Source organism: Martes martes (genome assembly GCF_963455335.1).
Source record: "Martes martes genome assembly, chromosome: 1".
NCBI lineage: Eukaryota > Metazoa > Chordata > Mammalia > Carnivora > Mustelidae > Martes > Martes martes.
This window is the reverse complement of record NC_137888.1, coordinates 147,575,839-147,647,927: the sequence shown is the minus strand read 5'-3', so window position 1 is coordinate 147,647,927 and position 72,089 is coordinate 147,575,839. Positions and strand designations below refer to the sequence as shown.

Genomic DNA, 72,089 nt, shown 5'->3' with positions numbered 1-72,089 from the left:
AAAGATAGACGGGGAGGCCAGAAGTATGGGGCTGCCCAGGTGTCCCCCAGTCAAGAGAGGGGACAGCCCCTCTTAACGGGTGTTGGGACCTAAACTGCCTGTGGAGAGACATGGTCAACTCTGAAGAGTCTTTAACAATAGAAAGAGATGGAACAAAACTGAGCACTGCCCCAGGAAAACCCCATGCTGTATATAAAGGTACGCCCATATCTGAAAAGACCTCAAGCTGCAGACAGAACCAGATTGAACCAGAGAGGAAATCAAGATCACCTCACCACATAAGGGTCATGTAAGTTGACTGGTTCTTTCCATCCCTCCCCCACTGTCTCAGTGTAGACAAGCTAGAAGCAACAGGGAGGGGGAATAAGGGAAAAGAAGACCATGCTTTTCCTCCATAGAAGTCTTCCAAGCCACAAGTCTAGACAGCAGTGGCAGAGGAGAAATCATGGCACTGGATAGAAGATTGGTGTTTTTAATGGGACCTGGCTGTGTTTAATCACTGGAGGTTGCCAGAAAGTTAAGGAATCTGCCAAGATAAATTGAAGATCAAAAGAGCAGAAATTACAGAGCCTAGCAATGAGTAGGGAAAAAAATCTTGTGTTTATATCTCTACCATACTGAGTGTTCTCAATGAACCACTTACACTTGGATTCTCTTAATTGATCTATTTTCCCTAATCCTGTTGAGCCATTTAGAGCTCATTTTTATGTGTACTTTTAGGGATGAGAAACAAGACCAGAGCTCTCTCTTTCTCTCTTCTTTGCTTATATCTGCCTGGCTTGTTTTCTCCTAGCAGACAGCTCTCTCTGGGTGGCTGGGAACAAGGCCATCGTTCTCTGACTTCAGCTCCTTCTTGATCCATAACCCCAGGGACAGGGCTCTTCTCCAACACCAACTGAAAAATCTGAGAAGGACCCTGATTGGCCTTATTTGGGTCATATGACCCCCCAGGAAGAGATCAGAGTCTTGTGACTGCCTGCCCTCATCCATCATGTTTGAAGCTGGGGATGTGCAATTCCCCAGACCAAGGAAGGCGAGTGTTGGAACAGACAAAATACTACTGATGACCCACGTGACAGCAACATGCGTCTTCAGGAAGCAGGGCTTTCATTCTTTCTGACATCTTGGAATTCTTGTCTCTCTACATACTTCTAAAAGATAGTTTAAATCATGAAGGGTTTTTAAAAACTCTTTTTAACAGGGGTGCCTGTGTAGCTCAGTCAATTAAGCATCTGGCTCAGGTCATGATCTCAGGGTTGTGAGATCAAGCCATATGTCAGGCTCTGTGCTGGGCACAGATTCCTGCTTAGGAATCTCTCTCTCCCTCTCTCTCTCTGACCCTCTCCCCCAACCACTGCTCTCGTACACGTGCTCTCTCTCTCTCTCTCAAAAAAAACAAAAAAACACCAAAAAACCAAAACAAAAACCCTCTTTTTAACAGAATCAAGTGATTATGAAAAAGAATAAAAATGAGTGACAACAGTTTCCATATTTTAGGTTCCTTCTTCTCTAAAAGTTATAAAGGTCCATTGGTGGAAAAAAGAAGAAAGAAAAAAGAAAAAGAAAACACTCTTTGGCCATCAATTTCTTTCCTTGGACAACAACCAGGGCTCCTGGAAAAAACTAATTTTCCTTTCAGGGGAATTTAGTCTACTTTTTGGTATTTGGAAAAGTTAATTGAAAGTAGTATCCAAATATCTAAACAAGACATTAAAAAAGAATCAAATGCTCTTCAGTCCACCCCCAACCCCAGAGACACAGTTCAAGGTACCAAAGATTAACTACTAGAATTTCAGGAAGATGTTAGAGATATACAGAATAGCATATTGCTAAACATTTCTTTTGCTTTTCTGCAGGACTAATCACAAAAGCTATGTCTTCTCTGACTAACCACCTGCCTAAGGCTAAGTGGAACAGATCATGCCCACTTCTGTGTCCCTACCATTGTTCTGAAGTCCACTAATCTTACCAGGAAGGATATAATGTTGGAGGTAATGGTGGCCATGTTTGTTTATCTGTCTCCCTCTTCCAGGCTGTGGATTTCTTAGGGATAAGGTTCATGTCTGATTCACCTCTGTGTTCTCAATGTACCTTTGAGAGTGTAGCACAAGTGTCAGTCTCTGGGATGGCTGGCTGGCTGGATGGATGGATGGTTGGATGGATAAAGTCAAGATTGTAAGTGGTCCATAAATATGAAAGCCCAAAGATTTGTTAGTGATCCAGGCCAGCAGAGTCTCTATGTAGACCTATACTGTCCAGTTCTGGTAGCCACTCTTTGTGGCTTTTTAAATTTAAATGAATTTAAAGTAAACAAAATCAGAAATTCAATTCTTTAGTCATATTAGCCACACTTCAAGGGCTCACTAGTAGCTAGTGATTACTGTTTGGATGGCACAGATTATAGAGCATTTCTATCATTGCGGTAAGTTCTTCTGGGCAGCTTTTTAAATTTTATTTTATTTATTTATTTGACAGAGAGAGATCACAAGTAGGCAGAGAGGCAGGAGGGGGGGTGGGGGGAAGCAGGCTCCCTGTGAGCAGAGAGCCCAATGTGGGGCTTGATCCCAGAACCAAGATCATGACCTGAGCCAAAGGTAGAGGCTTAACCCACTGAGCCACCCAGGCGCCCCTATTGGGCAGTTTAATAGAGACCAAAAGTATAAGCAGACTTATCCGAGAGCATGTTAATAATCAAAGCAAAGCAAAGAAGCAGCAGAAAAGACCAAATGCCAAAGGCCAAGGCCAGCCAGCAGAGATCAGAATTCCTACAGAAGCCTCTAGAGGACAAATGAAGTAACAGTTTTGGAGATCACACTTTAGTTCCCGCTGGACTGCCTGCCTCTTGCGAGGCAGGATCTAAAGTCCAGCCAGTGGAAAGAGGCAAATAGGAATAACTGGCTGGCATGGGGAGTGCAGCAGCTAAGAACAAGCATACCTTTGCCCTGCACTTTCCCTTTTCCAGGGGAACCCTCATACTTTGGGGCCCAAACTTGTCAGGGGAGAAGCAGAGATAAAGAAAAACAAAATTGGGGTGCCTGGATGGTTCAGTCGGTTGAGAGTCTGACTCTTGGTCTCGGCTCAGGTCCTGGTCTTGGGGTCGTGGGATCGGGCCCAATGTTGGGCTCCACAAGGGGCGTGAAGCCTTCTTGAGATTCTCTCTCTCCTTCCTCTGCCCCTCTCCTCTGGCTCTCTCTCTCATGCTCTCTCTTTCACTCTCTCTCAAAATAAAAAGAAAGAAGGAAAGAAGGAAGGAAGGAAGGCAGGCAGGCAGACAAAGTTGCTTAAGCTATTTTTTCTGGCGAGTCCTTAATCTTTTTTTTTTCCTCTTTATGAAAACTCTGGTCAGGATGAAGCCAAGAGTAAATATCTGGAAGGAGTTGGACTGAACATCCCACCCAGAATACTCCTGTGTATAAATGTCCCAGAGTTCAACCATTCTCCGGGGTGAGGCTTGGTGAGCTTGTCCTATTATCTTTGCTTACCCAATCCCTGACAGCATCTGGCCCAGAGTTGGTATTCAGAAAATGTGGTTGAATTAACTAATTAGTCCCCTTTTAGTGACACAAAGAAACAGTCTAGTTGCCCAGAAAAATGTTCATTCATTAAATATGGACAAGAAGGGAAAAGATATATCTCTTAAACCAGTGGCTACTACAGAACAACATCAAAATCTTGGTCCTCACACTGCTTTGAGCTCTGCCAATAACTAGCTATGCTCCTTGGGCCTCAGTTTCCTAACCTGTGAAATGGAGGGACTTCTTCTGATGTGCTCCATGGCCTGTGCAGCTTGGTGACAATCAGCTGTTCCTTTTTTGACCTAGAACACATGTGTTTACTTTTCCTAAAAGTGCACGAGAACTATTTCTGCTTGCTTTTTGGGTGGGGATAAAGGATTTTATTAAGGGACTTAATTAATCTCTCTTCCCCATCAAAGGTGAGTTTTGGAGCATCCCCAGTCTGGCTGGGGCCAGCTTAAGTGACCTATAATTAAGTTGTAAATCTGTTTATGATTAAGCAAATGTCTGCAAGAGACCACAGGGTGGGGAGAAGTCTTCCCTAACCACAGGGGAAAACTGGAAGCCTGCCTCGGTGATGGACTTACGGAGGCAGAGGGGAGAAGAATATGGAGCTCTGAGAATGGGCTAATGGAGGAGGTCACAGAATTGCAGGAAAGAAATTTAAAAAAAAAAAATGAGGCAGGAAATAACATGTAAAACTATCTACATACCTTGTACTTCACACATTGATTTTATTTTTGCAAAACCCAAAAACAAAAACAAATGCTAGTGAGTTCAGTATCATTACACTCATTTTGCAGATGAGGAACCTGAGGTCAAGAGAGGTTTGCTTTGATTCATCCGTATTGCTGATAGCCTACTGCGTGCCAGCACAGAGCAGTAAACATGACAGACATTTTCTCAGCCTTCATGAAACTTAGAGTCCAGTGAGCTCTCAGACACTGAACAAATAATTACCCAAATAATTACGTACAGTTGACACTTGAATAACACAGGGGCTAAAGGCGCCAACCCTCCACACAGTGGAAAATCTACATCTAATTTTCAAACCCCCCCCACCCCACCTCAGGAAGCCTTACTGATAACATAAACAGTCAATTAACACATATTTTGTGTGTTATATATAGTATATCCTCTATTCTTACAATGAGGTAAGCTAGAGGAAAAAATATCAAGAAAATCATAAGAAACAGAAACTACATTCAAAGTACTACGCTGTAAAAACTCCACATGTAAATGGACCCAGGCAGTTCAAACCCATGTTATTCAAGGGTCAACAGTAATTATAATGATGGGACATTCTATAAAAGGAAAAGTCTAGGGTGTTCACTAGGGTGCAGGCTAACAGCGGGTACAACTATCTAACTGAATACGGAGATCAGAGAAGGGCTCTAAGGAAATAAGTGGGGACCTGAAGTGTCTGGGAGAGGGGCCGGCTGAGGAGAGTGGGGGCAAGAGGAGAGCGTATCAGCTGAGTGGCCTCAGAAAGCTCCCCCTAACCTCCCAGACTGTGCCAGAACCTCAGAACAGCACTGTTCCTCCTTCCAGCCCTCAGCTAGTTTGCAATTACATACTTACTTTGGGGATTTTTAGATTGATGTTTGCCTTCTGTTGTAAGCACAGCTGGAGAGAGCTTTGGGTCACCACAATTTGCTGAACACCCAAACCAGGACCAGGACAGAGAAGATGCCCAATAACCGTTCACTGAGTGAGCACATGAAGAAGGCTGACAAGTACAGGAAATTCGGTGATTTAAAAAAAAGTGGAATATCAGCTGATAATAATAATAAAAACCTGACCTCTGGTTAGTGTAAAGGTCTTTAGCACATTACCTGACACCTGGTGTTTAGGCCATAAATGACAGTTCTCACAGAATAACTATAAGGTAGCTGTCAGCAACCTAGAATAGGAACACCTGAAACTCACAAGCTATCACTACCAACCTTTGGAAACCTCCATACCACCTTCTCAGTTTTTTATCTGTATCATCTGGACAGTCATTTGGTTAATATTTTTCTTTAAATCAACCCAACATGTTCCTTTGATAAATTAAATGGGGTGAAAATGATCACTTTTTCTTTTAATAGAAGGGAACTGCAATAAACACAGTAGAATCAATTTTGACTAAATTCGTATATTGACGTCTGAGAAATGTTCTCGGTCTGAGACCTGCTCTCCCTGTGTCAATGAAAAGAGAGGAAATGACTGAAGAAACTTCTATGTGCAGAACGAAACTGATCCTAGATAGAAGGAAGGAAGTACAGGAAGAAAAGTATCAAACCTAAAAAGGTAAATATAAAAAACTTTGGGCTGTTTAAACAAGGGTGGTAATAATATAGGACATATATAGAAGTATCATATATAACAATGAGAGCAAAAAGGCGGGAGAGAGGTACACAGATTTAAACTGACATAACGGTCTTGCATTATTGAGGATGCAGTAAAAGAACTAATTTAAGACAGACTAAAGATACATTTTGTAATTTCTAGAGCAACAACTGAAACAATGATACTATGAAACATAACAGAAAAGTTAATACGAGAGAGAAAATTGAAAAAAAAAAAAGAAAATAGCAAAAGCATGTTACTGGGATAGAAAAGAGGTTAGCACCAATCCAAGATTGGATTGTCTAAAAGAAACACAAGAAAGCAAGCTTTATGCTTTAGACTCATCATTTTCTAAGACTGCATCTATGACCCACCTGAAATCCCCTGTGAGGTGGGTACCAGGGTTCAAAATCTGGCCCACCCAGTGGATGTGACAAGGAGGCTATCCCATTACTAGGAATGATGTTTGGAGTCCTGTGTCCACACCCTTCTCACTTTTCTCAGGGGCAAACATCAGAGCAGAACTGGGCTCTCCATACTGGTTATCAAAGACAAGATACCACTTCTAACCAGTGGCCCTCCTTCTGAACAACAATTTTCAAGTAAGGGTGATTTTCCCCACCAAAGAATATTTGTCAATGTCTAGAGACATTTTTGGTTGTCATAACTGGAGGGACCACAACTAACATCTGGAGGGCAGGGATGTTGCTGAATCCTGCAATTCACAGGACATCCCTGAACAACAAAGAATTATCAGGCCCCAGAATGTCAATAATGCCAAGGTTGAGAAACCCTGCTTTAGGGCACAGTTAATCACAACACCAAACTGGAGGCTTGAGTTGAAGCTAAGAGGAAAGGAGTTAGCAACTTGGATTGTGCTTGTCCTGAATTCCAGACCGGAAGAAAAAAATGTCAGCCCTGCTTCCCCGGGCTCGAATCAGATCATCATTAGTGCTAAGGAGGCTCTTCTCAGAAACTGTGGTAACTGATTCTAGAACACAGAGAAAGCTCTAAGATCACATAGCCAAAGCCCTGGAAATTAGGTAAAGACCTTCCTAACATCAAACTGCAGGAGACAGCATTGTGTGATACAGTTAGAGATGCCGTTTTGCCATGATGCTCCTCCAAGATCTACAATAAGTAAATAAATGACATCCCTAATCACAGAGGACCCAGTGGTCAAATCTGTCCTTCAGGCAGTCTCTCAGGAGATGGAGTTGGTTTGCCGACCTTTGCTTACATGGTTCTACAGGGCACAGCCTGGTGTGTTTCTTTCTTCCCTTGGCAGCTGTGGATCACACCTTCCAATACTCACCTGTGAACTGCCTGCCACCAGGCACAGCTTCCATTGCCAGAGCGGAGGTTCCTGGAGCCAATGGGCTTCCTCCACAGTAGTGCCAGGCCTCAGGGACTCTGCCCTCCTGCTTCCTGCTGACAGCTAGGGCTCTGCAGAGCTTCAGAGGCAAGAAAGCAAAGCTCCCCAGAGTCCCCGTGCTCCCTGGCAGGCATCCCCAGGGATTCAGGGCAGGTGGAGAATTCTCCTAGGGGCAGCCTTTCCTCCCACTCGATGATGGCATGTGCAAGGTGTGAGGAGAGAGTGGGGCAGCAATGTGGAAGGCCAGGGAACCAGAGGGGAGGGCTAACTCTCCTCTGAGACTGCTCGTCTCTCCAGCCTCTGTCCCTGCCTGGAATCTCCTTATTGCTTCTCCTCCGAGTTCTCCAGAAGCAGCAGCCTCGGGAGGTATAGCCTGTACCCTCAAGGACCCTTGGGGTAGGCAGTGTATGGCTATGCTGAGATCATGCTGGCTGATTACGTGGCTGGGGCTGGGTTGACACTGAAGCTGTTGCTGTGTTTGTGGTCAGTTTTCCCTCCTTGGGCGGCTCATCCGGAGCTGGAGCTAACACCAGCTGGAGCTAACTGGGGTAGACCGCATCGCGCTCCAGGCCTGCATCTATGGGGAGGAACCACCACTGGAGCCTCCCACATTACTCTAATCTCAGCATGTCTGCAAGTTCATCTTCCCCCAAATCTGCCCTTCATCCTGCCTGGAGCAATGTGTTCAAGCCAGAAGCTTAAGAGTCACACTCCACCCTGCCCCACCCCTGTACCCAACCACTCACCAAGCACAGCTAATTCTACCCTTTGGTCTCCCTCATGTCCATTCTGTTCTCATTACCCTCTCTCCTTTCCCATTGCCCTGTCTTTGTCTACATGGGTCATCTCTTACCTGAATGACTGGGGGTTCCCCAGCTGGTGTGTGACAGTATGGTCTTCTATGGACACTGGTGGGTATACAACAACTTCCCTTGTGATTTTTTTCAGAAACATAATTCTGACCGTACCACCCTCCTGCTTAAAATCCTTGGAAGTTATGCTCTAGTTTCCAGAAGACTCCAAATTCCTTTGTGTTGGGTAGCAGTCTTATTGGAATCTGGCCCCTTCTTTTCTCTTGAGCTCATCTCTGGTCAGTCAAAGCCCAGAGAGTGATAATTAGACAAATCAATCACAGAGAAGGCAAAACTTTCTGGTCTCATGGTTTGCCCATTTTCAAGGTCATCCGGGCAGAGGCAGCTATCCAGTCCAGGGAGGCTAGAGTTGAAGGCTCCTGACTCAGATTCTACAGAGCAACAGCATCCACTGCTGGTCCCAAGCCCCTGATCATGCTCCTGCACCCTTCAAGAGAGCCTCTCTCAGTAGTCCAGACATCTGTCAGGCCACAGCTGTCGCCTAGTCATATCCAAGGAACGGGTAAGGACTAATGCTCACTGAGCTTCTATTGTATGTTCCAGGTCCCATGCTGAGCCCATCACCTGTCTGCTTCATTAATCTTTGCAGCATTCCTATGAGACAGTACAATTATTATCCCCATTTTGCAGATGACCAACTTGAGATCCAGAGTTCAAGTAGCTTTCCTAAGATCCCACAGATGGAAAGTGGCAGAGCTGGGGTTCATAGTCACAGGTAGGCCATACTGTTTCCTGGGTTCAAGAAGTCGGGGTTGCTTTAAAGTTCAGAATGGGTTGGGGCGCCTGGGCAGGGAGCCTGCTTCGCTCTCTCCCTCTGCTGCTCCTTCTGCTTCTGCCCTCTTGCTTGCACTCTGTCTCTCAAATAAATAAATACAATCTAAAAAAAATTAAAAAGTTCAGAATGGGGAGGGCACTCTACAGCACATTGTTTATTTCTGCATGTGCCCTTCCAGCATGTGTTGCCATCTCTTCTGAAAAGATGTTTTGGCCGCCTTTGAGAATGTATGCATCCTTTTACTAGAAAGGATTCAGAAGCACCTTGGCGATAAGGTGCAACTTCACCTACCAATCATGGAAGAACTTGTCTTGGCCAAATTTGGGGAGGAAAGGAAGAAGCCGTACTTGGTCACTCTGATCCCAGAGGCTGCAGGCAGAGATTTCGGTTCTGGAGGTTACCTCCTGCCCAGAAATGAGTTTGATTATTAATTTAAAGCCACTGCAAGCCTCCACTAGGTACAGGAGGGATGTGCTCTGGCATCTCAGAGATGGTAGCTGAGTTATGTGGGTTCTGTGTCTCCCTCCCAAAGTGGGGAAGCCCATGTCACCTCCCATGGATGAGAGGAGGTGAGACCACAGCCCAAAAGATGCAATACGGGGAGGGTCTCAGGCAGAGTTGTGTGAAAAGAGTTATATCAGTAGTGAAGATCTGCATTTGGGAGCAGAGATAAGACTTCCCAGATATGACCCATTCCTTAAAAATTGAATCCTCAACCTGCCTTTCTCATCCTTGGAACTGTTCTTCATCTGTGTCGTTTTGGCTTCGAGGTCAGTGAAAACATACCACACAGGTGATTCAGGAACTGACTCTGAGGACATGGCTGCTTCCTTGGAAGAGGTGGCACGGAACTCGACATGGGTTATCCGCACTCCTTGTGCAGTACAGAGGAGCGACTTGGAGTCACCTCCAAAACTTGACCGGAAGGCAGTCTCCTAGGTGCATGTGTACTCCTGGCATTCAGGAGAATACAGCTCCCTCAAGATTTATGACTTTATGTTTTAATGCTTTCTGTCAAAATTTGAAGATGTTCTAGTGACTGATGGGAAGCAAGGGAAGGGAAAGAACACCCCAGGTAGTGGAAATAGCAGCGATGAAGGTTTAAGGTGAACAAGGTAGCAAACGTCTACTGAGCACCTATCACACACCACTGGCTGATCCCCAGATAAACAGAGTTCATGACCACATCATCCTCAAGGACAATGGAAAATCCTGTAATGTGTCTCAGAGAGAATGAAGGCTTGTTGTCAATTCTTCCAGGCAGGGGGCAGAGAGTGGCATCTCAGAGGAGCCCAGTTCATGCCAGCCCCTCCCCATCTAGCATACCACTTCAGAAAAACTGAGTCCGTGAGCTGACCCAGGGCAGGGGTACCGACGAGTGACGGCTCTTTGCTCTTTCTCGGTTCTAAACCCTGCACGTCCTCAAGCCCCTGGCGTAGTCACACCCTGTCAGACATGAATCTGGCCCTGTTGATGTCTGCCCAACCTCACCTCTCCGACACCAAGGTGTTCTCCTAACAGACCACCTAGAGCCTCTCCCAAAACAGCCAGGAAGCCCCGCCTTGAGGACCATGGTGTCTACAGCAGCCCCTCTGCACATGCCCACTTTCTGTATTCCAGCCTCCCCTTGGAAATCAATGCATTCAAGACAAAGATACAGAATGCATGAAAGTTGTTTTTAAATGCTGATTTCATGCCCCTCCCAAAGGCACTCTTTTTGTTCTTCTATTTAATTTTTCCATCGGATTCGCGATGACAAATGCCAGGGCTGATTCATCAAAGGAAACTGATAATTACTAACTTTGTATATTTTATTTTGTTCATTATTTTGTTAACACCCAATTCTGAGAAATATTCCTTCTGAACAGGCTGGAAGCTGGCATAAAAATTATTAGCAATAAAGAGGCCTTTTTGCATAGAAATCGGTTTGCTGCCTGCCAGCTGCAGTAAGTGTGGGGCTCGCTCTGGGGCAGCCAACAAACTCTAGCAGGCACCTTTCCATCTGCCTCCAGGTAAACACCCTGTAACCTAAGGGCTGCGTTATGTTTTGCTTTGCAGAAACATACCCATCTTGCTCTGGTTATGACTCCAGGTGGGTAGAAAATAGTAAATTACTAGGGAGGCGGAGTCAAAAACTGAGCCCAGGGCAGCCCCTAAAAGGGCAAAAAAGGATAGGCTGTCCCAAGAATTGGTTGGGGGCGGCACCCTGGGGGTCCCCAGAATCACTGAGAACAGCAGAAAGAATGTGCATCAACCCTATTTCTGAAGCACTTCCAATTGCCCAGCCCTCAGCAGAAGTCAACTGTATGTAAGTAAGCAGAAGGTACTGGAGGCTTCCCAGCATCCTTCAATCCCTTTCTTATTTGGAGGGAAATTCCTGGTTTATGTCCCCATGCCTCCTCACAATAAAAGCTGAGATTTCTCTTGCCACTAAGGTACAGGCAGCAGGTTTGGGGTTCACTGGTCTGACAAAGCCACACAAGACTCTGAGTGTGAAGCTACTGCCCCAAAGGATGAGGTGGCACATGGGGTCCCTGCAGCTGAGGGGAGCAGCAGTCTTTGCTCCCAGGGACAGAGGTCCCAAGTAGCACTCAAGCACCAGAGTCAGGGACGTGGACATGATATTTGTGCCCAGGGGATATTCTGTTTGAGATAGAATCTGGTCATGGTTCTTTATCAGTGGGCATTCAGGTTTGTTCCTTTAGACCTCGCAGAGATTGTGTGAGTTATCTGATACTCTTGAACAAATTCTTCTCCTGCTTAAACTGGCTGGGATGAGTTTCTGATGTTTGCAACTGGGAGCCCAGACAGTGCTCACGGCTCTATAAACTGCGAATAACAGAAGCCCAAGGGAAGTTTGCTGGGTCGCAAAATTGAAATAATCCAGGAGAATATAGTTTCAGGTATCGTTAGATCTGGGCACCACGGCCAGCTACGTAATTTGCAGGGCTCAGCACAAAGTGAAAGTACAGGGACCTTTTTCAAAACCCATTAAGAATTTCAAGATGACGTGTAATAGCATTAAAACTAGCACAGGGTCCTTCTAAGCCCAGAGCCCCACGTGACTGCACAGACTACCTGCCCTTAAAGCTGGCCCCGCCAGGGGCTCAAACAATGTCACCAAGCCCCCAGTGTCTTTCTTCTCTAGCTCTTGCTTCCACCGAGTCCCAACTGATTCCACATCTGCACTTGCACTCCGACATTCTAGAGGGCAAGGCCTGTCTGGATTCATACAAACAGCCAGTTGAGACTCTGAGACCAGCTGTATCCACAGCGTGCCCAGGCATGCTTACCACAAACACAGCAATTAGCCTAGATGTTGGCAGACTTAGGTCAGGCCCCCCAAAGCAGCTTCTGAGACAAGAATTGGTGTGCAGGTGATTTGTACAGGAAGTGCTGTCAGGGGAGACCTCTAAGGAACTCGGGAAGCCGGACAGGGAAGGAGAGGAAGCTAAACAAGAGTGGCATCCCAGGCAGAATGCCTCAGAGGATGGCCTCACCTGATCCCACGAAGAGCTCTGGGTTATTAGGGACATCTCACAGTTATCCAGGCCTGAGATGAGGAAGTTGGCATTTTCAACTCTCCCCATCTGCACCCCTCAGTTATGGATTCAAGCCACTCGCCGTGTGAGTGGGCACATAAACTCCCAGGTGCTGCTGGCTCTCTGTGCATATAGACAATCTATACCCCAAGAAACTGGGGACAATCTTCTAAAAAGAAATGCAATGCTACCTCCTGCAGATGAACACCAAAGTGTGGGAAAAGGGACCCCAAGTGGTACAGCCTTTCTAAGATGTGGGCAGAGCACATGCCTTGGTTCCGTGACATCCTAGCAGACTGACTACCTGCAGCTGCTCTCATAAAATGCTGAAGGACGTGACCCTGAGGTTCCACTGAGCATGTTCTTGTGTGATCTTTCCAGCCAAAGAATCAGGAAGTACTGGGGACTGGGCAAGTAATGACTGGAAGATTCGATCTATTTCTGAGCTTTTATTTACCTAACATTTAAAAAAATTAATCTCAGGTTATCTAAGCATATGATGAAAAAATCATATTCCCGATTTTGAAATGAATATATTGCCTCACCATGTTTGCAAGAACTGTATGAGCTGCTCAGTCTGTCACAGGAACAAACTTTGTACGAGGTCTGCTCATATCTTTTGACACCTGCACTTAGTCATGGGTGACTACATATTGCTCTTGAGAGATGCATATCATTTGCTTCATTAAGGATGGGCTCCTAGAAGAATAAGTTAATTATTAACAATAAGATATATGAATACATCTTTATTCATTTTGTTGAAGTATAATTCACATACCATACAATTCCCACTTCAGAGTGTACATCTCAGCAATTTTTAGTAGGGAAGACAAAGTAGTGCAATCAATTTTAGGCGATTTTCACCACTCCAAAAAGAAACCCCATACCCATTAGCAGTCATTCCTGATCCCCATCCCCAAACTCCCCAAGCAAAAAAAGTAGGTAGGGCTGGTGGGCCAACCCTCTTGTTCTGGATCTCAGGAACCATCCAGAAAGCCCTATGGGAAAGAATACCTCTGGAAAGTCCCCTGTGATCTACAGGTGCTTGCTTGAGTCATGAGTTTAGAGTGCCTTTCTGATCCCCAAGCTCAGTGACTAACAAATCAACAGAAAGAAAATAAAGGAGAGGCCATATCAACTCAATCGAGTCAAGCTAATGAATCTAGCCCAGTGTCACAGTCCAAGAGAAATGTGAGTGTTTACCTACACAGCTATCCTGAGGGCAGCCATAGCCTCTGGCACACGAAGCAGAGGTGTGGCCTGTTTCCTTCCTGAACACCAAGGTGATGTCAGGTCACTCCCTCCACAGGCCCTGCTTCTCCAGATTCAAGGTTGGGGATAACAGAGCATTCCCTACATAGGAAGCTGGCAATTCTGGCTGAACCAATTTATACACTTCTGTAAAAAGTCACCTTTCATTTTAGGAGAAGGGAAAGGCAAGGGAACACCCAGCTAAGCATGTTAGAAAATCCTTTAGAAATAAATTGAGAACACTACGAAGAGATTTCTGTCTGAACAAACTTTTTTTTTTTTAATTCTTCTAACTGAGGCAAAGAGTTTAGAAAAAATCATCTACAAGACCCAAGGTCATTAAGTCAATTAAACATACACTTGTGTACGTAGCTTTGCCATAGAAAAATCTTGGCTAGAGTGTGTGGTGTTACCGAGTTAGATACATTAAGTAAACACTCATTTGAAGACCTTTCCCACTGGAATGTAAGAATAAGGCAGTGAAAAGAATACATTTTCTGAACATCACATCGGCCCCATTAGGAGGGCTCTGTGATCACATTATTATGTGCTTTGTCTTCAAACAGAGACTTCCCTGTCTTTTTCACCCATAAGCAGGAAAAGTCCTCTCCATGCTCATTATCAGGCTCCCGGAGCCCGTTCTCTCTGATGTGCCTCCCTCCCTCACTTTGGAGCTCTACTTCCTTGAGATCTGTCATTGTCACCTTTATTATAATGGAGTCTTACAATCCCACAGCTAGTGACACTCAGAGGAGGAGTATTCTGATGAGGAGGGTGGGGGTGCCCGGAGGAGATGTCTGTGATGGAAGTTTCCACAGAGGCTACACTGAAAACTCGCAGAGAATGGAGGACAGGTAGGGAGATGGGCATTTCACCACCCAGTTCCCCTCCCCTGGTCTCCTGCAGGAAAAGTCCTGGAAAGTATCCATGAAAGGGGATCTTGCATTATTCCAGTTGCATTACTTTCTTCCCAGGTAAAGCAAGAAGGATCGTATACAGTTGAGTAAACAGGTGGAGATGATGCATTCTTTTTGTATCCTGTGTGGGCCAAAGGAGCGTAACACACCCATGGGATGAAGCAATGAAAGCTGGTTTCCTCTCCTCATGTTCAGTAGGGCCTCTGACTCAATGGTAGGACAGTTAATCAGACCAACAGTGCATGATGAGTTTTTCCTTCTAAGAAGAGACTGTGCTTCCGTGGGGCATACTCAACTAAAAGAAAGTCGAAGATCAGTGTGTATGATTCACCCACACTTGGAGGGTAGAATTGGCTTGCACAATCAAAAAAAGAGGCACCAGAGGTGCAGGAACAACATTTTTAGAAGCATACCTAAGAAATGGCCAAACAAACAGCAATAAATCCGAAAAAGTTTAATTTTTCCAGTTTGTCTGGTTTGGCCAAAACAACAAAATTTAATCAAGTTCATGTGCAGATATGATTTGCCTGACTTGTTAAGCACTCTATGGATGAATACAGATCAGGTCTATTCACTGAATTTTTTTTTTTTTCTCCCTAAGAGTGGACTGTCAAGACAAAAAAAAACCTGTAATGTGTTGAGCTGCAGAAGGATCCTGAAGATTTACAAAATTGTTAGTGGCCCTCTCAATCTTTTTTTTTCTTCTTTTCTTTTCTTTCTTTCTTTCTTTCTTTCTTTTTTTTTTTTTTTTTTTTGAGCTTGCAGTTAAAAACATGCTGCAACCTTAGGAGAGACTGGGTCCAATGCCATATGAAAATGGCACATGAGTTGCTCTGCAATTTTCAACAGAACAAAAGAAAAAATGCAGAGATATGGGAAAGGAAAAATACACGTACTTTTAGATGAGATAAAATACGGGCTCAGTAAAGTGAAAGATACAGGGAGGCTATTCCAGATAGAGAAATACTGCAGTGGGAAACTCTTCTAATAAGGGTAGTAAAGGCCAAGTTAAGAGGAAAGACAAGCTACCCACAGTCATCTGCAAGAGGAAAGAGGTTAGAGCAGTGAAATATGACACTTTGCTCAAAGTAACCCAAGGGCAGTTTCAGAGCAATGGGTGATCCTGGGAGAGATCATAGAGCAGAAAAAGCACAACAAAGGTAAAAGTTGATGAATATTTACTAGGATAAATTCCAAAGGGATTAAAGATATAATTAAATATTTTTAAAACTTACATGTTATCAGAAGACATGAATTTCTTCTTCTATATCTTAAGATGGAAGAAAGCATTTTACCACGACCCCAAATTCAGAAAAGACAAAAGAACATATTGATTAATTTGTCTACATAAAAATAAAAACTTCTGAACAGCAAGAAAAAGAAAGAAGAGGAGGCAGAAGAAAAGGTGGAGTGAAGAAAATAAAACAACATTTTACAAAACCCCATAAGGACAAAGAACAAACTAGAATAAATATTCATAACACAAAGAGCTAATCTTCCTGTCAATTTTATAGAAACTGAAGAGGCAATAGGCAAAAGATATGACCATCAGTACATAGAAGTAGAAATAAAAGTAGCTCAGATATATGAAAATAACATTTGTAAGATAAATGCAAATTTAAATTACACTGAGATATTTCTAAAACTACAAATGGTTGAGACCAGCTTTTCGATTGGGTTTTCCCAAAAGCAGACCTTGAGACAAATAGTTTAGTGAAAATAGTTTCTTTGGGAGGTGATCACTGGAATTGCCAGCAGGAAAGTGAGGAGAAGAGAAAGAAGTTGTGACCGGCTGTGTTATCAGACCAATTGCCAGCAAGGGCATCAGGAGCTAGGCTTTTAAACTAGGAGATAGTGCAGAACACACATCCAATTTATCCCTTCCACAGGTGAGAAAGCAGGGGAGGTTATCTACCAACTTGCTTGACCATTGCTTTTGATGGCTACTTGTGGAGAATTAACTCTCAGGCATTTCTGCCCTTTCTTCCACACTCACGCATGGACCAACCCGGCTTCCGGAAGCCAGAAAAAAGCCCTGGGGCAGAGTTGCAGCTACAATATAGAGATGACAGTCTAGAAGGCATGGGTGGGACGAGGCATCCTCCTCCTCCTCCATTGACGAGGCTGCCAGCGAACAGGCACTCTCGTGTGGTGTTGGTGAGAATGGAAATTTTTACGACACCTATGGCAGTTGTGAGTGCCAGTGAGTTATTGGCAATCTGGCAGTTCCTAATAAGGACTCTTTTCTCGTGGTGAAGACACCCTTTGACTCAGCAGTCCCACTTCTGGGAATTTGACAGTTAAGATTTGCACACTTAGCAAACGGCACGTGGGCGAGATTATTCATGAAGCACTATTTGCAGTGACAAACTCTTGGAAACAACCTAATGTCCATCAGTGTGAAGGGGCTAAATGAAGCGAGGTATGGTGGAGGGCCATGCAGCTGTAAAAACAAACGAGGCACTACTCTGGGGTGTTGATGTGGTGAGATTTCCAAGATATGTTGTTAAGTGACGAAAGTAAAGGGTGAGAATTTTATACTATCTTTTCTGTAAGAAGGGTGGTGAAGGGTAAGCAACCCAAACTCATATTGACTTACATATGCATAGAGAAACTGGCAAGATACAGAAGAAATTAACAATGCAAAGGTGAGGGTTTTATGGGTATAAGTGGTGGATAAGGTGAAATATGTATAAAATTGTGAATACATTATTTAATTCAAAAATTAAACTTAGAAATGCCGATGAATGTGGATATGGGGGGATATGGAATTATGCAGCACTTTTTCACTCTGTGTTATATATTTCTGATTTGGTTCCCTCTGCCATCTTTAGGGGAACGGGAAGTCAAATCAGAAGTTTCAACTGCAGCACGGAGATATGGCAGCTTTTTTTTTGAGGGTATGGAGTAGGTCAGCAGGCAGAGATGCAGATGTCCCAGAATTGGGCACAGTGAGGACATCAAAGGGACTAGATACTAAGATTGGAGGCAGATCCTTGAAGAGGACCTTAAGGTTGTGGAGTCCCATTATGCCCAAGAGAGTGATAGTCAGAGCATTCCAAGAGGAGAGCTGCCAACAAACCCACAAAAATGCCCATAACAGGACCACCTTTCAACATTGGCCAGACCCATAGAGCAAAATCCAATTTATGACAGTAACCAGTCTGTGAGGAAATGCCTCATCCCTCTTGGCCCTAACCCCAGAAGGGTCAACAACCACAGCTAGGCAGTGAGGCAGATATGATGGGGAGAGGAAGAAGTCAACCCACTCTCTTCATAGTCCTAGCTGGGATAGGGAGAAGCATTTTTACCTTCAGCGGAAGATAGAAATATAGATAAACTGAGACCATATTTTACAAGTTAATGACCATATGACTTTTTCACCTGGAAAAGGCCAAAAAGGTCAGAGGCATTCATTTCATGTGGCTTCCAGTGGTAACGGCAGGTGGAGGAGGCTTAAGGGGGGAGGGGTTGGGTTGGGTGGACAAAAATAAGGATGCCTGTAGGAATGCCTGTCACAAGTCCAGCGAAGTGATACTAGCGTAGGAGATGGATATTAAATGTGCTGTCGCTTCTTCCTCTCACTCGCTCCCGTTTCAAAGTCCCAAGCAGAAGCATCTTTCTGACTGAGCTGAGACCTCATGCCCGGTTCCAGCCACCACGTTGCTCACAATAGTCTATGTGATGAACTGTAAAATTTGGGAAAAGGGTTTAGAAGGTGGCTGAAACGGATATATGTGCCTTCTTATGGGAAGCTCTGCATTCACTTTTGATGGGAATTGCACCCTGCCGAGTGGCAGAGGGGCAAAGGAGGACAGGACTCCAAGAAGAGTAACAGAGACCCTGCCCTCAGTCAAGTGGAGTCCCACTGCGTTATAGCAACTACAACACAAGTATCGCACTTTTATCTAGAACCTTACAGCTTAAGAAGCTCTCTAATGTGTATTGCATTTGCTCTGGACAACACCACAATGAGACAACTCTCCAGGGTCCAACATGGTGCCTGGCAGGTAGTAAGTATTCAGTAAATGTTAGTTCGGTGAATGAGCAAAGGGACGAATGGGTAAGGAGGAGTTAAGTCCAGCAGTGGAAGTACAGGCTTGCTTTGCAGTTGGTCAGTCTAGTTCAGCCCTGTCCAGTGGATCTCCGTGACGATGGTTTCTTTATCTGTGCTGTGCACTATGGTAGCCGTACGTGGTTACTGAGTGCTTGCAATGTGCTAATGAGACTTGGGAACTGAATGTTAACTCTGTGTAATTTTAATCTATTTCCATTTAAATTAAAATGGCCACAAGCAGCTACTGGACCAGACAACACAGGTCTGGAGTTCTAATTCCAGTTCTTGTAATCTGAGCAAACTCTTTAATTTCCCTAAATCTTAGTTTCTCCAAATGTGAAACAGGGAAAATAACGTTCCCCTACCTCGCTGTCTGAGATGGCTAGAAGAGGTCTTCTATGTGAAAAGGTGAAGATCCCCGGATTGTGAAAGGCAGAGCTTCGTATCTGGCAGAAGCTCAGCAAATGGAAGCTGCCATTTGGATTCCCGTGACTGCCGCTGCAAAGGGGATGCCAAGACTCAGAGAGATTAAAGAGCCCGCCTGGGTCACAATGGCTTGTGCAAGCAGACTAGAATCTGTGTCTCCTGTTTTCCTTACCACGGTGGTTTTCTCACTACCAAGTTAAGCACGGGCTCCAAAACCCCATATGGGTTCTACGAATAGTCTGTGCACTGCAAAATGAGTCTTCCCCATACGTTTGTGATTAGTATTCAAATTCATGTCGATTCTACTGGGATTAATAAAACATAAATTTGTTTAAAGCATTACTGACTTTATAGGAGCTTTTTTATCACCATGTGGATTCTCAGTCAATAGACACTAAAAGGACAACTATTACCATGCGAGGGATATCCGAAGGCACCCTCATCCTCCTGGTTGAAAAGGTTAACACCTTGTCGAAACAGAGTTAAAGAAGGAGACACAGCAGACACCCACACAAAAGAGTTAAATACCAAGAGAAAATACTGATGCAAGAGACTCCATCAACCAGTATATATTCCAGGTACATTGGCTAGAAACCTGAATGGCAGTTTTTACTGGAGGTTTATTTAAAGCCAGTTAACAGAAAAGATCAGTGTGTAATTCCCTAAAGAATTCTGCAATAATCAGCAACTATGATAAATAAAGCTCTGCGTTTAGTTTTAAAAAATGAATTGCACCCATTCAAATTGGGTGAAATAATGCCTTAAAAGCAGATTATATGAAAGATTTCAGAATTTTAACACGCGGTCCTGAGTGGAGTGAATAAAACCCAGAAGGTGCACATAGGATTCACTGGGAGGAAAAAGTAAAATACTGCAACTCTTATATTTACTTTTTATCTTAAAAAAAAAAAAAGAAGTCAAGCTTCACTGATATTTCATATGTGCATTTACAATAGTACATGTATTTCATTTAAATAAATACACATCTAGAGGGTGCATACTCATAGTTATTTTAGTAAGAAGACTGCACAATGCAAAATCATTAGAAATTTTTGTTTTAGAAAACAATGCAGCTCAGGATCAACATTAGGAAATTAATCCTAATGATCAGTTAGTGGCAAAAACAAGCCCCAAAATGGAATCATCTTAGCAATACTAGTCAGCTTTTCCCTGTAAAAAACCACCCCAAAAGGAGTTGGCTTTCAACAACAACTTTTTTTTTTTTTTTTTTTTTTTTGCTCAGAACCTGCACAGTGTCACTTGTCTTGACAATCTAAGAATACAGGTTCTGAAAACTAAATCATAGGAGACAGGGCTGAGAGACCAGCAGTCGTTATTGCTGTGAAAAGAGAACACGAATGGCAAAGAGAAATGTGTGTGTTAGACATATTCTACCTTGATTTCTTACAGCTTAGATTTGAATACAATTTATGGTAGGAGGAAAAATATTTTGAATGGATGATTGGTCGGAGTCAAAGAAATTAAAGCTTTTTTTTTCTTTTCCCTAATTGATTTCAAAATCACAATTTTATAGAACGATATGACTTCGGAGGGTTACATTTGTGTGGAGTGACACAGTCAGCTGACATCAAAATTACTGGAAAATCCTGGAGGAGACGTATGTATTACAAACTTGTCAACTTTTCTCTTTTTTACCCAGGAATTGCCCATTTCTTTCTTCTCATTTTAAAAGAAAACCAGTAGTCTTTGTTTCTTTTTCTCTCCCCCCCCCACTCAAATTCTCTAACTATAAACTCAGAATATGAGCAGATGTGAAGACGGCTTATGAAGAAGCTTTGGTATAAACAAAAGAAAGATAGAGTAAAATGCATGTCCTTCACCATGAGAAATGGCAGGACAAACATACGGCACTTCTGCGTCAGAATGATAGTGACAAGTACTGCTTCTCCACCCGAAAGGAACATGGGAAATAAAAATCTATTTTAAAGAAAACTTGCGCACACGCAATCTCCTTTCTGAGGAGAGCTGGAATAGTGTTCTGTTTGAATAATCTCATATTATCTCCTAGAACTAAAATTTCTGCAAAGTCAAATCAAAATGCCATAGCACTCTATCCATTATTTAAGAAACTAGTATCATTTATTGTAAGATTTAGAACTGAAACTGAAGATCATCCGATAAAATAGATTTTAATAACTAATAGCCTCAAATACTTAGACCATGCTAAAATGTATACTTTTTGGCTTTTCACAAACAACGAACTGAGGCTGCAACGACAACAAAAATATCATTTCCTTCGTGGCTTTATTGGAAGGAAAGTCAGAAATGACTAGATCCTTACTCAAGAGCATTTTTTTAGTCAGGTAGTTAGATAAAATTTAATCTGTATATTTCTCCATTTTCCTGGGCCCAAAGATCTTTTTTGCTGAGTGGTGCAAAACAGAAAATGGGCATTTGCTTCTGGCATTGTGACCTTCTCCAGGCCCCTGTCCGAGCTGCCCTGACACAGTGTATTTCTGGCACATACTTGCAATATAACCAGCAACCATTCTCCATAAATGCTCAACTTGACAGCAAGTGAGAGTAAAAAAAAAAAAACCAAAAAACAAAAACTCTCTTTTACATCAATGAAGAGTGCCACACTACAAACACATTTCTCTCTTATAAGATAAATGATTTTTTAAAAAGATTAATTCAGATGGGCAACTGCTCAACACTGCTATTTTTTCTTCCAGCCTATACACATGAATCCACCTAATTTTTGTTTTAAAACCAAGTGAGCTCTTAAATATTATGAACTATCTCTAATTTTTTCAAAAGAAATCTATAGCTGGTCCATCCATTTGACATACCATTAAACCTCCACATGCTTAAAAACGCCATCTCCTCCACCTCTGTACATACACACATACACACCCGATCCAACTCCACACTTACCACTGATGACTAAACCATTTGAGATGGCTTGATGGGGGCAGGGGGGAAAGGGGCTGGGGAGGATTTTATTTATTTTTTTACAATAGGCATGCATTATATTTACCAAACAAGACATTTTGCTCTGTATTTTGTTTTAGTGTGTGGGGGGAATCATAATTGTATTTAGACTTTATATGGCATGGGTTACTCAGTTCACAGCAGAGGCACCTGCAGCAAATTAATTTGTTGTAGCATATTAATTATCTCATAGCTTCTATTTAGGCTGCAGCTGTTGCTATTATGTTAATAATATTTTTTATCACCACTGTATACAACAGGTTATGGAAATAATAGAAATATCTCTTTTTTTGGTTTCCCCCCTGTCGTTTCCATTTTTCTATGTCAGAAGGGAAGACTGAAAGAAATTTAGGCAAATTAAGCCCCAAAGCGCACTATAATTTTCTATTTCTGAACCGATTTGTAAGAGAATGGGTAACTGAAATTAGCAAAGAATCACCCCACACAAAGATGGCGCGTGCAGAATTTGTGAAAGCGAAAAAGAAGACGAAGGAGAAGCAAAAGAGGGACGGAACACTGCAGTGCTGGGGTGGTGAGTGTTTGGATGGGGGCGGGGAAAATGCTGCAGTTTTCATGAAATAATAAGGTGGGGGAAAAGAGGCATACAAAGAGTAGGTTTTTCATTGTTTGTAAAATATAAACACAGATGAATTCTGTCTTTGGTTTGTTCATGCTTTTCACTCTGCACAGCAGGGATGTTCTTAAGAAGTTGCCCTCTGCGAAATTTCACTAAATGGGAACCGTGGACCCTGCATGATGGGATTATAATCACACCAGCCACTCCTTTTACATAATTTTTTGTTTAAGATCCAGTAAGACTCCCTGTTTTTAATATATATAAAGCAATAGACATGTATATGTCGATAAACTGAGAGTTTGCGTCCCCATAGCCCAGTGCAGGCTAAAACAAAAAACCGGTGATATCACATCTACAAATCTCAATGGATTCAAAAACAATATGAAAATTTTTAGCTGACAAGAACATGTCTGCTGCCTGCAGTCCCTGCAATAGCTCACCATGTTGCCTACTAACCGAAAGATCAAAAATTATCGATTTCATGGCGCTGCATGCTCTGGAAAGAAAAGCTACTTTAAAATTTGCATTGTTTAAGAAATGAGTTAAAAGAAAAGAATCATTTTTTTCTGAACACTTTGGGATGTGAAAATGGCTTGTTTTAATCTTATCCATGATTTACTATAATTCTATTATTTTTAGCAGCTGGAGTCCAGAAATGATTTTTTTCGATGAATTTAGGATTTTGCCGCAGTATACATCTGCAGTCCCAGAATCCTCCGGTAAGTTAATCCTTCTTGCGATGGGAAACGCCTTTAACCTTCTTGTGAATGAGATATCTGCAACCATTTTGAAATTTTTAATAAAGGGGTATGTGTGTGTATGTGTTTGTGTGTGTGTGTGTGTGTGTGTGTGTGTGTGTTGGGGGTGGGGGGAGTATGTCTCCAAAGCGTGATTTCTTTGCAATGCAGCGGTATTTGTCTTAATTCTTAGAAACATTGAGAAACATATACCTTTGTATTCTTTGAATGTCATGGATGATGTCTCCATTGCTTTTCCTTCACACTTTGTATGGTAGCCATTAACTGTGCTTCCTTAGTATGGCAAGGATTGTTGTGTCAAACCAAGGAAGGCCTCGAGAACATGTAACTCCAAGTAGGAAGCCTGTTCCTGGCATAACTGAAGCCGCCATGATCATAGCTACCACTGCCGCTGCCACGGCCACCACCATGGCCATCGCCTCCCACCACCTTCACTGCCCCTCCCTCACTCTGCAGTGCACACCAGATGTAAGCTTTCCACAGTGGCTCTCCGCCCGAATTTGCCCAGTGGGTTCCTAGATTACTTCTGTGAGCGAGAATAGCCAACCATGTAGTCTGACAAGAGGTATTTACAACTACTTAGCCTGTTCAGCTGGAAAGAAATCAAAAGATAACACTGAACCCTGAGATGAGGTATTGCAAATCAAAAGTCCCAATCCATAAATAGCCCACTTGATGAGCTGCTAAATGAAAAGCTGATCTGATTTTTTGTCCAATGTTTTCACGTTGTCAGAAAGAAATACTTTTTACCGACCTTCTTAGAGAAATTGGGACTTAATGTTTGTAAGTGCATGGAATATTGTGTAGTCTTACCTTACTGCTGGGAGAGGTTTCTTCCCAAGGAGGTTTGGATATAGAGTCTAGACGAGACCACACCCTCGCTTCACTGCTCTTTTTACTGTCTCTATTTACTTTTAAGTCAGATTGATTAACAGCTACAATTATACATTAATTTAAGGGACCTAGTCAAAAGAAACCAGTCACTCATTTTCCTCTCTCTAAAGGAAGCTCATTGTCTTAGTGCTCAATAAATGTTTAATTAATAGATTTGAGAGTTAACTATCCAAAAAGTGAATGGGCCTTCTTTACAGTGCTGACTTGATTAATGTTTCTTTTGGAAGTACACAAATAATCTGGGCATTTATTTCTTTGCCTAAAGGTGATTCAAAAGCATGTATTTTAGTGAAGGGGAGCTTTACATTCAAGCTCCATGTAGTCACTGCTTGATATGCCAATGGTTTAATATCACAACAAGTAATACTTCCTCTGTTAAACCAGCTGGAGACACTTTGGGTTTCTAGGCACAGAGCCTGAAATTTAAAACCATTTGTCCTTTGCAGTTTTTTTGTTTGTTGAATGCAGTCTTTTGCATTAAAATGGATTAATTTATGTCAAACCCAAATGGCCGGCTCTAGAAGAAAAAGATGTAAAAAGATAACCAAGTGTTTTTTTATGAAACATATTGCCCAAGGTCAATTTTGAAAAATCATTTTTATAAAATCACTTATTTCAGCAGCTCATCAGGTATTTTGATGCTTGCATCTCTCCTTGGTTTAATGAAAGCGTTTGTCTTCATTTCACAGAAGTTATTCATGTCATATTTTTGGTGAGACAATTGGAACAATTTCTGTTGTTTGAGAAAAGTAAGTAAAAAATTCTGAGCAATATGTTAAATTCACCAAAATTTTTTTAAATGGTAGTCACCCAGTAATTCTTCAGTACACTTCAATTTGATGGGAAAAACAGCTTACTGCATTGTTGCAAATTTTACATTTCCTTTAATAACACTGTGTTTGCTTAAAGCATTAGCAGGGATTTAAAAATCTTAATTTCAAATTTATATTAAGATATCTAAATGATAGAAAACACTTCAGTTATTTTGGCATCTGAATAAAGAAATACAAACATAGAAGGGTTTTTAACCTTTAGAAGTTCAAATGGTGCAAATATGTCTTAACCAGTTTTAACAGTGTCTTATTGAGGAAAGAAACAAAAACAAAAACACCACAAAAACAATATAGAAAAAGGAGACATCCATAAAAAAATTCCTCAAATATTGATTAATCAGTCATCTGATTTTAAATGTGACTCTAATCAATCAACTGTGTATTCTTTAATACTATATATAACGGTTAAAATTGGGGGTCAGTGCCTGGAAATGCTATTTACACTTTTGAGTTTATATGGGAAACACTGCTTTGATGAAATAACTTTTTCTGTTTGAATTCTGACTAGCAGAGTTAATCACCACCATTGGCTCATTTAATTCTACAGAATCACTAGCAAAGGAACAAATGAGAAAGTAATTCTAGACAATGGATCTTACCGAACATCATCTTAAGTGTGTGTACTTTTTCCACTGGTATGGTCATAGCAGTTAAACATTACCACTGTATGTAGTTTTAAGACAAGGGGAAAAAACACAATTATTTAAAGAATATCTTGGCCCTGAAGCATTAGCTTGCCTAAAACTACATATTCTACTCCATGAGTGAATAGTGATTAAGTAGGTTTCCTGCTTGTACCTATGTATAAAGATCTATTGTGTGCATGCATTAATTATAGGCATAAAAGCCTCCAGACAACTTTCACTGTTGCTTTTGCACTCTCCATTGTTTTGGAGGAAAAATAAGCATAAAACAATGGACTAGAGAAACTGAATCAATCATAATTGTTTCAGCTTTGACAAATAAATGCCAATCTTGCTGGATGACAATCACAACATTTCCAAGGGAAATGAAGACCCAGCTCCAGCTATTAAGACGAATTAAAAAAATGTTTTTGAGGAATCGGAAATCAGTTTTAAAAAATCACAAATTGCCTATTTGATAACTCCTTCCGTAAACAACATAATCAATTTCTCAAAAAAGTATTACCTTACAAATGTATTTCCTCCAAAGAAACACAAATAAATCTATTGATAGTTAGCAGCACTGTGAAACCAGATAAAAATGGAATCTGTAAGAATTAACCTAATTAACAGGGCTCTAGAGCTAATCCATTTCCATCAGTCATTTGTTCACAGCGCGTACTGCTAAGGACTTGTTGAATTGCGGACTAGGCGCCCATTCTAAGGAGAGTTCACAGCCTTCGGGAGGAGGGATCGCAGGCGGTCCGGCCCGGCAGTTCATTTCCAGATTGAGGCTGAGCAACCCGTCGGGATGTGGGATCCACGACCCGGACAGCGTGGGGCTTTGGGGCGATGTGCCGCGAGCCAGTCCTGCGGGGAGTGTGAGGCCCACACCGCAGACCGCAAACACCGCGGAAGCCCTAGCCGGCCGGAGTTCCCCGACCCGACAGCCGGACGGCGGCGGCGCCCAGCAGCGCCCACGGCGGGCGGGCGGGCCCCGACCTCTGCGCCCGCGCCACCGCCTCCTCCCACCCCCGGGGACCGAAGCCGAGAGGCCGCCGCCCGCAGGCAGCGGGAAGCGCGCGGCAATCCCACGTCCGCTCTCACGGTCGGGGCCCGCGCGGGGCGGGGGCGCCGGGCTCCGGACAGTGGCTCCCGGTGCCGCCCTCCTTTCACCCCCTAGCCTGCGGGGTCCGGACCTCCCCGCCTCGAATCACTGCGCCCTCACGGGTCGCCACCCAGAGCCGCTCCGCAGGACAGCCTCCAGTCTCTTGCCCCTGGAGCAGCAGGGGAGTGCGCGGGCGCCCCGCCCCGGCCCGGGGCGGTCGGACGGTTGCGAGCGCTGGGCGGCGCGGGGACTACTTTCCGCCGCTCGTCCGCGCCCCGCCCCTTGTCCTCGCGCGGAGAAACGCTCCGCGCTGCGCCGGTGGCGGCAGGATACAGCGGCCACTGCGCGCCTTATAAGAGCTCCTTGTGCGGCGCCATTTTAAGCCTCTCGGTCTGTGGCAGCTGCGCTAGCCCGGCCCTAGGAGCAGAGAGCGAGGGGAGGCGGAGACGGAGGAAGGTCCGAGGAGCAGCTCCAGTCCCCGCCGAGCCGCCACCGCAGGCCGAGGACGGTCGGACTCCAGCGGCGGGAGGAGCCTGTTCCCCTGAGGTGCTTTGGCGCTCCTTTCCTTACCCTTCCGGGGCTGCTCCCGCTCCTTCTTCGGAGCCAAACTTCGTCGCGGGCGCGCGGTCCCGGCGGCGGCTGGGAACCGGGCCCGGCGCAGCGCGGAGGCCCGGGGTGGGGAGTGGGGGGGGCGGTTGCGGGCTGGGGGCGCCGAGGAGGCGGTGGGGGCGGGCCTCGCCCGGGGGGCGGAGGGCGGCGGCCGGGCCCGGGTTCCGGTCGCGGTGCTCCTCGGGGCCCCGGGGGCGCCGCTGGCGGGGAGGGGGCGAAGCGAGGGCGAGTCCAGGAGCTTGATGGCCGGCGGGGGCGGGCGTGGGGGAGGCTGTGGTTTCCGTCCGGGGCTCCGGCAGCGGCCGAGTTTGGGGGAGGGACCCTGCGCCTCGGGATGCTCCGGACCGGGGTGGGGGGCGGGGTGGGGACGGGGGTAGGGGGCTCCGCCTTCCCAGCCCCAGCCGGGAGTTGGGGTACGGACTCTGGGCCTGGGACGCCACCCAGGTCCCATCTGCTGGGTCGATAGGGCCAGTGGACTTTCTGTTCGGATTCCTTCTTTCGTTCTAAGGACGAATTAAGAGAATTCTTAAGAGATTTGCTTTTTCTTTTCTTTTCTTTTCTTTTTTTTTTTTAATGCCCCGCTTATGTGAGTTTGGCACTGGCGCTTGTTTAGATCCAAGCAACTTTAAATCTTAGAGGAACCAAACTACTAGTGCAGGCGGTGGGATGCGTCAGTGGGGTTTGCAGATATAAATCCATGTCCTGCACCTATATTTTCTTGTATCGTGTGGGTGAGTGAAAGCGGCATGCAACGTACTGGGAGTCTTGGATTTATGGCGGTGGGTATGAGACCCTGGTAAAAAACAGGGGCGGGGGCCAGGGCGACTGGCTAACGATGGTAAGAACCAAGTGAGCGGCGGGATTCAGCTCCTGAGTGCTTCGAGAATCTTGTTGGTAGAAATGATTTATTCAAATACTTTTATGGCAACTAAACATGATTTTTAGAGAACGTTTTCCTTTCAGCAGAGTGAATTTTTCACTCGCTACGAAATTTACCAAATAAAATTCAGGTGTTGCAACTTTTTTCAGTGTTTTGTCTTGGGAGAGGATTTTGAACAGAGACTTTGTAAGTTCTCAAAGCCTGCTTCAGAATCCGCGAAACTTAAAAGATTTAGCAGTTGGAGGTAGTTGTTCCCTTCATTTTCTGTTCCCTTTTGTAGGGAGCATTGTCTCCATACTTTCTATCTTCCAGACATCTGTGGTCTCCCCTCCCCCCCCCCCCCCGAGTTTGTGAGTGGTGAATGAAGAGAGACTGGCCTGCTGGTATGCAGAGGTCGGCAAAAGGAAATCGAGGAGTGGTTTTACTGAAATGAGAGCTTTGTATCATGAATAGTGGTGGTTTAGACTAGACATCAACTTGAGGAGACGGCTATCCTTTGATAAAGTCTAGGCTAATGTTTTTCAGATCGCAGAAGTTACAAAATATTTTATGTGGAATTTAGGAAGCCATTTCATATTGTATTTGGTGAACATTCAGTACCTTTAGTTACGTTCGTGTTAACTTGATTTCGTCCTACAAAACAGTAGACATAGCTTGAACTGTCTTTACATAACGCCTACCGTTAACTATCTGCTTAAATTAGTGACATAAACTACTTTGGAGGCTTTGTTTTGGGTCTAAACTAAGGCTGTTGTAGTATTTATTTTAATTTTCACATTTAAATCCACACATTCCCTAGATTTAAAAAGAGTACCATTAAGGTTTACTGGAGAATATCGTTTTTCAGAATTTGCTTAATTTGCACCCAATATTCATTACGGTGACCCAGTCTTTGTTCTGAAGGCCATGTACAAGGACAAGGCCCTAAAGTGATTGCAACAGTAACTTGAAAAACTTGCAGAAGACTATTCTGTAGGATTAAGGGAATCCTGAGTTATTCACGCCTGAAGTCCTTGAGGGGGAAATAAAATGCACTAGGAAGTTTAGTATAGCATGCAACTTAGAGTCCTTGTGGAGTCCTAAGATTGAGACTCTCCCAGAGGCTGCAAGTCATTTTAAAAAGCTTTCAGGGAAAGCTAAGTTTTTAAAATAGGGTGGTTAATAAAAAAATAAAACATTTACCAGTGTTCAAGTGTCAAGTATTCAAGTTTTCTTTCTTTTGAGTTGTTTTAGTTACCCTTTGCTAAGATTACTATGTAGAATAAACGTATATTCCAATATTAAAACTCATGAAATTGAATTGAGCTTCCTACTATTTGTCATGACGAATAAAAATTGATCATATACATAAAGTTTTTGTGCTTGTTTTCATAGATCCCTTCCCTCCCCAAATAGGAAGGGAAGACATGAAGTAGGCAGATTTCTCAAAGGGTATTTTAGGATGTAGCACTTAAAAAAACTATGTGCAGATACCCTTTTTTATTGTTGGGAGGGTGGGAAGAGTAGCATAAATATTATTGAAACTAGGGAGGTGGATAATTCGAAAGTTTGAATATCTTTTTTATAGTTGTAAGTAGCAGTGAAATTATAGCCCCCCAAAATGGACTCTCTCAAGTATATTCAACCAAATGAAACTTTTTTTGTTATTCAAATGAAAGACTATGTCTGTCGAGTTATGATTTTGTTTCTCTTTCATGGTTTAGTAGATGTTGATAATCAATAATTGCAGATGAGTAGATGGTAAATTTTAAGTTTGTACTTTGAACTTGGTTGGAATTATACTTGATTGCTAACCCAGGGTGGAAGGGCTGAATGCTTTTTGTATAGCACAAACTTCTAATAAAAAATACTACAACTCTTGTGTAGTGCTTTGTATTGACTTGTGACATTGTTTTTGAAAACATTAGTTGTTTTAACGTTTTTCTTGCAGTTCTCTTCTTGTTGGGAGTATGATATCTTTTGTAGAAGTAGCTTGACTGAAAACATTTTTATACCATAAAAGTAAATAGTAAACATAGCCTGGGAACTGCTTCTGATTATACAAGAGCGTTTAACTATTGTCTCTTCCCTTGTACCCTCATATAGAGGATACTGATTTGCAGAATGAGTATTCATTCTTTAACAGACAATTGTTTATGTAATATGTTCTAATTGTGTGATAGGTAACCAAGCTAATAAGCTAAAATAAGTATGTACTTCTCAGGTTCCATGAAGAGAAAATAATGTGGTTTGTGTTGCTTGAAAATGAGTAGGAATTAATTTGTATAGTTTTTATCATTTAAACTCAGGAGAAAGTTCTTTATTTCCTCTGTTTACCTAAGAATGCTGCTTGTATTTTTGTTTCATGCAAGACAGAGCTTGACTCAGTTTGAAACCTAGATCCGTCTGTTGAGGCCTGAACCTTGCTATCCTTAAAAGTATGTATAAAATCTACTTTCCCTGAAGAAAGATGCTCTTAACAGAGAAAGTCAGTCACCTTGGAATCTTTTTTTAGCATTTAACTGCCTTTCTGAATTTGTTAATTGTGGGCATCTCTTCTAAGAGACATTCCCTAGCCCCCAGAGTCTCCCTCAAACCCTATCCAGCAGCAGAGTGAGGAGTGTTAGGGCATATTTTCATTGCATGCTTTGGCCATGTTGAGTGCCCTCCAGTGGATATAATGTAATGCTTGTGATGTCCCCCCCCCCCCCCGCAAGTTTATGTGGAATATTTTTTTGAATAGTTCTGTTCCGAAAGCATCAATCAAGAAACTGTTGGAATTCTAGAATAATTTATTCATCTCAGTACCGGTCATTAAAAGATTGTCTTGAGAAAATGTCATCTCAACCAATATTTGTAGCAGGAAGATCAAAGTTAAATTAGGGATTATATTTAATGTAAGCCCCTTTAAGTAGGTTAAATATATCATGATGATAAAACCACAAACTCGCTGTAATAATTTGGGGGTGAGAGAGCATGTATTTTAACTGTCCTAATGAATTACAGAAACTTAAATTCTCAGGAAAAAGTCAATCAGATTGTCAGTGTGTCTAAAATAAGTGACACAGTAAAACATGAGTAAGTGCTCAACTGAGTTATATTATCAAGGAATAGGTCTGTGTTAGGAACTAGGTAGAAACAAAACTAGCTCAGTCACTGTATGTGAACTCTAGACTATAATGTCCTGGTTACTATAGATTCTTGTCATATAAGGCTGTGGGTGGTAACGCACTATGCCAATATTTTGCCCTTTAAATTTTTCAATAAAAACCTTTCTCCCTGCTCCTGTATTAAAGTACTTAGATTTCTGCTAGTAATTTTTTTTTTTTTTTTAATGAATATACTTGTTTCAGTCTGGATTCTGATTAGTAACAAGAGTGAAGTGTATTCTCAACTTTTGGAAGTCGAATGTTAATTTTGTGGAAAATTAATCAGTTTAGACAAACTTGAAAATGTTGCCTGTTTTACATAATGGGTGATTGAAGTGAAATAGAAAAGTGGACAGTAGGGAAGGAAAATGACGGTATCACTTACTGCACCATTTTGCTCTTGGAATTCATTGTAGTTTTTTGAAAATACTGATAATAATTATTGACTAAGAAATACTGTTAGGAGTTGTTTTTGGTTTTTTTAAACACAACAAGAATGCCTTGTTTTACACAAATGGTTTTCCGGAATGATTATGTTTTTTGTAATGGATCATTTTTGGAATTAGTAATGTTAAAGTTGATTCTTGGTATCTGCATCATTTATTTTCTCGTAAGGTCAAATAGCTGCTGTTCGAGTTTTCCAAGATTTTTATGAGAAATGAGTGGATTTGAAAGTTCTTTTAAAGAGTATGTGCATACAGCTTACTGGAAAAATTCTATTAGGGACTTAATTTATCTCTGAAATTGGCTGCTTGTGTTCATTACTATAACATACAACCTTTTGACATTCAAGATAAGTGATAAAGTAAGATTGCTTTCATAAGCCATATAGGATTGGTCTTCTGTTACAGTGGCGATGGCTACTCAGTGTTTCTAGGACCAGGTGGCATAGGATAACTGGGACTCTGGAATACAACAAATTGGAGAATACAAATCCCTTCTAAGCAGCCAGTCTTCAGCAGTTCCAGCTATTGTGTGGGAATATAGTTCATGCTGCCACATCAATTGACTTTTTTTTTTCTTGAGAGAAGCAGGAAATCAGATTAATGTGCATCCTTTGATTTGCACATGTTAGTGAATAAAATCCATGTTTTAAGACAGTATTCAGCACAAATTAAATACACCTACTGGCAGGATACTGCCAGTTTGTACATCTGCGTTGGTCCCATTTAGAGTACAGTTCTTTATGATAATGTTTCTATTATATGACAGGATGATATGAATCTGTGGGCTCATACAACATAGGAAATAAGATTGTTAAACTGTTAGGGTCATGTTTAGGCACTTAGAAAATGCCTTCTGTCACTTGATTATACATTGGGAACTTAAAAGCACTTTTGTGTTATTTGTGAAATCTGGGAAACTCACACTTGAGGAATTGTGATAGTTCTGGTGAAGGAAAAGGAGAAATAACAACTTGGTTATTTAAAATGCATTTTTAAAAGACATTTCAAAACTTAATCTTTGAAGACACTAAAAATGCTGGACATGTTCTGGCTGCATGTATGTAATCATGTCAGCCTGAAATTTTATTGATGTCTTTAGATCATGTCCTGGTTTTTGTCTGAAGTCTACACTTTTTAATGTAAACTGTTATCAGACCAAATCCAAAACTTAAAAGTAAAGTTTAGATAATGAAAAAATAATTGAATATAAGTTTTACTTAAACTAATGGCATGCTGTTACTTGGTTAGAATACGTTTATGCAGGCAGTTAAGTAGATTTTGGTTAAATCTTTTGTTCCTAGGGCAAAGTTTTTCATTTCTAGAGTTAGGAAACTTGGGTGTTTAGTCCTCAGGCTACGTGTTTAAGTGACAAGCTATGTCTGGACTGAAAATGCAGTGCATAGGGCAACATTGGTTATAAAATCGAGTATCTTAGAATAGTGCTACAGCTGTATTTATATGATATGGTATAGAATACAAACAACTGATCTTTGGACTTTTTACAAAAACATTTATCTCAGAGGTGCTTACTCCTTGCCCTGTCCCACTATTCCCCATTTAACTTTACCAAGCCACTGTAAAGTTTCTCATATAATATTCCAGAAATTTCCTGCCTCTGATTTCTTACGAACTTGTTGAAAAGGATGCTCCTGCCCTAGCAGTTTAAATAGTGTGAACAGCTAGATGATGCTGGGGTGAAAATGCTTCATAGCACTTCCCATTTTCTCCCCTATTTATTTCTGTCTCTTAATTTCTTCACTAAGGTTCCCACAGTTTTATTCATGATTTCATAATTCACGTGTTGCCGTACAGATATTTTCCTTTTAGCTGATTTGTAACAGATAGGTTAAACAATTAGTTAAAAAGTGGGGGGGGGGGGAGATACTTTTAATCTGTTTACGTTCTGTCAAGTCATCAGTTCTCAAGGCATACAAACCATATCTGTGATTAATAAATCTTAACCTGAAATGCTGGTAGCTGATCTGACTTAGAAGTAAAAGATGTGCAAAGGCTGAAGGGTTAGTTTAATAAGCTTCTTTTATTAAAAGGGTTTTAGGATAGCTGAAATAATTATGTGTATATATATATGTATGTATACACATATGTTTTATTGTACATTTTTCATATAAAAGTGTGAGAAGTTAGCTTTACTGCGGAATTTCTTGGGAATGAAGATGATCTTAAATGATTGTAGTAATTTGCTGCACTAAGGAGTTATTGTTGTAAACTTTTTTTTAAGTATAATTAAGTGGTTTGGGGGTAAGGATGTAGGGAGTGAGTCTGTCTTTGAAGTTTTTCGTATACTAGATGAGTGCCATATGTGTAAAACAAGGGTTTCTTGGAAATATTTTCCAGTCTAACTGTGGAGGTTTCCAAGTGGTGTTCTGTTCTACTGTATAGAAAGTGCTGGCTTAGACAGTTAAATTCTTTTTCTGAGCTACTGAAAGATTACAGCAATGTCACACATTACTTTTACCTACCTAATCGTTCATTTAGATGCAAAAGTAAACACTAAATGTTACAGGAAACCTAGTATGCATGGATATAGAATAGAACTCTTTGGATAGGTTAGTAAGTTTAGTCTATTTTCTGGCATTTTGTTTAATTCTACAGTTTGGTTTTTAAGTCCAGCTATTTTATTATTTTTATTATCTTCTGTTGGAAAAGCCACGTGAGACTATGAAATTAGGTTTATATTGTTATAACTTCTAATTATGAATATTTTGTGTGATCCATTCATGTTGTGAAACTGTTATTTTTTATCTGATAGTTGTCCTTTAGGTCACTATTTCCTGCCTTAATTCAGCTGTCATTTTTCCCGGGTTCAGAATCAGAGTGAGTCTTTCTATTTCCCATAGAATAAGAAATATGAGGCTAGAAAGTTTAAGAGATTAAAAGTCTGGAATACCTAAAGATTGGGGGGGGTCACTCATGAGTCAGAGAAATGATAGTTTAATTAGTATTGCTCAAAAGTGGAAGCTGGAAAGTACTAATTTTTGGGGGGGGGTAAGAATACTTAATAATCATGCTTAAAGAATAGCCTGATTATATGCTAAGGGGCCTCAGGTTTCTCCCTTTGCCGTTATACCCCAGATCATATTACATTTCTCTAGAAAGCTCAGAGACGGGAAGACTATTTAACCTTCTCCGTTCTTCAGATGAGTCCCCTCTTGCCCCTCAGAACCTAAGCAGGAACTCCTTCACCACCGTGTCAGTCTGCATCTTTAAAATGAAGGAAATAGGGGCGCCTGGGTGGCTCAGTGGGTTAAGCCTCTGCCTTCGGCTCAGGTCATGATCCCAGGGTCCTGGGATCGAGCCCCGCATCAGGCTCTCTGCTCAGCAGGGAGCCTGCTTCCTCCTCTCTCTCTGCCTGCCTCTCTGCCTACTTGTGATCTCTGTCTGTCAAATAAATAAATAAAATAAAATAAAATAAAAAAAAATAAAATGAAGGAAATAGTATATCCTGGTCAGAGGCCAGTCCTGGCTCATGCCTTTCCAAGGACTTTGTTCTTTTAGTTATACCTAACTTCTTTATATTAGTCTTAGCCCTCCAGATTCTAATCCCATTGCTTTTTTGGTTTCTGTCTCCTACCTTTTATCATCCTCCTGAAATTCACTCACTATGCTTTCTATAACTCATAGTCATCAGCATACCTTTTTATTTTCAGTGTTTTCTGGGAATGTTCCCTTCTCTTTCTTAATCCCACTGTAACCTAGCGTCTCTCCTGATAATGCTACACCTTGCAGCTCTCCAGTATCTTTTTGCGCGCCTTTTACTACTAAACAAAGAGGTAGAGAAAGTGTCTTTGTTTCTTGTTGTCACATGTTAACCATTAGTTTCCAGAACTTCAAACTTTTGACTCTCATGCCATCAAATTATGCTACCCACTACCACTCTTTATTTTAGTCATCTGCCAACTTTCCTGGGGAGGTATTGTGATGTCTGAGAAAAAAAGAAAAAGTAAGGAGGGTCATCTCCCTCCTTTCTTGAAACACTTTTTTTTTTCTTTAAGATTTTATTTATTTGATAGACAGAGATCACAAGTAGGCAGAGAGGCAGGTGGAGGGGGGGCAGGCTTCCCGCTGACCAGAGAGCCCGATCAGAAAGCCCGATGCAGGGGGCCTGATTTCAGGACCCTGGGATCACGACCCAAGCCGAAGGCAGAGGCTTTAACCCATTGAGCCACCGGGGCGCTCCCTTGAAACACTTTATTAGCCTGGCTCACTTTCTTCTTTTTTCTGTCATAATTCTTGGTGGTAATCAGTGTCCAAGTAGAATAGTGCTACTCAGAATGTTGTCTGATCTGAACTGTTCGTTACTAGTATGGATTATGATAAGGGGTTTGTGCCAGAATGTAAATTCAACTCTCACTAAATTCACTGGTTTCGTGCACCTGACTTTTTTTGTAGCAAGTCTTTTTTGATAAAGGACGCGGGGTGTTGATTTACAATCTGGCACAAGCTCCTTATGGTGTCATGGTCTGGCTCTTTGAGGAACATTGCTATAAAAAAATGCTTCCAGTATTCTGGCCTATTAGTTCCTTGATTTCTTTTCCAGTGCTCTTATTTTTCAGTCTAATTCATCCACATGTTCCCATTTCATATCCTAGAATGCCTTGTCCTTCACCAATAACTATGTCCTCCCCAATCTCATTTCAGGTGTCCCACTGTTGTATTCCTCTAGTAAATACTTCCAGTTCCAGCAACCCTTCACCTCTACCAGAACCTAAAATCTATCCATCTAAGGTTTTCAGTATCCCTCACCCTCACTTATACCCAGTTGAAATTTCATGTTGAATCATAATCACTTTCTTACATATACTCTCAACAACTTTGTCCTTCTCCGGCTTTATGCCCAATGATCCCTGGTCTATTAGTTCACCCTCTTTTAGGACTTTTTCTTCTTTCTCTCAGACAACCCAGCACCTCCTCCCTATCCTCACTATCTAATGCCATTGCTTTTATGTTTCACTAAGCATACTGGATAATTGAAAGAATACCTGCATGCTCCCGTATCTGTGACTGTGCTCTTTCTCTGTCACTGTGGATGAACTGTAGTATTCCAAAATAAGGACAAACCAGTTCATTTGTGTGCTAGAGCCCATTCCCTCTTGGTCTCAAGAATATTACTACTCTTATCAGTCTCCCTTCTTTTGCATCTTTGGTTTTTCCTTCTCTACTAAGCTCTTCCCATGAACATACAAACATGATTATTTTGTTTATCTCATTTTAAAAGTTTTCTTCCTGTCTCCCCTTTCACCTACCACCTACACAAAATACCTTGAAAAATATGCTTATATTCACTCTCCCTTTTCTTTAAAACCCCTACCAGCAACCACTGTCAGAAATTTCTAGTCCTCATTTCATTTAACCTATTAGTAGCATTTGGCACAGTTGGCTTGAAATGCTTTTTCTTTGGCTTCTAGACCACCGTGTCTGCTAGCAGTTTCTTCATACTTCACTGGTGGTTCCTTCTTAGTTTCCTTTGCTTTTTCTGTTATTTCTCTGACCTTTGTTGATGTGGCTGAGAGTTTAGCTTTAGGACTTCTCCTTTTTTGTTGTCTGAATACCCACCAGTCTTACCGCTTTAAACAGATAACATTTGTTTGTGGATAACTTCCAAATTTATATCCCTAGCTTGAGTTTCTCCCCTCAACTCTAGATGCTAATATCCAACTATTCTGAAAAAAAATTTGGGGTGTCTAAGAAGCATTACAAACTTAATACATCCAGAACTGAGCTCCCAGTTTCCTGTAAGGCTGCTTCTCTTTGTTGTTCCTAGATGCACCTGATTCTTTCCAGTTATTCAGACTTCTAACAATATTGTTCTTGACTCATTTTCTGTCACACAGCATATCCAGACTCTGTCTAAAGTCATCTGTGCTTTCCCTTTCCAAAACCTATTTTTTACCATAGCCATGCCATTGTGATCATTTGCCCAGATTACTGCACAGGCCTTCTAATGGGTCTCCCTGCTTATACCTTTGTTCCCCTAAAGTGTATTCTCAACACAGTAGCCAGAGTAATTCTTTTAAAGCAATAAATTTTCTGTTCAGAAACCTCCAGGTGCTTACCATCTCATTCAGTAAAAGCACAAACCCCTCTGTTCAGCACTCTCTTTATCACTTACTACTTTCCTTCTCTTCTTCTGTGACACTTAACGTTTTTCCTCCAGCTGGTCAAGCATGCTGCCATATCATGGCTCAGCTCACTTCCTTACCTTTTTCAGGCTTTTTCTTGCTGTCCTGTTTGAAATTACAGTCCTTCCCTAACTTCCTATCTCCTTTATTGCTTTATGTTTCTCTTTAGCCCTCATCACTCTGTAACATAATAGATAACATAATATTTTATTTGTTTTGTTATTTTCTTCTTTCTTAGCCTACTAGAATGTAAACTCCAGAAAGACGGATTTTTTTGTCTCTGTCCTTGGCTGTTTTCTTCCCATTGCCTACAGTCATACTGCATAGTAGTAGACTGGTAAATATGTGTTGAGTAAGTCTTACCACCTCATTTGGATCATTCCCAGTAGCATATAGGTATATTCCAGACCTTTGCAGAGATGGTTTCTTCTTGTCAGTTATGGGTCATGTTCAGATACCACTTCTACATTGAAGTCTTTTTCTGTTCACTCATTTTTGTTTTATCATATTCTCTTACTTGGTTTGTGGCACTTACTTATACTCTGAAGAAACTTTGTTTACTTGTTTTTACTTCCTCTCCTGATCTTGTCTTAATTTTATATCCCTGGTATCCAGAAGAGTGTCTGGAAGTTATAGGCGGTCAGTAAAGGTTGTTGGCTGGTGAATGTTCTAGAATTGGACACCCTTTGCTTTCCTCCAGCTATTGCCCCATTTATTTCTCTGTTCCATTTCACAGTGTGTCCCTATCCTATAGATATGTCCCCACTTTCCATCTCCCATTCCAGTTCATGCTCTGCTTGAGCTCACTATTGGACCTGCATGTTGACCAACCATATGGATACTTTTCAGCTTTATTCTTGCTGGACTACCCAGCATTTGATACTTTATTTTTATTTTTATTTATTTTTTCTTTATTCTTTCTATAACAGCACTCACCAGTAAAATTTTCTGTAGTAGTGGGAATGTTCTGTATCTATGTCGTTCAGTATGGTAGCCACCAGCTACATGTGGCGCTTGAGCATTTGAAATATGGCAATCTGAAGAACTACATTTTTAATAAAATTAAATGTAAATGTAAATAACCACATGTGACAAGTAGCTATTGAATTGAACAGTGCAGTTCTAGAAATACTGCCCCCCCCCTCTTTTTTTCCCTTCATTGCGCTAAACTCAGTATCACAACCCAATTGCTCAACCCAGGTACTTAAGATTCTTCTTGAATTTCTCTTCCCCAGCTTCAATTTCTCTCATTTATTACAACCAGTCTGTTGTTTCTATTTCAAGAGTATTTCTCCAGTGTAGCTATTTTTTGTGCTTAGTGCTACAGCCCTAGCTTAAGCTACCACCATCACCTGGACTATTTGCTATAATTTCTTTACAGATCTCCATTATTTCTTGTCCCCTTTTCAATTTTTTCCCATTATAACCAAAACCAGCTTTTAAAAACTCAGTGAGATCTCGGGGCACCTGAGTGGAAACTCAGTCAGTTAAGCATCCAGACTCTTGTTTCAGCTCAGGTCATGATCTCAGAGTCCTGAGATTGAGCCCTGCCTTGAGCTTCATGCTCAGCAGGGAGTCTGCTTGAGACTATTTCCCCATCCTTCCTCTCTGCTCCTTACTTCCCACACCCTGCCCTTGCACACTTGGACGCGTGTACTCGCTCGCTCTCTCTCTGTCAAATAAGTAAATAAATAAAATCTTTAAAAACTCAGTGGGATTTTGTTATTCACCAGCTTATATCCTTTCATGGACTTTCAGTAGCACTCAGGGAAGAAATGCATTCCTTACCAAAGGCTAAAGAACGCTACAGGATCTGGCTATTTTCAGCCTCATCTCATTGCACTCACTTTCCCATTGTAATTAAACACTGGTCTCAAGGTTTTGTTCTTAAAAGTGATTAGGTCTTCATGACTGGGCTTCTGCACATGTTACTTCTGTTTCTGGAATGGCCCTGCTTTGCTCCTCATATTGCTATCTCTTTTGCATCATTCTTCAGGTCTCAGTTTTTGAAGGTTACTTTCAAGAAGCCTTTGGCCACTATAAGTAGAACCTTCCACTTGTCCTTATGTCATTCTACTCCCTTCTCCCATTTGTTACTTATACACGTAGCTCTTTTTGTAATTGTTTATTCAGTAATCATCTATCTCCCTGTCAAGGATGGAAGGACCATGTCTGCTTTAATCACCACTGTCTAACCAGAGTCTGTTACACCTTCTCACATGTAGCATTTGCAAACATTTGTTGAATAGATGAAATCTAACATATGTTTTATTTATGCCATTGATATTGCTATATCCTTGAACTTTTCAGTAAATGAGGGGATTGTGGGGAAACTTTCTTGTGGAACAGAAAATCTTGATTAACATCACAAATTGGCAGATCGAGAAAACAAAGAACATAATATGCCAGTGAGGCATTCATATATACCTCCAGGTTATGACTCATTTGTTGGTGTATTTTTGGGCTTAAAGTAGAACAGAGATTTCGAGCTATTCCTTAAGTTTTTTGTATTGAGATAATGAAAGTAGTCACATCTTGAAAATAAAAGCTTCCTAGCTCACTCTACTTTCTATAATACTCTGCTATTTTTTCTAAATATGAGAGCCTTATGATTATGAAACCTGTTACTACGGCAAGGCTGCCAAAAGCAGCAAAAATGTCCTTCTGTTTGGGAGAGTAGTATAGAAGGTTGCTAAAGATTAATAAGAATCGGGGCACCTGGGTGGCTCAGTGGGTTAAACATTGACTCTTGATTTCAGCTCTCATCATGATCTCAGCGTCCTGAGATCAAGGCCTTCGTGGGGCCCTGGAGCTTAACTTGAGATTCTCTCTCCCTTACTCTCTGCCCCTCCCTGTTTGTGCTCACTCTTTGAATAAATAAATAAATCTTTTTTTTTTTAAAAGTTGCAGTAAGTATCCATGTTGTCCTTATGAAAGTTGTTTCTTAAAAGAGCTGACCCTGTGGTTATTCTGTGGAGTCCCATTTGTTTTATTATTTAACTTGAGTTGCTGATGGTTATATACATAGAGTTGGATCATATGGTTCATCTACTGCTGTAGCCCCTTGCTGGCAGTAGCATTGTTGGCAACATGTATGACTCGTTAAACGTTTAAAAATGCTATGCCAGTGTCCTATCCCAGCCCTACTGGGTTACGGAACTGTGGGGATGGAGTGGAGTCCCCCCCCCCCTTTTTTTTTTTTTTTTTCAAATTTCCAGGTTAGAATCATAGCAAGGATCTGATGCCAGTTTAAAGGGTTCTTCAAGCAAAACTGGAGATCTTTATAGTAAAAAAGATTTTAAAAGGCATACATATATTGAGGCCTAATTCTGGTTTCATCCATACCTGGAATTAATGGCCTGAAATGTTTTTCCCAAATAAATGGTCTTGTTTTGGCTTTCATATGTCATTTGTTCCAGTTTTGTTTTTCACATAACCTGTTTCTGGAGGTACAGGCAAAAAGCAGTATGTGACCTCTCAGCAACCTGTTAACTTACTTAATTTAACCCTTTCTGTTACTGGTCTTCACATTTAGGATTAATGTACTTAATTAAAAATGTAAATTCAGGGGGCACCTGGGTGGCTCAGTTGTTAAGCATCTGCCTTCGGCTCAGGCCATGATCCCACGGTCCTGGGATCAAACCCCACATCATGCTCCCTGCTCTGGGAGCCTGCTTCTCCCTCTCACTGCTGCTCCCCATGCACACTCACACTCTCTCTCTCTCTCTCTCAAATAAATAAGTAAAATGTTTTAAAAACTTAGTTGCATTTGGTTTGTTCTCAGTGAAAGTATGTAATCGGTGAGGGAATGGGCAATTACTGCCCTCTACCTGTTTTTGTATGGCCTGAGGACTAAGAATAGTTTTTACATTTTTAAATCGCTGATTAAAAAGTCAAAAGAAGGATAAGATCTTATGACATGTGAAATTACATGAAATTGCAAATTTACGATTTTCATGAGGAAGGTTTTATTGGAATACAGCCATGCTTGTTTGTGTGCACATTGTCTGGCTGCTTTCATGTTATAATAGAGTTGAGTAGTGGCAACAAAGATCTTTTTTAAGAAACATTTTTATTGTTGGAAGTATAGCTAACATACAATGTTGTATTAGTTTCATGTGTACAACATAGAGATTTCACATCCTGTACATTACTCACTGCTCATCATGATAAGCATAGTCACCATTTGTCACCATACAACAGTTTTACAGTATTATTTTATTATTGTCTATGTTTCCAATGCTGTACTTTTCATCTCTGTGATGTATTTATTTTATGACTGGGAAAAAATATATATATATATATAAAACTGGGAATCTGTACCTCTTAATCTCCTTCACCTATTTCACCCATTCTTTGCTTGTTCCCTCTGGCAACCACATGTTCTCTGTATTTATGAATCTTCTTTTTTGTTCATTTGTTTTTAGATTCCACATACAAGTGAAATCGTACGGTGTTTGTCTTTCTTTGTCTAAGTTTGCTCTGCATAATTCTCTGTAAGCGGTCCTTCCATGTTGTTATGAATGGCACCGATTCCTTTGGGTTTTGTTTTTTTTGTTGTTGTTGTTTTTGTTGTTTTTTTTAATGGCCGAGTATGTCCCCTTGTGTGTATATATATACCATATCTTTATCTGTTCATCTCTGGATGGACATTTAGGTTGCTTCCATGTCTGGGCTATTGTAAATAATGCTGCAGTAAACATGGGGTGCATTTGTCTTTTCCAATTAGTGTTTTTGTTTTTGGATACATACCTAGTTTTGGAATTACTGGATCATATGGTATTTCTGTTGTTAATTTTTCGAGAAGAAACCTCCATATTGTTTTCCATAGTGGTACACCAGTTTCCACTGCTACCAACAGTGCACAGGGGTTCCCTTTTCACCACATTTTTGCCAACACTTATTATTTCTTGTCTTTTTGATTCTAGCCATTCATTCTGGTTTGTGTCAGGTGATATCACGTTGTGGTTTTGGTTTGCATTTCCCTGATGATTAATGATGTTGAGCATCTTTTCATGTGTCTGTTGGCTATTTGTAGGTCTTCGGGAAAATGTTCTTTCAGGTCGTCTGTCCAGTTTTTAATTAATTAAATTAAATTAAATGTTTAATTAAATGTTTGGTATATGTTTTTATGTTTATATAAACATATGGTGTATGTTTATATGTTTATACCAAATGTTTTTTGGTATAAAGTTGTGTAAGTTCTTTACATATTTTGGATACTAAGCTTTATTGGATATATCGTTTGCACATATTTTCTCCCATTTGGTATATTGTCTTTTCATTTTATTGGTGGTTTCCTTTGCTATGCAAAGCTTTTTATTTTGGTACAGTCCATTTTATGGCCTACCAAGCCTAAAGTAATTATTATTTGGCCCTTTACGGGAAAAGTTTGCTGACCTCTGTTTCAGATGAGGTACGTTCTTCATAAATGAACCCTTCATGTTCCTTAAAGGCCTTTAAAAAGTTTCATAGGTTTGTTTGTTGGTTATCTAAGCATTTTTATTATATCTCATTTGTCTTACTGTCTAGTTTTTGAACATCTTTCTTATTGGCACCTTTAGTCCATCAAATATTTAAAAGCTTGGTATGTGCTAAGCATTTTCGATACAATGAGAAACTAAAGATACAGCCCCAGCTCTCACTGAGTTCACACATTGAACTTTTTTTAAGAGGAAGGTTATTGCTAAGGGGTATAAAGTAATGCATTAATTACTTCTAGAAGTCATTGAGTCCATTGTTGCTAATTCTTCCCATAGTCGGAATTTAGAGGTTAACATCTGGAAACTTTCTTGAAATAAACTCTTATGTCTCCTTGGCATAATAAGCTTGTGTTTGAAAATTTTGCATTTTCTTGTCAGCAGCAGTGCCATCTAGCTAGGCACAGAATCAGTACGAAGTAGTAGTGATTTGCATCTTAGATTGTTTTATTTATTTATTTTTTTCCTGTAGCCAGTGTTCAAAGAATGTGGTTCTTTTTGCTGACCTTTCTCTTGCATTGATCTGCAACATTGTTAAATACGAATTACCTTTAGCTTTTGGGTGGGAGTGGGATATATGATATAATTAAAAGGGTTGGGGCGCCTGGGTGGCTCAGTGGGTTGAGGCCTCTGGCTTCGGCTCGGGTCATGGTCCCGGGGTCCTGGGATTGAGCCCCGCATCGGGCTCTCTGCTCAGTGGGGAGCCTGTTTCTTCCTCTCTCTCTCTTCCTGCCTCTCTGCCTACTTGTGATCTGTCAGATAAATAAAATCTTTAAAAAAAAAAAAAAAAGGGCACATGACTCTGAGCTTAAACATAAGACCTGGATTTGAATTTTAACTGAGCAGTTTATTAGCTATACTCTTAAACTAACTGCTGCTCATCAGGCTTTTAATCCGATAATTTGGGGGAATGTTGCCTACTTCATGAAGTTTCTGGGAAGATTTCAGTGGGGTAACATTAGACTCAGAACTCAAGTTACTAAGTGTTGCTAAGTATGTCAAAGGCAAAATTAGATGTTTACCTGGTGTTACAAGGCAACATCTTAAAATAATGCTGTAAAATAATATTTAAAATAAATTAATCAGATCTGGCATTACTTTGTGATGCAGTTGATTCTTAGAGTAGTGCCATTTTAATAGAACAAGAACTGAATGAAAATCTCTATTAAACTACTAAAAATTGGAAAATTATTTATATAGTTAAATAAAATGTTACTTGTCTAATTATTAAAAAGTGCAATGTTTGATTTTCTTGCTCTTAGAAAACATTATTTTTCCAAAGAATTTGTTTTTTTAGCTTTTTTTTTTCCTTTCCCCCTTACGGTACTAATGGTTGGCTGAGAAGGTTCCACATTCTTTTGCAGAAAGTTTGTTTTATAGGCCACTTAACCTTTCACACATAAAAACATTTCCTTTATGTTCAGTATCACTGGCTACCACATATGGGGCTAAATGATATATTTTCTTGGACATGTATCATTTCTAATACATTGTATTACTTACATAAATTTAATTCTGGGAATATGCCAAAAAATCTTAAAATATGCAAATGATTTGCATAACAAATGTGTTGAATTTTTTTTTCCCTAAAAATATTCATTATTTTTAATGGCTACATACTATCCCTCCTCAATTGATTTAGTTTATACTAGCTTCCTGGTTGATGTCCCTGTTTTTCTTTTGGCCCCTCACCATCTTTTTTATCCATAGAGATAATAGCGTGAACTTTAAAAGGCCTAAATCAGGGGCACCTGGGTGGTTCAGTGGGTTAAGCCTCTGCCTTAGGCTCAGGTCATGATCTCAGGGTCCTGGGATTGAGCCCCACATCAGGCTCTCTGCTCAGCAGGGAGCCTGCTTCCCTCCTCTCTCTGCCTGCCTCTGCCTACTTGTGATCTCTTTCTCTCTCTGTCAAATAAATAAATAAAATCTTTAAAAGGGGGGGGGCATAAATCACAGTACAGGCACCTCCAGTGGCTTCTTAATGCACTTTGGATTTTATTCTGTATCCTTATTGATCTGGTCTGTTCCTCTTTTCATAGTTCCCTAACTTCTTGTTACACTGGTGACCTTTTAGTACCTTTACCAAATAGCTTACCTTCCTTTCTGCTTTTTCTCTGCATGAAATGTTCTGTCCTATCTTTAGTTGACTGGCTCCTCCTCCTCTGTTCAAATGTTATTCGATCATCCCTCACTCTTACCTAGAGTAATCTTCCTCCTCAACCAGTTATTCTGTTCTCACCTTGTTTATTTCCTTTACAGTAGTTCTCGCTCTTTTAAATTGTTTTGTTTTTATTAACTTCCTAATTGTAGAGTGCAAGCTTTACTAGATGTGTGAGCTTGACTCTCTCTCTTATTCACTGTTACTGCAATGCCAGTAACATGAAAGGTGTTAAATATTTGTTCAGTGAATGAAAATATATCCCATTTAATAGATAAATTATTTTTTACTCATTCCCTTGTTGATGAGCATTTGGGTAATTTCCAGCAATTTGTATGAACGCTTCACTTTGCAGACCTTTTAGCATACTTCTGTGAATATTCCTGCATAATACATTTCTGTTTTAAAAATGAAATTTTAAAGTAAGAGAGTATTTACACTTCTATTTAATGGGTAGTGCCAACTTACCCTCCAGAGAATTTCTGCCAGTTTAACTATAGTTAACTCTTGAATAATGAGACTAGGGGCATCAGACCCCACACAGTCCAAAGTCTGCATAACTTTGACTCATCCAAAACTTAACTTGCTAATGGCCTATTGTTGATAGAAAAAAAAAACCTTACTAATAACAGAGGATTAAACATTTTTATGTGTTGTGTGTATTATATACTGTATTCTTACTATAAAGTAAGATAGAGAAAAAATGAAGAAAATCATAAGAGAAAATACTTTTATTACAGTACTGTACTATAAAAAAAAAATCCATGTATACAAGAAACAGGTGTTGGCGAGGATGTGGAGAAAAAGGAACCCTCTTGCAGTGTTGGTGGGAATGCAAAATAGTGCTGCAGCCACTGTGGAAAACAGTATGGAGTTGCCTCAAAAAATTAAAAATAGGATTACCATATGATCCAGTAATTCCAGTACTTGGTATTTACCCAAAGAATACAAACACACTAATTTGAGAAGATATATGCACCCCTATGTTTATAGCAGCATTATTTACAGTAGCTAAACTGTGGAAGCAGCCCAAGCGTCCATTGACAGATAACCGGATAAAGATGTAGTTGATATATGTAATGGAATATTATTTGGCCATAAAAAAGAAAGAAATCTTGCTACTTGGAACAATATGGAGAGAGAATAATTCTAAGCAAAATAAGTCAGAGAAAGACAAGTACCACATGATCTCACTCATGTGGAATTTTTTTTAAAAATGAGCAAAGGGGAAAAAAAAAGGACAAACCAAGCATCAGACTCTTAACCATAGAGCACAAACTGATGGTTATCTTTACTAGTCTGATAAGCAAAAAACTAAATGAGTTTCTATTTTGTGTACATTTATTGCTTGCTTTTTAGTTTTCCTTTGAAATGATGGTTCTTGCCCTTTCCCTGATGTTTTTTTCTTACTGATTTTCTCCTTAGTTCTTTGTGTACTATGGATATTATTCTTTAATCATATTTCACCTGTCTTGTGTCCAGCATGTCATTTTTAAAGTTACTTTGTATGTTTTTTTGGCCTGGAATTTAGAAACTTTAGGTACACACACTAATGGTTCTGCCAGTTTCAGAGTTTCAAGTCATGCTTCTATTTGACTTTTTACCATTGTTTATTTCTTTGTATACCACCCTTACTTATATATACATTGTTTTATCTCGTTGTGTTTTATTTCTTACATGTAAATATTTGATAAATGTAGGCTTAATTTTAATGTAGTGAAATGAAAGTAGATGAAAAAGGATAAAAGAAATGTTTTTTAGATGACAAGCCCATTTCCTAATACTGTTAATTGGATAATCCACCTGCCTCCCACTACTTGAAGTATCACTTATTTCATTTATTAAATTGCCAGATTATATCTTGGTGTTGTCTGATTACAGTAGTCTTATCCATTCATATCCCAATTATACAATTCTTTAATTGCTGTGGCTGGTGATCTATAATGTACTTTAGTATCTGATAGAATTGGCCCCATCTCATAGTTATTTCAGTCTTTTTTATTGTTATTATCTTTATACTTCTATTCCAGATGAATTTAAGAACTATTTTCCGTGCTAAAGAAATCTGAGAATTTTGGGGGGGATACATTAAACTTATAAACTAAGTCAAAGAAAACCAACAATAGCAAAAGCTTTCCAGTCCAAAAAATGTAATTCCATTTAATCTTGTATGTACTTTGTTTTTAGTGTTGCTTTTATGAATGAGGTCTTTTTGTAGTTATATTTTTCTAACCTATTTTGTACATAGGAAAGTAATTTGTACACAGGAAAGTAATTTGTACATAATGGTCCCTTTTACTAAAAATCTAGTTGAACTGTGAACTATTCTCTGTGCAGCGTTACCACACTGTACCTTAAAATAGGTGTAAAAATGTCTCTAGAGTGTTAACAAAGAAAATCCTCAAGTTAAAAAGTATTTAGTTAATTGTCATTTTGTGAACTCAAGAGAAACAAGATTTTCAGTTTCAGGAAACAGAGACCCTCCCACATAGCTTATACTTTTTAGCCTTCTAAAATAGACTTGTAGCCTGCTTGTTAGCTTTTGTGACTGCTGCCTCTAAGGAGACAGGAGTATTTATTTTATCCTCAGCTTTGAGACTTGAGTTTGTTAGGTTTAGTTGGCTTGACAAAAGTGTACATGAAATACTTGGGTCTTTTATGAATAGTTTGTTTGAAAATTGTTTGAAAATATTAAAGTACAAAAATTTTAATTGTTTGAAAATATTAATTGTTTGAAAATATTAAAGTACAAAGATTTTCTTATATTTTGAAATCATATTTGGAGTTTACCTGAAATACCAGTGTAGAGCTATTTCCTTATTTTATTTTTAACCAGTTATTTTTTGCTCTGCAAGATACAGAGAATAATGTAACAAATAGTCAGTCATGTATTCACCAGTGACCCAGATTAAGAGATGTATGTAATTTTGCTGTATTTATTTGATTTTTTAAAAATGCTGAAGAGTTGAAGGCATCTTTAGTATCCTTCATTCCTGATTCCCTTTGCACCCAGATATTAATAAGCTAGCATGTAATCATACTTTTACTGCATCAACAATCTTAAACATTTTGTTTTTTTAACTTAGCTGACATAAAATTATATTTGGAAATTATAAAAATGTGCCTGTGGCTATTTCTTATGTACTTATGTACTTTGAAATAGCTGTGTTTTAAAATATCTTTTTGGGAGCGCCTGGGTGGCTCAGTGGGTTCAAGCCTCTGCCTTTGGCTCAGGTCATGATCCCAGAGTCCTGGGATTGATCCCCACATCGGGCCCTCTGCTCAGCAGGGAGCTTGCTTCCTCCGCTCGCTCTCTCTGCCTGCCTCTCTGCCTACTTGTGATCTCTGTCAAATAAATAAATAAATAAATAAAATCTTTAAAATATCTTTTTGGTTCCTTAGTTTAATATAGATTAATATAGGCTGGTTTTTGTAGTGATTTGTTCAGAGTGGATAAAGTGAAAGTGTGTTTTAAAACATTCTCTTTGGGGCGCCTGGGTGGCTTAGTCATTGAGCATCTGCCTTTGGTTCATGTCATGATGCCAGTCCTGGGATTGAGCCCCAATATGGAGCTCCCTGCTCTGCGGGGAGCCTGCTTCTCCTTCTCCCGGTCACCCTGCTTGTGTTCCCTCTCTCACTGTCTCTTTCTCTCTCTGTCAAATAAATGAATAAAATCTTTAAATAAATAAAATGAAACATTCTTATTGAAGGATCCAGATAATGTTACTGACCAAAGATTCTGTGCAAAGCTATCGGTGAGACTAAGGATATATCAGAAGTGTAAAGAATATTACCATAGTCAAATTATTTGAAGTATAAAATCATATTTTCAGATATACACAGGAGGCCTAAATATGCTGTATCAGTGATTATTCAAGGAGCTTTTTATATATAACATCTGTGTGTACTTTATAAAAAATATAAAAGGACAGCATTAAGAATCTGGCAAGCCAAAAAAGCTACATGTGGCGAACAAACAAGAAATTAAGCATTTAATCTCAGAATTTAGAAAAACTTGCAGACTTGGGTAGTATGTACGTTAGATGGATGGACATGGCTATAACAGGTTATCTTGAGGTAACAGTTGATGCTGCGTACCTTGCTTGGTAGGCTGGCCACTTATACAGGGCCTTCTGTGAAAATTATCTGCTTATACTCCGTCAGTATTATGGAGCTGTGTATCATACAAAGGCCTTATAAATTCTTACCCTTGTAACCCAGTAGTTGGAGCAGTTCTCATGTGGAAGGGAAGTGGAAGAAACTAAGAGAATCATTCATATGCAGAGATTTTTGTTCAGCATTGTTTGAATAGCAAACTAAATGGGGAAGGACTAGATATTCAAGAATGGGAGATTTGGTTACATTATACTACAGATATATGATGCAGTATAGATGAAAATATTTTGTTAATGTGTACAATACGAGGAATTCATTTTTGCGTGTTTCTATTAAAAGAATATCTAATAGGAAATTTGTAAAGTACTAAATATACCAAAATGTCGTTAATGGTTTATGCGAATGACAAAAATATTTTACACTAAGCATATATATATATATATATATATATATATATATATATATTACTTTATAGGTAGGGTAGAGAATAGGGAAGACAATAAAATGAAGAAGAGAGATCATTTGGGAAATGTCCTAATTTTTCCTAATCACAGTTCATTTTTATGCCTATGTATTTAAAGATAACACAAAGGCCATTAATATTAGGAGTTTTGGAGGAGTAAAAGTGTCATTAGATACTTGTTTTTTATCGGCTGGTGTAGGAAGACGACTCAGAATACTCAGACATAGCTGAGGAGTAAAAGTAGGAAGGAAACTGGAGCGAGTTGTGATTTAGAAGTGTTTCTGCTGAATAAAAAGTGTGCAAACAGGAAGATTTGAGGAGACTATAAATTTTTTAACTGGCAAGGTATTAGTAGGGATGGTTAATAAAAATGCATATGTGTGTGCTTTTAGATTTACAAAGCAGATTTTACTTAGAACTATTCTTAATCCCTGAGGATTTTTCGTAAGTTTTTTATGCTCCTGAAGTCGAGTTGTGTTTTCTTATTTAAAAACAGAGTTAAGTGATTGGCCTTGGTTCTTCCAGTACGGGTTATTGGAAAGTCAGTTGTTTGCATGAACTGCCAGTATAAAAATGTGGCTTTATAATAGATCTGCTTTATTTTTACATAGCAAAGTTTCTCCTAGTTAGTAATACTCAAATTTTGTGAACTCTCAGGTAATTAAGATGATTTGTCCTAAGGGGAACTGGAGAAGTAAACTTAAGTGTGAAACCTGTGTCATAATTAAGAATTCTCACACAGACTTTGACAGAAGGCCACTTAAAGTACACAAGGTGAAGTAGAGGCTTCAGTTCACTCCTTGTGAAATCGAGTAGCAGCTAGTAAGGCTAATCTTTTATAAAAATTTGCTGATGTGCAATAAAATACCTTTTTTGTAGCCACACGATGAACTAATGTATGTAACGTACTTTGAAATTATTCTGTGAGAGGACACAAATACTGCATAATACTAACAGTCATTAAGTATAGGTGATGTTGGTGTTCATTGTAGATTTGTGTCTACTTTCCTGAATAGTTGAAATTTTTCCTAATAAGAAAAAAGAAAAGCCTAGAATGCTTAAGTAGTCCTGTTAGAAAAGCTGAAGGAAAATGATTATGGTAATACTTTGACCATACTTTGACCGATACTTTGAAGGTCTGGATCAAGATGAACTTTCACCTAGTAGGTAGAAATTAAAAATATATAAAGGATATGTATTTTTTAATTCCATATCTTATTAAAATCTTATAGATTTTTAAATCAAAAATAGATAAATTTAGAGATGACTGGAAAGAGTACATGTTTAAATAACAAAAAAAAAGAAGAAGAAGAAGGATCCATGAATCTGTTACCTCACTAAACTGGAAAAATTGGCGGTCCTGGCGATCCTCTTTCTTTGTTAAAGCACCAAAGCACCACTTGGTGGTGGTAAAGCTGGCGGGTCACAAGGCATTGTTATGTAGTCTGTAGTTAGTGATTACTTGCATCTGGGAACATTTAGTACTTCATAATTCATTAGCACTTCCCCCCACCTTCATCTTGAGTTGGAACTTAATGGGCTTTTCCCTATTTTTGTTTCTCCTAATTCTTTCTTGGAGCTTCGATCATCTAGGTTGATCATCTTGTTTATTCTCTTTTGTATATTGAGCATCTTTCTCCTTTATGTTCTAAGAGGTTTTTTCCAAAACTTTGGTTATCTAGTGAACTTTTTATTATCTCCAATCTTTTTGAGGATAATAAATTGAAACGTTCTGTTTCCTTTCCCACCCTTACCCTTTTTTAAAATTCTGTGTTACTCTGGAGTCAGTTTTTCTGTTGATTTTTCTTGAATCTTTTCCTTTGGTATTGGAGGGTTTTCTGATGTGTTTGGTAAGCCTTGGTTAATTGGGATCTCTAGAATTGGGTCCCTAATAATTGGCAGGGTGGGGTGGAGGAGAAGCCAGCCCTTGGGCTGAAAGGTCTGTCCAGAGGAAGAATGAGGAAGGGTTTCCTTTTGGGCAAGATTCTGGACTAGTTCTCTTTAGACAGTATAATCACTTTCTAAAGAAATTTCTAAAATGAATAGTTATCAGATTTTTGGAAAATTTGGATTTGTCTGCAGAGTAATGTAGGAGTGATTTGGTTATACTGTTGCTTATGTAGGTCCCCATTTTTCTTCCTACTTTCTATTTCTCAGCCTGCTGGATTGACACTTGGCCTTCTTCACACATAGGATTGTAGTGAAGAACAAGAATAATTTTTTTGTATGCTGCATAAAATTTAAGTGCTATAAAAATAATAGTATTTACAAGTCCCCAACATACAAATTGATATTGTAAGTTTGGAATAGCAGCTTGCTTTTTTCCATAAAATCATTATAGTTTACAGTCAAATTACAGATCAGCCCCTATAAACAGATTTTATGTAGTAACATGACTAAACGTTTTGTCTTTGCATGAACAACAAGGAAACAATACTATACTATAAATGTTTTTTTCCTTGAAGCCATATGCACTAGAACCTTGAAGAACAGCATATAACTGTTGACTTGCCAAAAACTTAACTATTAATAGCCTGCTGCTGACCAGAAGCCTTACCAATAGCATAAACAGTTGATTAGCACATACTATTTATGTATATTATTGTGACTAGTTTGTTTCTGAGCACTGTGGCATTCATTAGGCAAAGGAGGAGCTCAATGTAGAACATGTGTTAGGTCGTCTTTCCCGGAAATACACTGGGAACTGGACTGGGGAACTCAGTTTCCAGAGAGGCAGAATAAAAGCTAAAATGCAGCATCGATGAATAGAGAACTTGGTATTTCTCAAAGTGTGGTCTGCGGATCACTTGTGTGTGCTAGAATGTTCATAAAAATTCAGGTTTCTATGCCCCACTCTGAATCAAAACCTTAAACACATAATCCCACTTGGTATCTTAAAAGATTCTTACTGACAATAACCACCTTTATTATTTTCTGACCTTCATTTTGCTGTGTACAAAGATTGTCAACTGTTTCTGCCGTGGACACTAAAATAATTGTATCCACAACTCTTGTCATCTTTACGTGTCAAGTGATCTTTGTGGTTATGAAAATCTAGAACTGGAAGAGCAATTTCAGGAATAATTAATACACACTTCCTTTACATAGATGAAATAGGAGTTTAGAGTGTAGTTTCCAACTTTAGACTCCTTTTTACATTGATAAAATACACACTTCACACTTAAGTATTTTTTTAACTCTATTTTTCATTTTTTAAAATATTTATTTGACAGAGAGAGAGAGATCACAGGTAGGCAGAGAGGCAGGCAGAAGCGGGCTCCCTGCTGAACAGAGATCTGGACACGGGGCTCGATCCCAGGATCCTGAGATCATGACCTGAGCCAAAGGCAGAGGCTTAACCCACTGAGCCATCCAGGTGCCCCTCACACTTAAGTATTTTAGTCCATATCTCTCCATATTGGTAAACCCAATATGTAATTGTAGTGCAAGATAAACTTGTTTAGGGGAATCCTTTGTGATAAAGGAAATTTTGTTATTAGGAATATCTAGTGGCCATGAGCCTTTAAACAGTTCTCATTTGTAGGTCGTTTCCCATGTGATTCAGTGTTCTTCTGACTATTACACAATAAAGCCAAAAGGCAAATATAGATGCTAATTTTTTTTATATATGAGTGATTAAGTTTTTTATAATGATCAAAACAGCATTAGTCAGTAATATTTATAATACATCGTTGCTATAAATTTGAGCTAGAAGAAATTTTAGCCAAAAAGGTGCTTTTTGTGTTGCAAACTTGCATTTGAAAAGTAATTTTACTTCTTATAAAAGATCTGAAATTGAGTGTATGATCCAGTCACCAAAACCTGCTGTGTGAAGGTATTTTAGATGGCATTGTATTATATCAGGAAAGAAAAACCATTCAATGAAAATCTGTTTTTTTTTTTAAATCCCATGTCCAATTCCACTATCCAGAAAGATCTCTGAATTTCTCAGTGAATGAAGTTAAAAAGGGACAAAGGGCTTTTGGGAACTCAGGGAAGGGTTGATTTTGAGTACTTTTTTTTCCCCCACCTTGGCTTTCACTATAAATTTTCTTTATCTGCAAAAATAATTACGCTTTCTGACATACTGAATAACGAATTTGTATTTCTACTTAAGAGGTTCTTGTTAAAGAGGAATTTTTGCTTCGAGGTTCAGCAGTGGTGGAGCTGTGGTTGAGGGTATGAAAGAGACTGTAGAGTCTAGGTTTCATTCTCACATTTATGATAAAAGGGGATTTGGGGCTTTTCATGGATGTAGTCCATGATGTTTAGCAGGCCATCCTAGTGACTGAAAAGTACTAAAAACAAACTTTAAAATAATAAAATAGAAATATTTTATATTAATATATGTTTTTATGTTTAGTTTATTATTTAATTTATATTTTATTAATAAAATATAAATTTTATATTATATTAATAGTAAAATATAAATAAAATTTATAAGATTATAAATAAAATTAATTTAAAATTAGATCCTAATGACATGATTAACTCTTCTAGGGTATCTGAAGCACACCATACAACGGTTTTGAAAATCCTGTGTGGGCAATGGCTACCCAAGGTTTGTATCATAAGTCTTTAGTTCCTGAATCAGGGCTCTGCTTCATTTCCATTACCCAGTCTGGCTCAGATCCCCCTGCTTTACTCTCTCCCTGCTTACTTGTCAGGCTACCTTTTGCTCCATTTTCTGCTCACTCCTCCTAATGGCTTGGTGAAATAGCAAACAAGCCACCAGCAGGAATCTAGTCTGGATGACTGCTTCTGGAGCCTGGATGCAGTACCATTCTTCCACTAATTCAGTGAGTAACTGTTAGGTGGTTCCCTAAGAGTGTAGATATTTCATCACTGAGCTAATCCTGGCTATCGTTGTTATTATTGGCTGTCTTTCAGATTTGACTATTCCTAACAATATTTCAGTGGGTCATACAAACAGATTTTTTAAATGAAGATAACATTTCTATGGTGGTAATGCTAATGCTGTTTGGTTTTTATAGCTGATTTGATGGAGCTGGACATGGCCATGGAGCCAGACAGAAAAGCAGCTGTTAGTCACTGGCAGCAACAGTCTTACCTGGACTCTGGAATCCATTCTGGTGCCACTACCACAGCTCCTTCTCTGAGTGGTAAAGGCAATCCCGAGGAAGAGGATGTGGATACCACCCAAGTCCTGTACGAGTGGGAGCAGGGCTTTTCTCAGTCCTTCACTCAAGAACAAGTAGCTGGTAAGAGTGTTATTGCCTTAGTAAAAGTCAGAAGACAATTTTGAGAATGATTCTTAAAACAGCATGTAATCACTTAAATAAAATGGTGTGGTAAAAGAGGGGAGTGATTGCGCTGTTAACCTTACCACTTAGGGTAGCAGAAATTCAGGTGAATGCTGAATTACGGATTGTGAGTGCTGAATTTATCTTTCCCAGATATTGATGGTCAGTATGCGATGACTCGAGCTCAGAGGGTGCGAGCTGCAATGTTCCCTGAAACGTTAGATGAGGGCATGCAGATCCCATCTACACAGTTCGATGCTGCTCATCCTACTAATGTCCAGCGTTTGGCTGAACCATCACAGATGCTGAAACACGCAGTTGTAAATTTGATTAACTATCAAGACGATGCAGAACTTGCCACACGTGCAATTCCTGAACTGACAAAACTGCTCAACGATGAGGACCAGGTAAGTAACAATATGGCTAGCTTTTAATCTGCTCTGAAGGAAGCTCTCAAGGAACGAGCCTCTGAATGTCCACCAATATTAGTATTTGAAAATTAATGCTGTTTCTTGATTCCTATACATTATAGGTGGTGGTTAATAAGGCTGCAGTTATGGTCCATCAGCTTTCTAAAAAGGAAGCTTCCAGACACGCCATCATGCGTTCTCCTCAGATGGTGTCTGCTATTGTACGCACCATGCAGAATACAAATGATGTGGAAACAGCTCGCTGTACTGCTGGGACCTTGCACAATCTTTCTCATCATCGTGAGGGATTGCTGGCCATCTTTAAGTCTGGGGGCATTCCTGCCCTGGTGAAGATGCTTGGGTAAGAAAAACATGGTCACAGTGCTTGGAGCTAAGAAGGAGAAGAGTGCCATCACAGCATTTCTGATAAGACTTTTTTCTTCTTCCTAGTTCACCAGTGGATTCTGTATTATTTTATGCCATTACAACTCTCCACAACCTTTTATTGCATCAAGAAGGAGCTAAAATGGCAGTGCGTTTAGCTGGTGGGCTGCAGAAAATGGTTGCCTTGCTTAACAAAACAAATGTTAAATTCTTGGCTATTACAACAGACTGCCTTCAGATTTTAGCTTATGGCAATCAAGAAAGCAAGGTAAAAGTATTTTTCTGAATGTGGTTCATGGAGCATCAGGGAATCCAGTGTCCTATCCTTCTGTGGACTCTTGCTCATTCTTTGTATGCTTCACCCTTTGTATATATTCTAGAAAAAAAATTGGACATCTCTTTTTCTTTAAGTATTTATTTGTATGAAGCTAGGTGATAGGGATAAAGTGGGCAAACTTAGAGCTTTCATTCTTAGGTGGGTGATAGGCACTGAGATAATAACCTAATTACTATTTAATTCATGTATTCCAAGGAAATAGAGGGGCTGTAAGAGCATATATGTGAACCAGACCCTGTTTGGAAGGTTCAGGGAGACCTGTAGGAGGAAATGATAATTGAGTTCAGCTCTCAAGGATGAGGAGAGACTGATTAGGTGAAGGTCAAAGAGAGGAAATGACACCTTGGAAAGTCCTACTGATGGAGGAGAGGGATGAGTTTATGAAGCGTGAAGAGGAAAGATTTGAGATGAGACTACTGAGGTATCAGCAGAGGCATGAAGTGATGAGATTTGTTTTTCCAAAATCAGGATAGTTTGAAGGTGGGAGTATGCAGGGAAGTAAAGGACAAGAATGAATGATTATTTGATGATACCTCATTTTAAGTAGGTGAATAATGATTAGGAAAAGCCAAGAGCCAAATCATTAGGAGTTCTAAGTGCCTATTCTGGTTCAGATTTTCAACAAATCCACTTTGATACAGCATCACTATCTGGGCATTACTGTTGCATACCAACATTGTTTCTCTTTGTTTCTTTTGCTCTGACCAGTGTGGGAGGAAGAAAATTGGGGCAGAGTTGATATTTCTTGGGAGTACTGGGATGCTTGAATTTGAGTGGAATGCTGTAGAAGGAGGGGTTAAACATGGCTCCAGTTTGGGGATCTGGGTTATGGGGTCCAGGAATACATTTAGGTCAGTGGTAAGCTGGCTAAAATGCTTTTATAATAAAATAGGTTGGTAATGTGGCTTTTCTTCGTCATATGGTGAAGATTCCATAGCTAACAACATTATATATGTCTTTCTAGCTGATCATTCTGGCGAGTGGTGGACCTCAAGCTTTAGTAAATATAATGAGGACCTACACTTACGAGAAACTACTATGGACCACAAGCAGGGTACTGAAGGTGCTGTCTGTCTGCTCTAGTAATAAACCAGCTATTGTAGAAGCAGGTAAGAATTCTGAGTGTCATACGTACAGCATCTTGCAGTTCTATTAGATTACTTGTATTAGGAAAAGGGTAATACAACTTGACCTTAATGGCTGAAACTGAATAGAACCAGTTTGCACCCAAGATTACATTCAAAGTATATGTGCTGCTTGACACCTGCATTGGTGCTGTTTAAGCCTAGTTTAGGCAGATTTCTTACTATCCATCAAAAATGATGGCTGATACTTAGTAGTTTATATTGTGTGCATGTCGGTAGCAGAGGAAAGGAATAGGTAGACCAACCAGGGCCTTTTGTTTTTTTATCACGAGGCTACAGTTATTCTTTAGCTACCTAGCATCAGTTCTCCTTTTTGTAACCCACCTAACAGCAACTACCTGGACTCTTAAACCAAGCTTTATATCACAACTGGAAGAGGGAAAATATGAAAGCATTTAATAGAAGAAAATACTGGGAGTAAAGCGTAGGGTTGGTAACACCTATTTTTCTCGCTTGTTGAGAGTGATTTTACTTGAGAATTTGTGGGAGAGAGGGGCATTATGATTACCCACGATGGCAGCTGACACTGGGATGGACAGGTGTGGCTGCGTTCATTTTCAGCAAGGAGATAAAATTTGCCAGCTATTCCAGAAATATGAGGAGTGCTTGCAAAAATTGCAGAATTTTGGACTTAATCAGAATTCTTGGAGTGCAGTGACAGGTGGGTAGCTGGAAATGCGTAGGGGACTGAAGACCTAGGTTATCTTCCATTTTAAGAAGTTAGCCAGGTTATTCTGATGTTCATTTGTGTGTTCTGAAAACATTCAGCATCTGTGTCTCAAGCACTAAAATAAGCATATGGTATACGTGGGATAACCAAGCAGGTTCAGTCCCTATATTTATTCCATTCTGGTGAGGGTGACAAAAATATGCAAAAGATGGGGGCATTACAACTTAGAATAAATTCTGTGTCAGGTGAGAAAGGAACAGCAAATACTGATACAGAATTAATGGGGAGGAAGGTACTTCCCTGAGAAGGGGACATAAAATGGGAATGTGGGATAAGAAGGCACCTGTTAGCTATATGAGAAGTGGGGATTAGATGCCTTCCAGGCAGAGAAAAGAAACATGTGCTATGTCCTGAAAGTGAGAAAGAGATTGTTAATCTCTAAGTGCTAAAGAGGAAGTGTGTGTAACTAGAATTTAGTGAGTAGCCCAGAATGAGATTGAGAGGCTAGGTAAGGGCCCATATCTTATAGGACTTTCTAGACGTTTATGATGTTCATTTACGCTTTTTTTCCAGCTTTAGAACCACAGATGTAGAATATTTAGTTCAGTTTGCAGTGCCAGGTGGGATCCAAATTCTAAAGGATACCTTAAGGTTATGCTGAAGAATTTGGCATTTGTCTTAATAGAAAATGAGAAGTTACTGATGGTTATTAAGCAGTGGCACAGCATCACAGTGTGGTGTTTGAAATATTAATACTAACAGTGTGTGACAGTTTGACCAAAGGCAAGCAGACCAGGCCACAGAGATGTGTTACAGGCTTCTAGGAACGAAACAGTTTGTTATTAAAAATACACCAGAGGGGCGCCTGGGTGGCTCAGTGGATTAAGCCGCTGCCTTTGGCTCAGGTCATGATCTCAGTGTCCTGGGATCGAGCCCCGCATCTGCCTCAGCATCCCTGCTGAGCAGAGAGCCTGCTTCCCCCTCTCTCTCTGCCTGACTCTCTGCCTACTTGTGATATCTCTCTCTGTCAAGTAAATAAATAAAATCTTAAAAAAAAAAAAATACACCACAAAGGATGACTGTTTTGAGGTTTTCGAAAGAACCCATAGAAAATAACAACTTAGGGGTTAAAGGTACAACCAGATGTGGTTTGTGGTGGGGAGAACATTGGTACCATTAAGATAAATGGAACTACCAGAATGGATTGGTAAAGATTTGAAACAAGATAATTTAAGAAGCTGACAGAAACGGCGGTAGGTAGGTAGAAGGATATGGTCCTAAAATGCAGGGGAAGACTGGGCTAGAGATTTTCGAGTTGACCTGTCATCTTACGAGGAAAGTGGATGTGTGCCTCAGAGGCATCTGCATAGGACTTTTCCCTTAGACCTGCTGAATACAGTTGTGTGTTTTTAAAGTCTATAGGCTGTTCTAATGGGATATTTGCGGTTAAGATACACCCTGTGATAGTGAAGAGTAAAGGGAGGGAATGAAAGAAGGTAGTCATTTAACAGATACTGGGCATCAGCCTTTTGCAGGTCACTCTGTTTGTTAGTAGCTGGAGCTGCTATGAGGAAGGAACCAGATAGGGATGATCGTTGTCCTGTAGTGGAGGTAGAGGAGGTAGTGTTTTAAAATTACAGACCTGGAAAGGGGCACCTGGCTGGCTCAATTGGTAGAGCATGCAACTCTTGATCTCCAGGTTCATGAAATCAAGCCCCATATTGGTTGTGGGGCCTACTTATGATTTTTAAAAAATAATAAAATGAAAAGTAAAACAGACCTGAAAAGATGAACAAGGAGATAAGGGAAAGTATCTCAGAACATTCAGAAGTGACTTCAGTAGGAGAGAGATGGGTGAAGTTAGGCCATTATGTGAGGAAGTGAGCTTCTATTTAGACTTCACCACTGTAAGTGTCCTTCTTTAGACTCCTAAGTGGTGAAAGGTTGCACACCTTTCAGGCACATATTTTTGGAGTCAGTACCTTTCACACAGTCCCTCGTAATAAGCATTCCAGTGCCTTTTTGAATTGGTCTCACATAGCTGCTTCAGGTCTTTGCTCAGACCTCAGTTTCACACTGAGGTGACCTAATTACACTACTTGAAATTGTAGCCCCCACCATCTTGTGTTATTTTTTTCCATAGCACTTAATACCATCTCACATACTGAGTAGTTTCAGTTTATTAACTGTGTATTTGTTTATTGTCTGCCTCCAACTAGACTATAAACTCTATGTGAGTAGGGACCTTAGAGTATTTTGCTCACTGGTACAGCTCCATCTCAAAACAGGTGAATATTTTGAGATGATTGAATGTTTGGAAGGAAATAAACAATATAAATATTACCTGAGAAGGACAGTGGAGATAATGAAGGCTTTCTCCACATAGAGAAAGAACAATAGATACTCAACAGAAGTTGTCACTAATTGAGGTGAATCGGAAAAGAAAGGGGAACTGAGCAACATCCTAGCAAATGAAACAAAGGACTTAGGTCTCTAAGCCTAGGAAAGACTGCTGATTGGAATTACCAGCTAATGGCCATTGCCTTAGATCTTTTTTCACATTCTAGGTGGAATGCAAGCTTTAGGGCTTCACCTGACAGATCCAAGTCAACGTCTTGTTCAGAATTGTCTTTGGACTCTTAGGAATCTATCAGATGCTGCAACTAAACAGGTAAATTTTGAGTATGCCAGTGCCTTGGTGACAGAACTAAGTAAGATGAATAGGTACTGAGCATTTGTTTTTATGTCCATAGGAAGGGATGGAAGGTCTTCTTGGGACCCTTGTTCAGCTTCTGGGCTCAGATGATATAAATGTGGTCACCTGTGCAGCTGGAATTCTTTCTAATCTCACTTGCAATAATTATAAGAACAAGATGATGGTCTGCCAAGTGGGTGGTATAGAGGCGCTTGTCCGTACTGTCCTTCGAGCTGGTGACAGGGAGGATATTACTGAGCCTGCCATCTGTGCTCTTCGTCATCTGACTAGCCGACACCAGGAAGCAGAGATGGCTCAGAATGCTGTTCGTCTTCACTATGGACTACCAGTTGTGGTTAAACTCCTGCACCCTCCATCCCATTGGCCTCTGATAAAGGTAAACTGTCAATCAAAATAGAAGGTTGCAGAACTGAAAATGAACCCCACCTCTAGCTATTATTGGATAGCTGTCTAAGCGTAATAGATTGTCAAGTACGAGTCTGTTCCTTAGTACTTGGGAGGTATGGCCAGGATGGGGTTCCAAAGTATTTGTGAAGTCTGTGCTACTTCAGGTGACACCAGTAGATTTAGTGTGGTGGGAGTTTTAGGCTAAGGTAATGATTTTGTTGAGTTACATGCCTGTTATTTATTCTTCTTTCTTATCTACAGGCTACTGTTGGATTGATTCGAAATCTTGCCCTTTGTCCGGCAAATCATGCACCTCTGCGTGAGCAGGGTGCCATTCCGCGACTAGTTCAGTTGCTGGTTCGTGCCCATCAGGATACCCAGCGCCGTACATCTATGGGCGGAACACAGCAGCAGTTTGTGGTAGGTAGATCTGAATAGTGACGCTTGGCTATTTAAAAGGAATGCATAAATTCATAGGATCCTGAACTTCTTTGGTCATTGGTTCCCTCCATCTTCCTGCCTGCAGGGCTATTTGCTAATGGTTTAAAAAAAAGAAAAAACCTGACATGTTTCTGTGGCTGCAGAAAAGAATACGGAATAATGTGGCTCATAGTGAAGCCTTGGACTTCTCCATTGCATCATCAGTCTTACAAAGAGAGTATAGTTGTAATGTACTGCTGTGGGGTTAGGCACTTCTTACAATGTTTTCATTTAATCCATGGGGAGGTTCACCTTAGAAAGTAGCAGAACCATAATTTGAATCCAAATCCATCTGATTTCAGAGCCCTTATTCCCCATTAGAACATGAGTTTGCCTGTAAGTATGTAAGACAGTTTACTGTCTCTTCCAGGAATGATTGAAATCGTTTTTTCAGACCTAAGAATGCTAACAAATTTGAAGAATAAGTAGTAGCATTTCTGATATCTTGACCCATAATCGCAGCCTAGAGCTTTGATGTCAGGTTTGCAGTCTTCTACAAACCAGCTTCATGATAAGTATCTAAAGACACTTTGGGATTTATTCCTCCGAATTTATTTCTGAAGGTTCAGATCTTCAGAGTTTTCTCTTTTTCAATTAGGTTACTTTAAAAAACAAGAGCCTATCAGAACAGATTTGGGGCATCTCTTCTTGGCTAGTTGTTATGTATATACACTCATAATGGGGCCTTTCTCCATTTGTTAATCTTGGTATTGGCATGTCTCCATGATAATGGCTTAAAAGAATGCAAAAGATACCTTTTAACTCTTCAGAAAAAAAGGAGTATTTGTGTCTTTATAAAAAATCAAGTTGTTTATAAATGTCACTAAAAGTAGCAGAATCATTACCTTTTTAAAACTCAGGAACAGGGAAAAAGCAGTGAGTACCTACATTAACAAAAACTAATGTCCTCCTCCCATAGAGACCACCAGTCAGACAGTCTTGGAGGTGGAGAAGAGTGGATCTTCCACTTGTGACAGCTCAATAGAAATTTAGCAGTTGGTCAGTTGGTGATAAAACTCTGCTTGGTTTTCACCTGATACACATAGATACATAAAACTAAATGGAGCATATGGAAGAAAAGCACTTGTCAGTCTGTGCATAACTTTGCCATATTTGTGTATCTTTATATATATTCCTTTTACTGAAAGTGGTTGGTATCTTGGGCACCTGGGTGGCTCAGTTGGTTAAGCAGCTGCCTTCGGCTCAGGTCATGATCCTAGAGTCCCTGGATTGAGTCCCGCATCGGGCTCTCTGCTAGGCAGGAAGTCTGCTTCTCCCTCTGACCCACCCCCTTCTCATGCTCTCTCTCTCTCTCTCAAATAAATAAAATCTTTTAAAAAAAAAAATGGTTGGTATCTAGACTGTAAGAAAGTTATCTTTGAGATTCAGAGTATGTCAAAGCTCTATTTCCTGTGCGTAGTGTGTGGGGGGCAGGAGGGAGGGTGGTGCAGCTAGGAATTAGTGCCATCAGGAGGTTTCCCCCACCTCAGTAACATTCATCTGCATGGAATCCTTCATTCCTAAACCAGTTGCAAATTCTGGGGAATTTTGGATGTATAATGGGAATAACTAGTCAAAGAATTGCTACAGAAAGCCTTTCTGTTTATAAAGTTTAGAGAGGAGGATGCCCTATTAACAATGTTTCTTTTGGTAGGAGGGGGTCCGTATGGAAGAAATTGTTGAAGGTTGTACTGGGGCCCTTCATATCCTAGCTCGGGATGTTCACAACCGAATTGTAATCAGAGGACTAAATACCATTCCATTGTTTGTGCAGGTATGTTGGTTTCATGTGAGGTGTTCTAGATTTTATGAGTCTATAAGTAAAATTTCAGGGATTTTAATGATAAGCAAAATTTCAGAAAATTAGGGACCAAATGGGGCAATTTTTCATCTCTCCATTTATAAAATGAGAACACTCTGCTCACATCTCCTGCCAATAAATGACAAATGGAATCTCAGTGTGTAGTGTCCTTTTAGTCCAGTACTTTAACTTTATGAAAAGTCCCTTCATTTTCCCTGGGCGGTAGGAGAAATGTTGGGGCTAGAGCCTGAAGAAGAGGGATTCTCCACTTTTGAGGTGCTGAGCTTTGGAGGTAGGAGAGCTGGTCTCGGTTGCCAGAGCACAGACCTCCAGCCACCTCCTGGTTTGCCACATCTGAGCTCAACTAAAACTGTTGCTGAAGAAAGGTTTTGTAGCCAGAAGTGGTCTAGAAAACCAGTGCTCCAGAGCATCACATACCTGAGCAGTTAGAGAATAGGATTTAACACAAGTAGTGCAAACGCTTTGCTCTCTCTGCAGTGGGAATGTTTGCACCACAGTGCGGTGCTTGCCGTGTTTTTCCTTTATTTAAGTAGGTTTTGTTTGTGTTTTTCTCTTTAGCTGCTTTATTCTCCCATTGAAAATATCCAAAGAGTAGCTGCAGGGGTCCTCTGTGAACTTGCTCAGGACAAGGAGGCTGCAGAAGCCATTGAAGCGGAGGGAGCCACGGCTCCTCTGACAGAGTTACTTCACTCTAGGAACGAAGGTGTAGGTAAGTGGAAGAGGAACCAGAACCTTGAGCTGGTGTACATAGGAAAGCCTCCGCTTTTCCTGAGGGGCATTTTTCCTTTCCTCTTCCAGCAACATACGCAGCTGCTGTTTTGTTCCGTATGTCTGAGGATAAGCCACAGGATTATAAGAAACGACTTTCGGTTGAGCTGACCAGTTCTCTCTTCAGAACAGAGCCAATGGCTTGGAATGAGGTAGGCCATGTGGACATGTGTATGCAGTAGTGTGCAGTTTCCCCTCAAATGTTCGTACACATTGATTTGCATTGACTGTGTCCTTGGCTTGAATATTCATCCTTTCTGCTACCTTAGCAGCTGCTATGAGGAAGAACCACAACTTTAAATAGCCTATTCAGAACAAACAAGTAATGCTGCTTCACATTAGAATTTGTGAGGGAGATGGATGAAAAAGTTACCAGGTTAAAGCATCTTTTCCAAAAGGGAATGTTTTTCCTTTTAAGGAAAGAGGCATTCTATTAAGCACGGTTAGTTGGAGGTCAGTTTATTGATACTTTGTTTGAATTTTCAATTTTTCATCTACTTTTCTATTTGAATTTCTATGAATTTGTCTTCAGTACAGAATTGTTCTTGAAGCATTAGAACCACCCTGAATTTATTCAGTTATGCTACATAGTCATACAGTGGATTATATGAATGGAAAGAGATGCTGTAGATTGTTAGGTGAAAAAGAAAAGTAGATTGCCAAATAGTGAGTAATATGTTAGTTGGGTTTTTAGTGGGCAGTCTTAACATGTTCCAGCCTGGGCTGTGAACTTCCCCAAACCTGTTCCTCTCCTACTCTTCCACTTTCAGGTGCTGGGGCTAAAAACCTTCTTTGATAGGACATATCCTGTTTGTCAGCAGCTCCTGTTGGGGGCAGACACTTTGCCCATTTTGTTGACTGTTATATTTACTGAAAGAATAAATTAGTGAATTTTTTTTAAAGATTTATTTATTTATTTGACAGATCACACGTAGGCAGAGAGGCAGGCAGAGAGAGGAAGGGAAGCAGGCTCCCTGCTGAGCAGAGAGCCCGATGCAGGGCTTATTCCCAAGACCCTGGGATCATGACCTGAGCCAAAGGCAGAGGCTTTAACCCACTGAGCCACCCAGGCGCCCCAAATTAGTGAATATTTTTAATACTGTGTACAGTGACAAGACAAGTTGCTCTCGGTATCAGGAATTAATCACTGAGGGATGGAGTTTGAAGTATTTCTGTAAATTCTTTGTTCCTTCTATAATCTGAAAATATGTTTTCAGAATATTAGTATACTTGAGAATTTTCATTCTCATTTTGCTTCTTTGCATTGTACTTGTTTATCTAGACTGCTGATCTTGGACTTGATATTGGTGCCCAGGGAGAACCCCTTGGATATCGCCAGGATGGTATGTGTCTCAGGTTTCTCGATTAATTCCAAGTCAAGCTAAGGTTCCAAAGCTTTATCAGAAGAGCTGGTTTGCTCATCTGGGAAACCAGTGTTGGCAGGAAAGTAATGGCAGCAGTTAAAGGCACTTCTGAAATTCCAGAGTCAGCAGTAGTAGCTCTCGTGGAGCCTAGGGAATTTGGAGCCGCACACTGAGCAGGCGGCAGGATCACATCAACAAATGTGTGTCACAACTACTGGGCCTCTGCAGTGCAAGTGCATGACAAGTTGCTTTTGTAGTCCCGGTTTTGGTCAGAGAACCTATCATCTCTGTATCTGCAACCCACCTAGGAAATGAGAGTGTGGGGGAACTCTGGCTCCAAGCTCAGATCTGGGGTGGATCTGCATAGTTCTACTATCAGGGTTTTCTGAAAAGCTCATTCAGATCTGGGTAATGGAGATGGAGCATGGGGTAGACCATGAACAAATAGAACTGTGAGATTCTAAACATAAGTATTAGGCAGGCCACCAAGGCTCATAGGTATCTTACATGACAGATACATAAACGTCAACCCTTAAAGGTTTCATTGGAAACAGCAGCTCGCATTTTCTCGGTATCTTTGTATCACTGGACTTTGCAACAAATAGGTTATATGCGCCAGACCACCTTACTTCTTTCCTCTCTTGCCCATGACTTGTTGATGCTTGGGCAGTCATACACACAGTAGACTGCTTGCTGCTCCTCCTCAGCAATTTTACATCTCTACCGAAGCAAACACAAAATGTTCAGTGGTAAACGGGATGGTGTGGTTAGAACCGGCTGGTCTGCCTCTCATGAAAACAGACTTTGTATAGCCTTGTGGGTGGCCTGGCACTGAGTAATTACTTGGTTGAAGAAAGCTAGAAGTTGAAGAGTCTAGAAAGGCCTGCTTTTCTGAGACAAGTTTGATGCCATTGAAGACCCAGCCTTAGTGTTAACTTTAATGTCTTTCTCCTCTTTCCCTCTGTCCCTTGCCCCTTTTGTCCACCCTGACTCCTCTAGATCCCAGCTATCGTTCTTTTCACTCTGGTGGATATGGCCAGGATGCCTTGGGGATGGACCCCATGATGGAGCATGAGATGGGTGGCCACCACCCTGGTGCTGACTATCCAGTTGATGGGCTGCCAGATCTGGGGCATGCCCAGGACCTCATGGATGGGCTGCCTCCAGGTGACAGCAATCAGCTGGCCTGGTTTGATACTGACCTGTAAATCATCCTTTAGGTAAGAAGTTTAAAAAAGCCAGTTTGGGTAAAATACTTTTACTCTGCCTACAGAACTTCAGAGAGACTTGGTTGGTAGGGTGGGAGTGGTTTAGGCCTATTTGTAAATCTGCCACGAAAACAGATACATACTTTGAAAGGAGATGTCTTAGAACATTTGACTGTTCTCAGATTTCTGGTTAAGTGGTCATGTGTGGAAGTTATTAACTTTAATGTTTTTTGCCACAGCTTTTGCAACTTAATATTCAAATGAGTAACATTTGCTGTTTTAAACATTAATAGCAGCCTTTCTCTCTTTATACAGCTGTATTGTCTGAACTTGCATTGTGATTGGCCTGTAGAGTTGCTGAGAGGGCTCGAGGGGTGGGCTGGTATCTCAGAAAGTGCCTGACACACTAACCAAGCTGAGTTTCCTATGGGAACAATTGAAGTAAACTTTTTGTTCTGGTCCTTTTTGGTCGAGGAGTAACAATACAAATGGATTTTGGGAGTGACTCAAGAAGTGAAGAATGCACAAGAATGGATCACAAGATATGGAATTTATCAAACTCTAGCCTTGCTTGTTAAATTTTTTTTTTAAATATCTGTAATGGTACTGACTTTGCTTGCTTTGAAGTAGCTCTTTAATTTTTTTTTTTTTTTTGCAGTAACTGTTAGTTTTTTAAGTCTCTCGTAGTGTTAAGTTATAGTGAATACTGCTACAGCAATTTCTAATTTTTAAGAATTGAGTAATGGTGTAGAACACTAATTCATAATCACTCTAATTGTAATCTGAATAAAGTGTAACATTGTGTAGCCTTTTTGTATAAAATAGACAAATAGAAATGGTCTAATTAGTTTCCTTTTTAATATGCTTAAAATAAGCAGGTGGATCTATTTCATGTTTTTTGATCAAAAACTTTATTTGGGATATGTATGGGTAGGTAAATCAGTAAGAGGTGTTATTTGGAACCTTGTTTTGGACAGTTTACCATTTGCCTTTTATCCCAAAGTTGTTGTAACCTGCTGTGATACGATGCTTCAAGAGAAAATGCGGTTATAAAAATGGTTCAGAATTAAACTTTTAATTCATTCAATTGTGTCACCTTTTTCTCCTTGTCATTAAACAGTTTGTGAAGATAGTTATTCAGCTTCATCCTGAGGAAAACACACATAGTGAAATAATTTAAGTTGTAATGAGAGAGTGAGCCTTACATCCTGATGGGGTTGTTGCCAACTTTAACAGTGGACCCTGGGTTAAGTTGCACCAGAAACCTCGGTTCAGAGGCTTGTCATGTGGTCTTTGGGCTCCATAGAACCAAACTGAAAGCCAGATAGGCTTACCTCCACTCCAGACACCCATCAGATGGTTCCTTTCTATTAAGGTATTAATGAATTAACTACCCGGATTTGGATTTCAAGCACTTTTACATAAATGTGACTCATTTGGAGAGGGGAATTCCTTCAACTCCACTTTGAACTGAAAATTAAGATGGTTTAAGTGATGATGTTTATCTTGAACATAATCAGACCAGAATGAGCCTTCTTCCACCTGTCTGCCAGGTAATCCTGTCATCCTGGCGGTAGGTCTACAAGCCTTAGTTCATCCCTCAGGGCAGAGTCAGTAGACCTGTTAAGACTTGTATTTTGGTCTTTAGAAAAAGTGAAAGTGTTTTGGGTTTAGGGAGAGGTGTTTGAGTTACTGGGTATTTTTATTTAAGATCATGACTTAGATAAACATGTTCACTTCCTTTTGGTTGAAGTTTTGTGAAAGCCACTGTGATCTAAAGTGTAACTGGGGTGGGAGAGGAGACCCTCTACCTCTTGAGGTGGTTGGTTTCAGGTTCCTTCCAGTGCATGACAGAACCATGCCAGTATAGCAAGCAGCCTCAGACAACGTACCACAGCAGGGTGTTTTACTTAAAGAACTTCTTAAAATTAGAAGACATTTTCAGGGCTTTTCTTAATATAGTTTTTGAAGTTCTACTTAAAAATGTAAAGTTAATCTGATTCAGTAAGGTGGTTCTGCAAGTATTCAGTAATACAAAGGGCCGAGAGAATATCCAAGACACTTGGAAAGAATGAGGGGGGAAGAGTTGTTCTGCCAGTGGTCCAGGTCTAACTAGAAGGGTAGAGGTAGCTGACAGTTACTGGCACAGAGACAGGGAAGATGAGGACATAGTACTTCAGAAGAAGCGCTAGAGGTCAGTGTGAAAAGAGGTACTTTTTAGTAAAGGTATGGAACAGTTGGTAGCCATTTGGAAAAACTGAAAATGCAGAAGGAAAAAATCCATGACCCACAATACCAAGATTTTAAAGACAAGTAGGGTCAGTATTAATTATTTTTCTTTTGCCTCGAACTTCATTACTATGCCTTGGGAGAGAACAGCTTTCAACAGCCCATGTGTCTGATAACCGCCGTCCTGCGGTAGAGAACTACAGCTTCACATGGCAGGCAGTGTGTGGATACTGCCAACAGTACTGACCAAAAGCAAGTCACAGATGGATGTTGTAGGACTTCACTGATCAAATAAAAGGGCAAACTATTTGGAGGACATCACCCCTGGATGGTAAAAACAAAAGCAAGGAGGAGATTGGATTACTACAGAAATCAGAATAGTGGTTACCTGGGGATAAAGGGCTCCTAAGACATTTGATCCCATTGCAGTGACCACACTAAGCTGAAGAATGCAGCTCTCTTCCATGTGGGAGCAGATGTTCTAGACGTGAGGCTTCAGTCTGATTGAGTCCTTGACAGTGAAAGATCTTACTGCTTTTCAATTTTTGTTTTGATTATTGTTGTAAAAACAGGTCTCAATCATGCTGCTTGGTTTATAAAGTGGAGAGTGCCCAGTTGATTGCAGTTTCTTTGTTCTGATAGATGAGAATTTAAAACGGCCTTACCTTACCTTGAGTGAATCACCCACCAGATGTAATTGCAGAGCGAGGGTCAAGGCTGAGAAGATGGTGCTTCCTTTTCCTCCGTCTCCGTGCTGGGGGAGTTCCCTGCCCCTCCCCACCCCACAAAGGAGCTAGAGGCAGGGGACAGGCTGCCTCTACCACCTCAATAGTAAGGGCCCTAAAAATGGGCTTTAAAAGGCCAGTCTTTTTCCAGGTCACATCAGGACTCCACATTTTCGTGGTCCTCATTCGGGGCTGTGACTTGTTTCTCATCCCTACTTCCCTCCTCGGGAAGGGAATGCTTGAAGGCTCGAGGCTTTCAGGGCCTCCTAAACTTTGGCTGGTCTTGTCCCCGCACGCCCCACTTCCCTACCAGTACCTCCCTGAAGCTCCTACGTCAGCTCCTCTATATATCCACAGATTCTGCCACCATACGTTTCTGTCACCAGGGGAGAGAGAAAAAAGATCTTGCTTCAAGCCAAGACAGGAGAGACCCAGTTCCTCTCTCACCTTGGCCAAGAGACTTAGCCCACAGAGTTCCCACTTTGAGAGCTGTGTCACAGGGATAAAGCCTGCGTGTGGTCACAGAATTGACCTGAAACCTCATGAGAAATCTGAAAAGTCTCAGGGTAATAGGGGAGCCATGAAGAGCTAGAGGATATAGAGAACTGTAAGAGTAAATTCTGTTCTTGCATCCTACAGACCCACAGCCTTAGTTGCCCCGATGATTGCCCCTTGCTCTCAGGCTGTAAGTTAAGGTCTTGAAGTTTGGGGCCTGCTCATGATGCGGGGAGAGGTAGTTCTGTGCAACCATTCACTGGGTCATCTCCTGCTCCCTAATTTACTCTGCAACTTGTGACACCATTTGTCCCTGAAGAGGCTCAGCTGATGATTGTAGCCAGTTAAAGAGCAAATAGCTGAAGCACGAAGGTAGGGGGAATGAGGGCCGTAGGTGCCTGGGTCTGGGCCCCTTGCCGCTGCCAGAATCCTGGGAGCGCTAATGGGTCAGGAGCCAGGCGTCAGCTCTTCTCGTAGAACTGGAGCCAGCCTGGAAAGCCAAATATGAGGGTATGGGCCTCACATGGGGAGGGCAAGGAAGGGTTAGGCTTCCTGCCCACCTAGCCAAGCCTGTTCTTATCCCCTATACCTGAGCTCCGTGGGACCAGGGCTGCTGTTTTCCACTTAGCACCTTCACTAGAGTCACAAAAAGGATCCCCTAACTCAGGATGACAGCCTCACGTCAGTGTGAGGTTTGGCATGGGATATCCTCCGTGCCCCGGCACCCTAGGCCAAGCAGTAGCTCTGCTTGTCCCTTACCTTCTCAGATAGCTTTTCCTGACAAAGGCAATAGGGGCCCCAGGCCAAGAAGGGTCCATTCAACAAAATCATTCTGGAATGTTAAAACTTCTGCTTTACCTCAAACGGCAAAGACTCCTCCATGCTCAACTAAAAAGGGTAAAGCAGAATCTTCCAGTGTTCTGAAATACCTTCTGGGAAGACTGCAGGCACAGAACTCCAGGGCAGTTCCCCCAAGAACTGAATGAAGGGAGAGAACAGATTTATTTCCTGGGGAAGTAGGGAGACCTGTGCCTGTTTCCTGGACCCAGCAGGCAAGGCAGTTGGAGCTGAGGGCCAGGCCTCGGCTGCTCCCTCACCCCAGGATCACAGGCAAAATCATTGGGGGCCTGGAGCCTCTTCATTACGGGCGGTGAGTAGGCTAGGAGAGATGGAAATAGACTGCCTGCTCCTGGGTAGGCCACTCTTGAGCTGTAACTAGTCCAGCTCAAGCTCTGGCTGTCCCGCTGAGGGGCACACAAAGGCTGTGGTCAGGTCCTTAGTTCAGCTAGACTCTGGGGCCTTGGGCAATTGGACTGGCTCCTCTGAGCCTGTTTTCCTTCAGGAAATGAAGCTAAGGTGGCCTGCTTTGTAGGTTGTGATGGCAAGTGAATAAGGTAACACATACACACCCTTGGTGGTGTTGGGCACAGAGCTGCTGTTTTCATTACAAAGCCAC

At 40.7% G+C, this 72,089-nt stretch overlaps 1 protein-coding gene across 2 annotated transcripts; it reads left to right on the top strand.

The window, feature by feature from the left end:
• Positions 1 to 27,189: 27,189 nt before the first annotated feature.
• CTNNB1 (catenin beta 1) lies at positions 27,190 to 68,271 on the top strand. 2 transcript variants are annotated; one of them, XM_080819673.1, is made up of 16 exons: positions 27,190 to 27,355; positions 54,730 to 54,790; positions 55,224 to 55,451; positions 55,647 to 55,900; positions 56,026 to 56,264; positions 56,354 to 56,555; positions 57,589 to 57,733; positions 61,007 to 61,110; positions 61,193 to 61,531; positions 61,804 to 61,962; positions 63,677 to 63,796; positions 64,403 to 64,553; positions 64,643 to 64,764; positions 65,895 to 65,955; positions 66,976 to 67,196; positions 67,659 to 68,271. In XM_080819673.1, exons 2-15 carry the CDS (start codon positions 54,778 to 54,780, stop codon positions 67,182 to 67,184), a joined length of 2,346 nt encoding a protein of 781 aa, XP_080675799.1. In that variant the 5' UTR covers positions 27,190 to 27,355; positions 54,730 to 54,777; the 3' UTR covers positions 67,185 to 67,196; positions 67,659 to 68,271. The 2 variants fall into 2 exon arrangements, with proteins under 2 accessions (XP_080675799.1, XP_080675798.1); XM_080819672.1 differs by having other exon boundaries at positions 67,500 to 68,271.
• The last annotated feature ends 3,818 nt before the right edge of the window (positions 68,272 to 72,089 follow it).

What these genes read in the sequence shown, in the direction of transcription:
- CTNNB1 (XM_080819673.1), top strand. An exon ending in CCCATTGGCCTCTGATAAAG is followed by an intron (nt 61,532 to 61,803) that starts GTAAACTGTCAA and finishes TCTTATCTACAG; the next exon opens with GCTACTGTTGGATTGATTCG. An exon ending in CTCTAGGAACGAAGGTGTAG is followed by an intron (nt 64,554 to 64,642) that starts GTAAGTGGAAGA and finishes TTCCTCTTCCAG; the next exon opens with CAACATACGCAGCTGCTGTT.